Source organism: Trachemys scripta, chromosome 5 (genome assembly GCF_013100865.1).
Source record: "Trachemys scripta elegans isolate TJP31775 chromosome 5, CAS_Tse_1.0, whole genome shotgun sequence".
Lineage (NCBI taxonomy): Eukaryota > Metazoa > Chordata > Testudines > Emydidae > Trachemys > Trachemys scripta.
Genome location: NC_048302.1, coordinates 50,046,501 through 50,118,589, shown reverse-complemented (window position 1 = coordinate 50,118,589; position 72,089 = coordinate 50,046,501). Strand labels below are relative to the sequence as shown.

The window sequence follows — 72,089 nt, the reverse complement described above, 5'->3', positions numbered from 1 at the left end:
AAAGTTAGGGAGAGCATCAAAACTTGTGGTAATGGAGCGCAGTCTCTCCGTAATACCTTCAGCATATGCTATAAAGGTTGATGGAATTTAAACTACTATATAATTTATAAATGTGCCGACACATGTGGTGATAAGTTTTCCTACACAGTAGGTTATATACTAAAGAGAGGTATCAGTTAATGCAAATGGCCCTTAATTCCCTGGAATATTATGTGCTAGTTACACACTTTCACACTAGCGGAAATGTAACACTGCTGAAATGTGAAATCTGATTCCAAATTTATAAAGCAAGGCTGGAATAACTGCTAATTTGACACTAACTTTCACTAGCAGAATGTTTCATTTTCTAAAGAAGTGACAGAATACCATTCCTTAAATTCCAGGATCTGCACCGTTAAAACCAAGAAAGTTGAAGTACGTCAGTTATTGTGGCATAAAATGTCTGCTCTCTTCATAGGCTCATTCTTATTATTAAGTGGGGTGCAAATGTCCTAGTTCTGTGTGGTAACTATGAACTTTTTGTGAGTGCTTATAATTTAAAATGGCTCCTTATGGAATATATTTTTCTGAAACTTTTCATACCCAATATAGTAGCATAACTTGTTAGCACGCTTTCTTTCCAGTTGCAAAATTATCTGTTTATTTTTAACATGCAGGTCATGGGTGTTCCTGGAGTTCTGGCTTTATTTTCTTCCCAGAAAAAAAATCCAGTTCTTGTAAGTTTGTAGAATTTTTTTTTTTTTAAAGGGGTAGGTGAAGGAGTGACAAGATACATCTTTTGTAAGCAACATTAAGTTGGTAGTGGCTGGTTTACTTTATGCACTTGGTTCTAAATCCTGCTGCAAGATCCTCACTCTGAGTTCTGTGTAGCAGTATTAAATTCTGTAGAAAAATTAAAAATTCTGGCAGCATTTGCTGATCAGTTACTCCAGAACATGTGATTTTCCGCCCCCCCCCCCCCCGCCCCATTAACTGGTTTTAGATTCCTTCAAGCTCTGTATTTTCTAGCAGTTGCTTTTGAATGTACTAGAGAAATATTTTCACAAATTTCATCTGTTTTGCTGGACTATATAGTACGATACGAATTAAAATGGAATGTGTAAAGAGCTTGCTTCTTGACTTTCTGGCCAGCTAAACTCCAAAAGGATATGTTCTTATTTGTAAATGAGTGAACTGCTAAAAGACCTAAAAGGGTTTTACTTAATCTAATTGCTTTAACAAACATACATCTCTGTGGTCAAGATTTGAGATTATAGGGCATATATAATATAGGGGTGGTAGTGGCTTGGAGACACTTGTTGAACTTGACCATGGTTTCCTAATTCTTCTTGCTACTGTCCTTTGTTACCAATCTATCACTATAAAGCTTTAGGAGCTGCTGAAAATGATTTTCTATTATGATCCTGATTTTTGCCCCTCTTAATATCAAAGACTCAAAATTGGAAAGTTAGATCTGGAGGGCGAGAGAGACTCCCCCCCCCCCCCCCCCAATAAAAGGAAGTGAATCAGACAAGGGATTCCTGAATTGGGGATCCCTTAAGAGGGGAGAAAAAAACAGCTGGTAAACCTAGTAATGAGTATTGTGGGGAGCTCTTGATGCACTCAACAGAATACAATCACTGCAGTATTATGGGTGGTGGTCAGAACATTTGAAATTATTCAGGTTTAATTAATATCTTTCAGAGTGGCTTATTAATTTTGAAGGAAACATAGACAATGCACTAACTTTTCCTGTCCTCACCCCATATTTGCCTTGAATTTTTCCCTATGCAGGTGAATGCAATGATAGTAGCTTCTATATTTTCTTGTTTTGCCACCATCATTGTAGTTGTCTATGCTTCCTTAACTTTAAGCTATGGTGAAGAAGATGAGATGTTCACACATGAGCCAGTTCATGTTATTCATACGGTAAGTGGCAGTATTTTGTGATAGAATTGCACTTCCTTTTGTAGGAATGCAATCCAGACTTCACAGTTCCTTTTAGTATGTGCAAACTAGGCATATACCAACAATTCTAAAATTAGTTTATTATTGCTGAATGCAGGCAGCCCTTCTCCTGGTACTTGCTATTGTCCAAGAGAGAATGCAGAACTAGATGGACCACTGGCTTTCTCTGATGTGGAAATTCTTAGGATACTGAACTTCTATCCTAGGAGACATCAATAGCAAGGAACCCAGTGGTCAAAATATGTTAGGAACATGGGGTCTTCCCCATAGAGAGAACATTCAGTGGTAAAGATCTGGGTTCTTGCCTTGTAGAACATAAATGCTTTGGAGATGTTCTCCATGAGATGGGAGTACTTGGTGGCTATTACAGCATGTAGCCTATATGACTGGAGAGTTGGTACCGATAGTCCTTGATATGAAATTGAGTGTAGGAGAACAGGAACAGTTAAGATCAAAACCGTCAACATTCTAACTAGATTTGATCTAAAACCTGTTGCCCTCTGGGCCACAGAATCCATTCATACAATTGTAGTGGATTATGGAGACACATAGGAACACCAACCAAGATTGAGGCCCATTGTGCTAGTACTAGGAAGTACTGAGAAATTAGAATATCTGTCCCAAGTTCAAACTACTAATATCTTTGAATGGTATAGGAAGGGAAGCCATTGGCTTATTATTATAAAACAAATTACAAGATAACTCAGCATCTTCACTAAACTGCAGTGTAGTCTAGGGCAGTGCTTCTCAAAGTCGGGCTGCCGCTTATTCAGGGAAAGACCGTGGCGGGCCGGGCCGGTTTGTTTACCTGCCGCGTCCGCAGGTTCGGCCGATCGCGGCTCCCACTGGCTGCGGTTCGCCGCTCCAGGGCAATGGGGGCTGCGGGAAGGGCGGCCAGCACATCCCTCAGCCCGCGCCGCTTCCCGCAACGGAACAAGCAGCGGACCGGCTTTGAGAAGCACTGGTCTAGGGCATCAGCGCCAACTTCTCCTGTTGCTGGGGGTGCTCAACCCCGCCCCTAGCCCCACCCCGACTCCACCCCTCCCCACATCCGTTCCAATCCCTTCCCCAAAGTCCCTGTCCCAAATCCTCCGCCCCCTCCCTGCCCCTATTGGACTTCTTCCCCAAATCCCTGCCCCGCCTCTTCCCTGCCTCCTCCCCTAAGCACAGTGTTCCCACTCCCTCCCAGAGCTTGTTATGCAGCGGCAAGCACTGGGAGGAGAAATGGGGACGTGGCGCACTCATGGGAGAAGGTGGAGGTGAACTGGGGCGTGGTGGGGAACTGGGGCGGGGTGGGGAGCTTGGCTGCTGGTGGATGCAGAGCACCCATCAATTTTTTCCAGCCCCAGAGCACCCACGGAGTCAGCGCCTATGGTCTAGGGGCTTGAGTCCCAATTCCATCAAAGCTTGCAGTACGACTCTGGGCAAGTCACTTAACCTCTCTGCACCTCAGTTTGCACATTTGTAAAAGGTGGGTAAAGTGTAAAGAAAATTTACCCATCTCTCTGAAATGCTTTGTGGTCTTGGATGTAAGGCTGTAGAAGCAATAGGCTGTGTCTTCTGAATTATCAGGCCACTTAGGTACCTAGACCTAGATTTCGGTGCTGACATTTAGATACTTGCTTTTGCAAATTTTCTGCTGATATCTGGTCTCTTGATACAAAATCCTTTTGGTACCAATAATAGCTTTTTGGGATTAATATATTTATGAAAAAAATGCAAATACACCCATGCACTGCAGGCCAACTTTCTGATGTCATGCCACTTAGGTGTGATGTGTCTCACTGTAGACTAAGATGATTCTAAGGCAGTTGTCACCAACCGGTCAACACTGGAGACTCTCCAAGTCATTTGTGATCTCCAGTGGTGCAGTAGGGCTGCCACTAAGGCAGGCTCCCTGCCTGCCCGGCCCCATGCCACTCCCGGAAGCGGCCAGCATGGCCCCGGAGGTTGGGGTGGGGGGCAGAGGTCTCTGCATGCTGCTTCTGCCTGCAAGCACCATCCCCCCCGACAGCTCCCATTGGCTGGGAACAGGGAACTGTGGCCAATGGGTGTTGTAGGGGTGGTGCTTTCAGGCAGGAGCAGCTTGCAGAGCCATGTGCACCCCAGGCCACTGGGGCGTTTGGGTCCCTACTTGGAACGGTGTGGGGCCAGGGCAGGCAAGAAGCCTGCCTTAGTAGCAGTCCCACTGCACCGCCGGCCAGGAACTGCTGGGTAAGTGCCACCTGGCAGGAGCCCACACTTGAGCCCCCTCCTAGAGCCAGCACCCCATATCCCCTGCTGCACCCTGTATCCCCTGCCCCAGCCCTGACACCCCCACCGAGCCAGCACCCTGTACCCTCTCCTGCACCCCAACAGTCTCCCCCAGCCCAAATGTTCCCCCCCGACACCCAAACTCCTTCCCAGAGCCAGCACCCGCTTCTGCACCCCCAACACTCTGCCCCAGCCTGGAGCCCTCTCCTGCACCCAAACTCTCCCCCCCCCCCCACCGAGCTTGCACCCCTCACCCCCTCCTGCCCCTCAACCCCAGGCTTAGCCTGGAGCCCCCTCCCACATCCCGAACCCCTCGGCTCCAGCACAGAGCCTGCACCCCCTCCCGAATCCCAGCCTCCTGCCCCAGCCCGGTGAAAGTGAGTGAGGGTGGGGGTGGGTTGGGGGGGGGGAGAGAGAGAGAGTGCAAGCAATGGAGACCAGGGGTGAGGAGGGGGGAGGAATGGAGTGAGCAGGGTGGGGTTTCAGGGAAGGGGCCAGGTAGATCCTGGGTTGCATTTAAATTCAAAAAGTGATCCTATGTGTATAAAGATTAGAGACCACTGATCTAAGGGGATGGTCCTTTGGTATTTACTTTGCTGTTCCTTTGCTGCATCAGTAAAACTATTTCCAAAGCAGACATTGGTGTGCACTTGTGTTAGGACAAAGTGTTAAATACAATGAACTTTAAACAAAATGCCTGTTAATTTCAAACTTGACTATATAGAACAAAATTGATAGGAAATTGTTGCCTCTGCAGAGGGTAGTACAAAGAAAAACACAAATACAGAAGAGAAATGTCTCCCCTCAACATCAGTGATGTTACTGATTTAAAAGTACATCAATACTAAAACCAATTATTGTATTTCCCCCGTTGACATGTCAAAGAGTAGTAAAGATTTTTACAATGGAAAAAGTAAATACACTACAGATAAAGAATTTCAGTCACTAATCAAAACCTTGTTTTGGAATTTAAGGTAAAGCTAAAGCCTTCATTGTTGATCCATCTGACATTTCCTTTGTTTCTATTACAGAAGTTTGTGCTTGATAAACTTGTCAAAGGAGCCAACATAGCAATGTTAATTGCATCTACCTGCAGTGCTTTCATTGTGCTAGTTATTGCTTACATGGGCTGCCGAAGTCTTCCACGTTGTTCATGTTATGACAATGTAACTGGAATGGTATGCAAGCGTTGACTTTTTAAACATAGTTTCTAATTCTGTTGCATCACATGTGGTATGTAGGGAAAACTGTGTGGATTAGGGTAAATGTATTAGTTATGTATCTGACTGGCTTATCTGATGAAAGGCAGAAGGTCTGATATCTTCTTTTAAACCCTTGGTGTGTAAGATGTCCCTTTGTGACCTTGAGCTGGGGATGCCTCTTTCTAATGCTCTAAGACTTCTTTACTAGTCCTGGTAGATCACAAGACATCAGACTTGTAATGCTAGATATGGAAAGGCATTTTAGAACAATTTTAGAGGTTTCTGAAGTGTCTTAGTAATCACCTCTCTTCCTTTTGAGGCCTGTATTAGGGCAGGTTGGTTTACAAATACAATTGAAGTACCAACTGATGGATAAAATAACCCCTTCATTTTAAACTCTGCACTTCCTATAAACTATAGCAAATACAAACTCCATCATGAGGTGTAAAGGTTTTACTAGCACTTGTTTTGGATGCTCTGCATAAATTTATGAGTAAAGTGTCATCCCAAACTCATACCAATAACACTTCTTGTGTTTTAATGTACTAGATTTAAATTTAAATACCTCTCTAAGCTTATTTGTCTGTGTGCATGGACTACAGTAGAGCCAGTCAGGGACAAAGACGTAATTTTCAGGAAAACTGTCCCTCTTGTGTAAAAACTGCAAACTTTGAAAACATTCAACCAGCACTATCATTGACCAAGCAGATTTCATTAAGAAGCTGAGCTATGTATTATAAAATCTCTCTGAATATTGTGACTCCAGTTTTCTAGCTCACTTTCCTGATTTTTAAATTAGTGTAGGGAAGGAGGACTTCTAGTGGATTGAATAAACAACTTGTACAAAATCACATTTTTCCCTATTTTATCAGAATATACATAAAAATTGACTACGACATATCAAGAAAAGGGATTTGTATAAAGTATCAGGCTATCATATAGGCATGTCAAAAATGACATGTAAATCAAAAGTGGTGAATGTCACTATTTAATTCCACGTGTCAAACTACACCCTCCTTTGGGAGAAAAGGCGATACTGATATTTAAATCTAGTACATTAAAATTAGCCTCCTTTCAAATAAACTAGAGTAGAACCTCAGTTATGAACACCTTGGGAATGGAAGTTGTTGGTAACTCTGAAATGTTCATAACTGAACAAATATTATGGTTGTCCTTTCAAAAGTTTACAACTGAATGTTGATTTAATACAGCTTTGAAACTTTGCTATGCAGAAGGAAAATGCTACTTTCCTTTTTTTATTTTTTAGTAGTTTAACATGGTAGTGTAGTGTATATGCTATTTTTTTTTAGTCTCTGCTGCTGCCCGATTTGTGTCCTTCTGATTCCAAATGAGATGCGTGGTTGGTCAGTTTGTAACTCTGGTGTTCATAACTCTGAGGTTCTATTGTTCACACAAATTCAAAGTTTACTTTCAAGGATAATTTCTAAACTGGATTATAAGATTGCATAAGAACATCCATGTTTGACTAGCAATGGAAAGATTAAAATATAAATCTCATCTGTAGGAATGGTTACAACCTGCTGAGGATCCGCAGCAGACTGTGGAACTGGTTTGCACTATGCAAAGTAAGTAACTTTCTCCTCCCTTCCATCTCCTAGATAGATCATTCAGATTTAAGGTGATCATTCCATACAGTATCATCTACTGAATATGTATTACAAGCCAAATCCTGATAGTGACTGAAAACAAAGTAAGGAACTCAGGATTTGGCCCAAGGAGCTACAGTATGTTCAGTTATCGTCTTTTTTTTCCCCTCTCTCTTCCCCCCTCACGTAGGTCATGGGAACAGAATCTTTAATTCCCCAGTGCAGTTTCCAGATCAAGACTTAGATGCAGAGGAAGAACTATCCAAACCACCTCCCTACATCAGACTTGCTTGAAGAATAACAAAGAATTTTAATGCTAATAGACTGGAGAACTTACCTTATATTTTGCTACCTTTTTTTTAAAGACTTTTAAAAACAAAATCTGTGCACTTTTTCATGGATTCTTTAAACATGGAACTACTGAATGCACAGAAAGTTAAGCCAAGATGGCAGTGCAATTGTCTACGCACTTGTGGATGAAAAGATCTTACAGGTCTTTAACTGATTTAGGTCTTGCACAATTAAAATACCTCATCTCTTCTAGGATGTGTGAACCAGTCTCCTGCAGCTTTTATATGAGATCTATATTTTAAGACTAGATGATAATGGAATTTGTCTTGCAGTTTCAGTTTGGTAGTGCTAGCTTTGAGCATTCAAATGTGAAATCATATTGACTGTTTTAAAATGTTTGTTAATGCATCTACATTTTCTCAAATATAACTTGTATTTTTCTGCCTTTTTAAACAAGTTATACTAGAATGAAGGAGCAACTTGTGGTTAGACATAATTTCTTTTACTTCTGTGGACTGCACTGGATATTCAGCCATCTTCTTCCATCTTTCTTGGGGAACAGGCTAAAACATCTGGTATTAAAACTTGAAGTGTCCCTGTCAAACTATAGATCCAGTTGTGTTTAAAAAAAATTGTATTTATATTTTATCAATGAACACCTAATAAAACAGGATTTTAAGTAGATTTCTGGCTTGTGCTTATTAGTGTCTTAACATGATGGGAGTTTTATTCACAACAGCCAGTCCTATTTGTGAAGTGCTTCAACTTCCTGTTTAACTAAGTGTCTATACAAAGTGCCTATCAATGTGTACTCATTGGTTAGTACTCCTGGGTGTGGAACACAAATTTCAATAAATGTTTTAGTCACTAGCCAAACATCTTAGACTAGCAACAGCTAAGGAGTTGGCTAGAAAAAATCACTCTGCTCTCTGGTGTTGTTGGGTTAGTGCACTAGCCTTGTAACTGCAAAATTGGATCATAAGTTGATATTTGACAGGTCTGATCCTAGAATCAATCACTTACCTAAGTCATAATCGTGCTAAGGGTTGCAGTGGCTATCAAGCTGGTTCAATTGATCCAGGCCTGGAATAATAGTTATGAACAAGCTAGTGACATCCCTGCCCACTTCCTTCATAAAGAATAGAAGTTGAATCATTAATAAGATCAGCCTTGTCTCTGTTCCACTTACCCTTAGGCTAAGAAGGCAGTCAGGTTTTGGAATCGAATGTATTGTATAGTGGGGTAATACTACTAAGGCTTTAGGGCTTTATCTAATAGAAGGGTGGACATCAATCCCAAGAAGCATGATGCTTTGTGGGTCTCTGGTGACTTTTGTTGTAGGGGTTACTTTCTACATTAACTTCAGGAGAACGTCATTGTGATAGTTTAATATTAATGTGAAGGTTGGAACTTTCAACATAAAAGACTTGATTGCCATTTGAAACACCAGCAGAACTACAGTGTGCTCAGGAAGTTGGGACATTTAATACTTCTCATATGGACAATGATTGAGAGTTAGCAGTTTTTTAAAGAGACATTATTAAGGGCACAAGAGCAAACTATCCTAATGTGTTGGAAAGATAGGAAGTATGGTAAGACATCACACTGGCTTAACCAGGAGAACATCAACCATCTGAAACTCCAAAAAAAAAAAAAAAAAAAAAAAAAGAGTCCTACAAAATGTTAAAATGAGGTCAAATTATGAAGATCATGAGTATCAAAAACAACACAACCATGTAAGGACAAAACTAAACAGGCCAAGGCATGAAATGAGCTTAAATTAGGTAGGGGACATAAATATTAGTAAGAAGTATTTGTAAAAAATGTTGAGAGAGGACAAGGTAGGCCCATCATTCAATGAGAAGAGAGACAATAACAGAAATCGCAGCAATAGCTGAACTGTTAAATGCCTTTATTGGCTTTCACCAAAAAGGTTAGTTGTGATGGTATGACTTAAATAGTGATCCATGTAAATGGAGTAGGATTTGAGGCTAAAATAGGATAAAACACATTAAGAATTACATAGGTTAGATGTCTTCAGATCGGCAGGATCTGGTGAAATACATCCTAATACTTAGAGATCTCTTCAAGCAGGTCTGTGAGCCATTAACAATTACCTTTGAGAACTTGTGGTGGACAGGAGAGATTGGAAGAGGGAAAATATAGTACCTATCTATAAAAAGGGGAATAAGGACACCCCAGGGATTACATACCAGTCATTTTAACACTGGTACCCAGAAAGAAGAGAGTAAATCAAACAATACGTAAGCACCTAGAAGATAAGGTGAAAAGTAATGGTCAACATGGATTTGTCAAGAACAAATCAGATCAAACCAACCTAATGTCCTCCTTTGACAAGGTAACAAGCTTTGTGGATTGAGGGAGAAGTAGGTGTGATATATCTTGACTTTAATAAGGCTTTTGGTACTGGCCTTCATGACATTCTCATAAACAAACTAGAGAAATATAGTCTAGGTGAATCTACTATAAGGTAGGTGCACAAATGGTTGGAAAAGCATACTCGGAGTAGTTATGAATGGTTCACAGTCAAGCTGGAAAGGCATATCAAGTGGGGACCTGTAAGGATCTGTCTTGTGTGGATTCTATTTAAATTCATAAATGATTTGGATAATGGTATAAAAAGTACACTTATAAAGTTTGGACAATACCAAGTTGAGAGTGGTTGCAAGCACTTTGGAGGACAGGATTGGAAATTCAAAATGATATTGACAAAGTAGAGAAATGGTCAGAAATAAATAGGATGAAATTCAATAAGGACACATGCAATATTACACTTAGGAAGGAATAATCAATTGCACAAATATAAAATGGGAAATGATTGCCTAGGAAGGAGTACAGCAGACGAGGATTTGGGAGTTATAGTTGATGACAAAATAAATCTCAACAATGTAACACTTTGCAGAAATAAGCACACATTGTTCTGGAGTGTATTAGTAGGAGTGTTGCAAGCAAGACATGAGAAGTAATTCATCTACTCTAATGAGCACTGATAAAGGCTCAGCTGGAGTATTGTGTCCAGTTCTGGGCACCACACTTTGGGAAGATGCAGACAAATTGGAGAAAGTCTAGAAGAGAGCAACAAAAATTACTAAAGGTCTAGAAACCATGACCTACAAGGAAAGATTGAAAAGAATTGGTTTTGTTTAGTCTGGAGAAGAGAAGTCTGAGGGAAGTCATAACAGTCTTCAAGTATGTAAAAGGTTGTTATGAAGAGGAGGGTAATAAATTGTTCTCCTTATCTACTGAGAACAGGACAAAAGCAATGGACTTTAATTGAAGCAAGGGAAGTTTAGGTTAGAAATTAGGAAAAACTTCCTAACTGTAATGGTAGTTAAGCACTGGAATAAGTTGCCTAGGGAAGTTGTGGAAGCTCCATCATAGCAGATATTTAAGAGCAGGTTAGACAAATACAGGGATGGTCTAGATAATGCATAGTCCTGCCTCAGTGCAGGGGACTGGACTAGATGACTGACAGGTCTCTTCCAGTCCTACATTTCTATGATATGTGGGCTTTAAGCATCTACAATGCAGGTGAAAATATTTGAGTATTGAATCTAACCGCATCTGGACTATTCAGAAATCACATTTCTATCTACTGTTGTATAATTACTTTTTTATGTTTGAAGTGTATGTTTAATGGGTACATCTCAGGAGACTGGGTAATAACTTTTTAATATTGGTTCAAATCCAGCCTAGAGAAGTAGTGACTGAAAGTTGCTTCTAGCCGCTGGCTTATGTTATAAAGCTACAAACACTAGTAAGTTTAATTTAGAAGCAACTTAAAATCTATCCAGTTTTTAAAAATTAAAGGAGATTCAGATGTTCACGTTGACTGACCCTTAAATGACTATTTGGGTCTTGGCTTTTTAATTACTTAATTGCTAACAGCAGAGAACAGAATATGATGTGTGTTGTGTGTTATTCTTTAGTACAAATATAGGTAATGAGCCATGTTAACAGTAGACACAAAGCATGAAGTGTTTACTTTTCTACTCCTAGAAAGTTTATGGAAGAGTTCAAAACAATTAATCTAGTTTGTGATTAATTTTAATTAATGGAGATATCCCATCTCCTAGAACTGGAGGGGACCTTGAAAGGTCATTGAGTCCAGCCCCCTCTACCTTCACTAGCAGGACCAAGTACTGATTTTGCCCCAGATCCCCAAGTGGTCCCCTCAAGGATTGAACTCACAACCCTGGGTTTAGTAGGCCAATGCTCAAATCACTGAGCTATGCCTCTCTCCCCCTCCCACCCACTCTGTGATAAATTCCACTTATTGTTTTGTAGTCAGTATTAACTGCTATCACAAATCCATGGAGGGAAGTGAATAAGATTCCCTGAGAAAAATGGTATTTAATAAACTGAGCAAGTGCATAGCGTTGATTCTCCTTTATTCTAAAATGGCACATTTTTCTATAGAGGGAAGAGACACGTTGGAAAATCCAGACCCCAAAAAAGCACTGCTCAGCTACAGCTGTCATCTCTGTTTGGAAGTTTTGAATCCCATCCAGAAGCTTGATAACCTAATGAATGGTCAAAGGGGATCTCTGACTATAGAGTAATTCAACTAACTGTGTTAAAATTAGTCTACCAAGCAATTAAACATTGATTTCAGTTTCTATAATTAATACTGTTTTGGTAGAACATTAACTAACAAAGGGAAACTTAAAGGTACAGACATGCAATTGCAATACCTTGCTATAGGCACCACCTATATATAATTTGATCAGAAATGATCAAATTGAAATGGAATTGGGAACTACTCATCAAATTAAGGTTATCAGAAGTGGATTTTTAGAAAAGACACATACTGAGAGCTAGTGCCTCAGCTCTCGTGAATCAGTGTAGTTCCACTGGAGTGAATGGAGCTTCTCTGGTTTGCATCAGTTTGGGATATGGCCCTCTCATTGCATGTGGTTTCGCAGGGACTCTAGGCCTGGTTATACAAAGGCTTCTTAACACTCTGCTGGTAATGTAAAGAGCGCTTAAATTGAGTGTAAATGATTCTCTGACACCCTTCAAGGCATGTTTGTGTAAAAGAGAATTGGGTCCTCTCTAATTCATAAATAAAAAGGTGTAACTGATTTTCCACATCTGTTCATTGCCAGTGGGTATAATTTCAACATGGTGGTTATGGTATTACTATGGGAACCTCTCTTAACTATCCCAGAGTTAGTGATGCATGACAGTGATTTCTTTCCACTAAATGAAAGGAGAACAGCTGCAGCAGAAATTTTGCGGAAGTTTAATACCCATTTAATGTCACTCCCCCCCCAATTGCTTAGCACTGCACAAAATATATTCATGATTGCAGCTTCCAGTCCTGTATTTAGTAGCCTATTCTACATGCTAGCTATCCCTCCTTTCCATCAGAGCTCTGGCATTTCATGTTTTTCCTCCTTCCTAGCTTTCTCTGATGGGATCCTCAGACATACACTCCTTGCTAAAAACTCCCTTTCCTCTAGCTTCATTTGCTCCCTCTAGGCTCTTCCAAGGTAGCTGGATTCCTGTGCCTGATGAACTGACTTCCCTGGCCCCTTTGGCTGCACTGACAGATAGAGAAGATTGTTGTATGCAAAGCCAGAAGATACAGAAATCTTCCTCTGCCCACCTTTGGCAAGGTAGACTTCTGCCATGGTTGGCTGGGGGAGGGGAGTATATGTCAATTGTATATGATAGCATAGAACTTTGTTTAGTGGCTGACTGTGATTAAATGCTCATAAATTTGAATATGTAATGCTTAGGGAGGGATGTCTTAACTAAATACTCTCATGTGGTGTATTAATTATAAAGTCAGGCTCCTGTGCAGGCATGAACTGACCCATGATACTTAAGGTGGTAAATGACCAATGGATTTATTTTTGTTTTGTTTGTACCTTACCAGACAAAAAATATAGGCCACTTGCTACACAGGGGTGCAGAAGTGTGAAAGTGAAAGGTTACACAGTAAACAAGCTGTATATTTGCCTGGCTGGGCACATTTACAGGGGTGTAATAAATAAGGCCATTTAGCACCAAGGTCTCTTTTGGCCCCTGTAGTTCTGTTGCTGCAATCCCCACACAAGTGTGATGGCTGCTCCTTCCTGCCCATAATCTGTAACACATGCAGAACTGAAAGGGTTGTCAGCTGGGCCACCAAGGCTCAGCAGAGAGAACTGGCCCTACCTGAAATAGGGTGGGAAAGTACAGCAGTAACCCCAGTGAGATTGGTAGTCTGCCCTAAGAAAGGGAGGTGGATAGCTGCCTGAACTGGCAAGGCAGCTACTGGCCTGGGTAAGGTAAGGTATTTTGTTCAGACTGTATTTCCTAATTGTTCATTTAACTTTAGAAGGGTAGCTGATATTTTAAATGTAAGTGGATTTACATAGCAACCTAGGCTTAGGATCCAGACAGTCTGCCAAAGGACAATGTGTGGTGGTGGGGCTGAAATTGCCTTATCTTATTTACTACAATGCACTCTCTGCACAATCAAGATTGTGTTAGTGCAAAGTATGCAATGAAGTCATGTGGGCTTATTCTGGGTTCCCTTTTCAAATAAATGGAAATTATTTCCTAAGGGCAGCTGTAACAGGAGGCCCCTTAATTTTTTTTGGACAGAACAAATCATCTAATTGATCTAATATGACAGAACTAAAGCACACTTCCAAAACAGGGGTTTCACCAGCACTTTGTGCAATACCATCAGCTCTGCTATTACTGTTTGTCTTTGTGTTTATAGGTTTCACATGCGTACAAATCTGAGAAGACGCTCTTTAACCAATCTGTAGTTGCTCAAGTATTTTAATAGAGAGAAAATAAGTGACTCTAGACTCTTCCATTTGTCATGTTAGACATTTAAATACAGACGTTGCATAAATCAGTTTCTCTGTTAGTGCTAATATCTATTCAAAGAGTACATTCCAGGATTCCATTCAAACGTTAAAAAATGAGATTTTCTTAAATCCTAGGATTTTTAAAAAATACAGCTGGAGTGCTTTTAATTTTGCCTTTCAAGTTGTGAACTCAAGTTTAGTTTTTAAAAATTTTCTCCACAGTCATGCTGCCTAGAAACTTTTAATTACAAAATAATAATAATAAAAGTCCTGTCCTCCTCACTTGCCTCTAGGAGCTGGAACTTTATGAAAAGAACCAAGAATTGCAAAACTCCTGATAAAAGGGTGGGAGTTGGCAACAGTGATTCCAAAGTAGTGGTTTAGGCAGCCTGACTGTGCTATAGCAACACCCACAATAGCACTTCATAGCAACAGTGAGAATGAATAATCTAAAGGTGGGAAACGAGAAAACATTTGCCAGGTTGTGGGGCTATTTCTTGCAGCTGAATGTTCAGCCATGACAGTCTAGAAACCTTTGCTGTCTCCAATTTCTGAGCGGGTTGATTGAGTGTGTGGTAGTAGAGAGAAGGAAAAGCTGTTGCATGTATTTCAGAATAATGTATACTCTATTCTCCCTTCGTGGACTGTTCAAAGTAAAGACAGAGGCTGTGCTATGAAAAGATAGCAGAAAAGGATCACAGGCTACGGTTGGATGGTTCTTGGTTTCTTACTACAGACAAGCTTGAAAGCAGCCATGCTGCTTTTCCTGCTTGTGCACCTAGGTTACTGTGTAGTGTAGAAATGGCCTTTGTTTGATAGTGTGCCCTGTTTGCTTACAGCACTGTTTAAATTCACTTACTAAAACAAAAAACAACCAACGTTGTGAAGGTGGAATTTAGGTTGCTACCTCACACCAGTGCTGCCTTTTTTTTTCACCTTCTGGAAGGTGAGATGACCAAAACTGAAATGATAGAAAACAAGGAGAGGCTGAACTAATGTCTCTCTTGCTCTTTACACAATATCTGTCATATAGAGGAACCATAGACTCGAGGCCTGGTGGGCTTTAAATAACTATGTATACTAAAGACGTATACAACCGACAATTCCTAGCAGCGCGTGTACACTGCTCCTATGAGAGGATTCCGGTGGGTTCTAAAACATACATTACAGTGAAGGCCACTGGAGCGTTCACAACCTATTTAAAGGGATGCTTCCCAATTTCTATATGTTATATTCTGCGTGCCTTGATTAAAATGTTAGTTACAAAAGAAACAAAATACAAATTTATAGAAACCATACAATGAGCAGCTAGGGTGCTATTTTACTTGCATTGCAACCACATAACTTTAACTCTGTCCCTGCGGGGTGCTAGTGTAACCTGCTTTGTCTGGGATGCTATAGCAGAAGGGACCTAGCTGTCTTGGCCAGCTCATAATGAACTAAGCATGCTCGTGGAAGCAGCTCATGCTGGCTCGAGGCAGAGAAAAACAGGCTGTTAGAGATCTGAGATCTCCTAGAGCTGAGTGTATATGTTAACCTTGACTTTAAGAAAAGGGCTGTCAATGGGTGTCATTACTTGCTAGTCTGTGAAGGATGCTGTTTGAGACAACTACCAAAAAAACCCCCAAAAAAACAAAAAACAACTTCTTGGATTTGGGAGGGTTGAAAACTCCACTTTTTATAAACAGTCCCAAGGACTGAGGATCAGTGGGGACTCTCGGAGCAGAGAGAGTGAGTGTTTTGATTATGTTCTAATGAGTAATTATCGAAATAATTGGAAGTTTTTCTTTCCTTTCACATTACACCTTGTTAGTAATAAAGAAGTTATTTCATTCAACAGTCTTATTAATAAGAGGATTACATAGATGCAGTATAAAAGTAGTCCAGATATTGTTTGAACCTAGTGGAGTTTTGTGCGCCTCGCTCTGCATCACTGTTATACCACATTATGCATCGTTCTTTTAAATGTGGAGAATATTTGCCTAAACTGCAGGGACCAGATTTTATGTTGTTTAACTGAGATTTGTGCAGTTGGGAAAAGATGTCAAATGTGATCGCTGGAAACCAGCAGCAGTTACTCTTCATATCCATGGTGCTTCACATGCGGCGTTGATGATTCTATTCATCCTTCTGACAAGGAGTCCTGATTTGGACTTACAGTGCAAACAGAGAAAATGGCATTTTTTCTTAAGGGGAAGTGAGACTCTAGTTCTGCTTCTCACTTACACTAATTCCCCTTTTCACCCATTGAGAAGCAAAAATGAGCTTTGGTGTAACTGAAAATCAGGTCCATTCTGAGGATTCCAGTCCCTATTGCTATCTTAAAGGGGCAGAGTTAAGGGTAGGTGGCTGTCTTGTGTGTTATACACCACCACAGCTCTGCATGTCCTAGTTTTCATGGCATTTGTGTGTGTATGTGTGTGTGTGTGTGTGTGTGTGTGTGTGTTAACGCTAACATTAGTTCTGGGGATATGCAATAGATCTTAGCTCAGTTTTGCCTTCAGTACCCCTCCTCCCCCGTACTTAATGTTTGAGTTTTGATTTTGAAAGTCCACTCTTTCAGAAGGGTATAGGGAACAGAATACACTGTGGGGCAGTAACGTTAACTTCACCATAAAGAAGTTTGTGCAGGTGAATGTGCTTGGTTTTTGGGGCTAGGAGGAAGGTGGTGGCTGACTCATTTGTCTGACAGGCTGAAGAAGACCTTTATAGACAGGTGAAGTAGCACAGCAGTTCCAATACAGGAGGATTCCAAGGACTGGGGCACATGGAGGATGCCATCAACTGTTGTGGAGTTGAGGTGATGCAGAACTGAGAAGCGAGGCAGCCTTTAGCTCTGACAAAATTCTTGCTTCACCAGAAGTTGAGCTCCTTTTCATCAAAGTAAGGGAACTTCGTCAGGAGCAGGGGCTGCCTCATGCTCCAGCTCTGCATCTTTCCAGCAGCCCTCTGGATCTTCAGAGCCCATGCAACCCCATGCCCCTGCCCTTGATTACTTGGCCATCTGTCACTCAGGATGGGTAGAGATTAAATCCCTGTTCTACTTTCACCTCAGCTGCCCTCATAAATTTCCTTCTAGGCTCTACTCTATCCCCACCCATCAGTGCCTGCTCTCACTGCCCCTCTAGGCAGGAAGTTGGGGAGTGGAAGGAGGAGTGACCCTGGCGGTGGAGGTGTGGCAGATGTCAGTAACAGGAGAAGACGATAATAAATATACGGGGCAGGGATGAGCCTGTGATGTAGGGCCTCACTGGAGCTCCTAGGCACTACTGCAACACAATTAATAAAAAGAAAGGACAGTTCTGTCCATGCATTGTAACACGCAGCTTGAGACACTGTGGCAGTAACAGTATTTGGTGAAAGTATGTATGGAAAACCACGTAGCAGCACCGTAGAGGTTCACTGTAATTGGTGTTGCTTTTGCTGTCTTGAATGAGACCATAAATACGGTGGTGGGGCTGGGGGGGTCATTGTCAAATTGGTTAATGAGGAATAATTTGATGGCAGCTTTAGTTAGCCAGGGTGAAGAGAAAGGCAGTGGGGGGCCTCCAAGTTATGTCTCACTAACCCCCTGCATGACCCCATGTGACCCCCACAGGCTTCCTATGCACCCTGATTGATCCTGACAGCTTCCAAATTATGCCTCATTGATCCCTGAATGATCCCCAGCACCCCCTTGCTGTGCCTGACCTCATGTGACCCATCAGGCTTGCTATTCACCCTCATTGAATCTTGTATGACCTCCCGGCTTCCCCCTAGCACTCCAAACTTTGCTGTGCATGACCTTGTGTGACCCCGCACCCGCGATTGCTAGTCACCCTGGTTGCCTCCAAATTATGCCTCATTGACCTCCAGCACTGCACGCCTTGCTGTGTCTGACCTCCGGTGACCCCCACCGGGCTTGTTGACACTCTTGCTCCAAATTATGCATGATTGACCCCTCCCCCTGCATACTCCCCAGCACTCTAAGCTTTGGTGTGCCTCACCTCATGTGACCGCCCCCCCCCCCATAGGCTTGCTATTCACCATCAGCGACACTGATGCCTTCAAAATGCCCTTGTGTGACCCCCTTGCCCCCACAGGTTTTTCACCCTCTTTGAACCTTCTATGATCCCCCTCCAAACTTTGGTGTGAATAACCTCCCCCCCCAGCTTGCTATTCACCCTGATTAACCAAGACTGCCTCAAAATTATGACTCATTGACCACTGCATACTGCTCAGCAGTGAGCGTTGTTCTGCCTGACCTTGTGTGACCCCATGCCTTTCACCATGAGTTACTCTAAGTACCTCCATATTATTCCTCATTGACCCCTGTATGAGCACACAGCACTTGAAAACATGCTCTCTATAGCCTCGTGTAACCCCTCTGCCTTGCTATTCACGCTGCTTGACCAAGACTTCCCACAAACTATGCCTCATTGACCCTTGCATGACCCCCTAGCACTTCAATACTTGCTGTCTAGCACCTTGTGTGACCCCCCCCCACTTCGTTCCTATTTATCCTGATTCACCCAAATTGCCTCATTTTTCCTTATTGACCCTTGTATGACCCCCCAATGCCCAATCATTCACATTGTGTGACTCCACCTTGTTGATTCTCAAGCTTATTGACCTTGCTTGACCACCAAATGCCTTCAAGGTTTTCTTAATTGACTTTTGCAGGATCCCCTCACCTCCAGCCTTGAGCTGAGCCTGTCTGACCCCCCTGAACTGATTTTTCATGCTCAATGAGCCATCTATAACCCTCCTCTAAATGTATCCTGTGGACCCCCCCCCCCCCCCCCCCCACAACCCCAAATATAAGAGGTACTGCAAAATGGCCTGAATACAAGCTGAGGTGTTGAATCCCCTTAGATAGTGATCAAAAGCATCCTGTCATGGGAAACCTGGAGGGCCAGATTGCCGAGTGCCTGGCTCCTGAACACCTGCTTGGTTGTTGGGCATCAGTCTTTAAGGCTGGGGCAAGGAGGTAGGGCAATCCAGACTCTCCCTGTCTGATGGATCCCAGGCCAGGGCCTTGTTTTAATCATCCCCTGAACAGGGGCAGCCCTCCTAGCAGGGTCTCTAAATTACGTGCCCTGAGCTACTACCTACCAATCTGTTCATTTTGGGCATGACCCCTCTAGTCCACTTAGTTGGGCGGTCAGCTTCCCATAGGGGCTTGAGTAGCACCTTGTCATAGTCCCAAGCGCCTTCAGGTAGGTGGCCACAGGTTGGGGAGGCCGAGTCCCACAATGTCCTTGGGCGTCACCAACTCAGTTAACTCCCAAGGTGGTGGCTCCTATGTCTGCTCCAGCATCTCCCTTGGCTGGGGAGACAATGCTTTTGCCTAGGTCACTGCCTGGGTGGGCATGTTAGTGTGCCTTCCTCACATTTAGCAAGGTAACTAGCTCCCAAACTGAGCCAGGGTCTTTCCTTTTTTCCTCCCTCCAAGCCTGGGATTGGCTGCAGGTATACTGGGATGGGCTAGCTGAGCCCACAGATCCAGCACTGCAAATCTGCGGACCATGTTTGAGGATTGCGGCTCCGATGCAGATACAAAAATTTGTATCCATGCAGCGGGCTATCCCCAGGATAGTTTTTATTACCGATGTGCTGGCTGTTGCTCTGCTTCAATACTTGCCCTACTAAATAGCCCTAGTAGATGGTGTCTACTGTTAAGGAGGCCCTGCTGAACTGCTTCCAGGCATCGTCCTTCTCCCTCATCAAGCCTGTTACCAAGCAGACCGTGAAGTGTAGGTTGCTCAGCAATGGCTAAACAACCTGGCCAGCGTGCTGAGTCTGGGAAGCGAGGAAGAGAGTAGACAGACCGAGAAAGTTGGAGAACCAACACTGTCTTGGCCAAGCCAGTATAAGACGTATGAGTGTGGCATGGTCTAACTGCAGTTTGAGGATAACCTGAGAGAGATGAGAGTCTGATAGAATACACCCTTATATTCACACCCTACACACTAATGTAATAATCTTTGTGTAAAGGATCATCTGAAAACTCATGGGCTGGTCAGTATTGTCCTGATAAAATATGTGTGGCAACACTGTATGGTGAAGTTATTAGTAACATCATACAGGGGAATCTAACACGTGTTCCAAACCCCACAGCCCTGCCCAGGTCGAAGTCCGCAAACAGCTCTGTCCTCAACAAAGGAATGCATGCTTGCCTTAATTTGCATTTAAGCACTAAGCAGTCATCAAGCAGGAAGAGAAAACAAATTAAGTTCAAACGGGGGGAAGATGGGGGGGCTGGGAGAAAAGCAGCGGAGAACATCCTTCCACATCCGCTCCCTGACAGTTTTCAGCTAGCAATGCTTTTCAAAGAGGGACTGCAACTATAAAAAGGAGGGGATAAACACCCCAAGATCTCTCCCCGTCGCCTTCTCTGCATGCTAGATGACAAAGGAATCAGCCTTTGAACTCTGGTGGAGGGGTTTGGCCCAAAGAGTTTGGTCAGTAAACTTGCTAGAAGCATGTGGTAAGAAACTGCTTCCATCTAATATCATTCGTTAAGGCAGAAACTAGAAAGCATTTTATCTTTTTTTCTTGTAACCATTTCTGATTGTTATGCCTCATTACTTGTACTCACTTAAAATCTCTCTTTGTAGTTAATAAACTTGTTTTATGTAATACAACATGTTTAAACTGAAGTGTCTAGGTAACTCCATTTAAGGTAATAAGCGGTATATTATTCATTTAAGGGAATAACAGACTAGGCGGATGAGCTGAGATTAGGGTAAATCCATAGATATCTATTTCATGTAGTGAGAAAGTCACTCTGCAAGGGAGCAGGAAATAGAGGTCCAAGCACTGAAAGTCTCTTTCACCACGTTGCTGTCCAGATCAGTGAAGACTATGGATTCCTTTTTATCAGATTATATTGTAGATACCAACAAATAGCTTCATCATGTCCCCCATATAATAAAAATGAAGACCATGGACATTAGTTATGGCAAAGCCAGTTTATTAGGTTGCTGGGATTGTGCCAGTGTTTTTGTTTGTTTATAAAAAACAGATAAAATAACATTTTATTTTGGTAGGATGAAAATACATATACAAAATATTCAATACCTTTGACATCCTTTCTGTGAGTAGAACATTACTACAGCAAGTCAGGAAGCATACTGGATCCTGAATTCAAGACCACAGTCTCTAGGGCAGGAATATCAAAACATGCTTGGTGCTGAAAAGACTAGATTACATAGCTAAACATTATTTCATGATTCAGGGCCCTTATTTACAAATTGTAAGTAATTTGCTTAAATAAAACTTATGATAGGTTCCCAGCTACTTATTACGGAGAGTTGAACATTTCTATTGTGTCTACTGATTTACTGACTTACTTTCAGTCCTCGGATTTTGGAATATTAAAAAATAAAAAAAATTAAGATTAGAAAGTTTGTTGAAATACTTTAATACTATACAAACACTTCAGATCAGTCCTTTGAAAGACGATTAAAGGACATGAGTGAAAAAAAATAAACCCTCCAGGAGGACTGTAAACCATATTTATTTGTAGTACTACAAATACATTTAAAATCAATCCCTTCTTAAAAGGTCCCTCATGTTAAAAAGCTGATTATTTCTAGAAGAACTATAAAAATCAAATTCTCTTTAAGGTCTGAAACAGATAAAAACAGAGTTCCCTTTTTCAAGTATTGCATAAATAAAATTGTCACCAAATTACAAAAATAGTTAGTTGGTTTCAAAATGAAAACAAATCCTAAAACTCCTTAATCCCAATATGATTAGGCCAAACAGATCTTTTTAAACCTAGAATAAAGCCAGTGGATTTTCTCCTTCACAGATGCAGTGTGTAATAGAATAATTACATCCTTTATTACTTTTCATAGTTTGGTTTATACAATTACCTTGTTTCAGTTATTTAGTTACTATAATATGACCATCAGGATAATAGTAGACAAAGCTCTAAAATGACCTTTGTGTTTAGTTTCCAGTCAGCATCCTACAATACACATATCGTAAGCAGAGTTCCTCATTTTTAAGTTTTTTCTTTGAACATGTAATAATCAAGCACACTATTGTTAGATCACTGCATATGAATGTTATATGCTGAAGTAAGTTCCTTGGCTTACATTCCCTTTTGATATAACCATACAGTTATGTGCAATCCAGAATGCTTTTGAATATGAAACATGACCTTCAAACAAGCATACAAAAAACAACTGAAATGAAATGGTTGCAATACCAAGCAAAAGTGAGAGGAAGCGGAGGATTCTAAAAATCCAACCCAGTTCATCTTACTTCTACAAAAGAACTCTAAGGGGTTACCCAAGCAGGATTTAACCTGAAGATCTATTAGGGAAAATCTGTTTGGAGATGAACAAAATGACATGGTAAGTCTTCTCCATACTTAATTTATATGATTCTGTATTTACACGGTTTAAAGGATTTCCAGTTTCTCTGTTCTTTAAAGAGAATATATCATTCTATTATAATAGTGGGCAAATGGGCATGAATTGAACACTATTTGGAAGTTTGTCACCAAGTTCAATTACAGAACATCTGCCTTCATATTTTTCTGGCAGAGACCAGTTTATTACCATTAAAACATAGTGGCCTTGACATTTTCAAAAGCTAAGGCACAGGTCTGTATGTGGCAACTGGGCATTGGAACTAGCACTTTTTCCAAAATACTTTAGTCCCTAAAATGCATAATAAGTTTCCTCTTCAAAATTACTCTTTCAGATTATTTTAAAAACAAAACGCAAGTCAGCATTTGTTCCTCTCAACCTGGCTCAAATTTTAGACTACAGGAGTACATTTATTTACCTTGGGATACACAATTCAGAGACAGCATATGTTCTTAAATGATCCAAGTGAAGAAATTTGAATTAGGTTGGAAGTTGTCATGAGAGTTATGGCTGTCGATATTAGCTTGCCATCAGACATGTACAATACACCATAAAATTATGGTACTTTGAGGGGGGAACATGCTACAGAGTGATGGTTCTAACTCTACAACTATTCAAGTGTTCCGTGGAGCTGAGCTTTTTCCCTGAAATCAGAGAAGCAACATGAACTCATGTGATGTTACCGCATAACAACATTCTCCAAACCCAATTCACTTTCTATGAGAGCAGTTTGATTTAACTCTCCTCCCTATTCTGCAGCATATGAGTGCAGGAAATCCTGAATCAAGATTAGACATCTGGATCCTCCCTCAAATCCCATCCCTGTGCTCTGACCAAACTATCTTTCATAAGAAGGATGCATGTGGGATAAAAATGTGCAAATTACAAAGAATTTATCATGTTTTAGGCTTTAAATAACTATCTGAGGGCAAGGACAATCTGTAGATTCTCCCCCCTTTGCCGTGTATGAATAGCCAGGATTTGAGGTAGAATGACACACTACTGAGACCAATGGTGTTCCCCCACATTCACATTCTAGGTTGATCTTTATTGACGGCCCTCCTTTCACAGCACACATCTACAGCTATAGCTGCATTGAGATGCAGTGAAAATGGGTACATCTTCTGTGTCATTATCCCAGACACCCACAAAACCAACACTTTGCAACACTCATCCTCTGCGAGCCAACGATGTGAGTTCTTTGGCTACTCCAAAACAATGGTATAATGCAGGAGAATCAATGAAATGCTAACCAAAAACAAACAACAAAAATAAATAAACTGGATTATTAACCATACCAGCAGTGATGGAAATGCTCTCAAGCAGCAAGTAACTTAAGTGAACTTGCTGCATCAAAACTTCATTCGAAAGTCTATTTTTCTGTATATGTACAGTGAAGCTTCAGTAATTGAGCTAGCACAAAGTGCAGAGATACGAGTGTGGCACATCTACACAAGAAAGACACACATTAAAGTGCCAAAGAGATCATACATAATTGATACTAAAAACCTGCCAAGATCATATTTTTAGAGTATTTGCAAACAAGACAAGGTGATAACTGCGTGAACACTGTGATCTAACACCAGCAGGTCATGGCAGGTTTTGGCTCAGGCTTTAAATGTATCTTATCATTATCTGGGGGTTGACTAAGCATTAATGGCTTGTGGCTCTTCAACTTATGAGCCAGTGTCATAAATATGGCTTCCACATGATCATTGTCATTGGGGTTTTTAGCGGAGGTTTCAAACAGTGGCATACTGTGAGTATCAGCAAACTTCTGGGCCAAATCCGTAGGCACCTGAATAGCACTTCTCAGGTCACATTTATTTCCGACAAGAATCCGTGGTATATCACTGGCAAGCAAGTGCTGTTTGCATTCTTCTATCCATGATGGCAGACTATGAAAACTGGCAATGTTGGTCATATCATACACAAACACAACAGCGTGTACATTCCTATAGTAGTGCTGCACCATGCTCTTTCTGAAGCGCTCCTGTCCTGCTGTATCCCACAGCTGGATCTAAAAGGGCAAAAAGGAACAGAGAAAACAAAAGCAGAACTGATTTCAATTCATGCTGGTCAATGATATAAATAATTCTGAACTATGAAAACCACATAGATCATCTCTGTATTAGTCATATTGTGAAGTTTATTTCTTGAAGAAAATTCTATTGCTCTTCACCACAGTTTTTGAAGGTTACAAAATGTTATGTAAATACTGCTTTCAGAGCCACCTGTTCATAATTAAAGATATGAAAAAATTAGTGTTGTGTTTAGCTTGATCACCACTATAGATTTCTGTAAGAGTTTACTGACACTGATATTTTGTAAAATCTTACACCAAAGAATATTGAAATCTGCAGTAATAAAAGCCTTTTTTTGAAGCAGCAACAAATATACATCTCTCAGCACACTCGTTATTTTGCTGAAGAGTTTTTCTTCTGCACCGATAGTGCTGAGCTGGTCAGAGGATGAGCTCTGCATCAGATAGACTTCCACACCTACAATTTTTTCAATAACTGAATACGGTAACATTTTCAAGGTATGGCCTTCAGGAGATTTGGGGGTTTCAGAGTTAGGCATGCATAAAGCAAAGTTATTCACAATGGCAGATAATTGTATAGCTTGACTAGTTAACTATAAATGTGTCATTCCCCTCGCCCTCTTTTTTTTTTTTTAATTAAACATTTGTCAGTAGTGTGCATAAAGAAAAGAAAGTAGAGAAACTGAACTTCGGAACAAGTTCCCACTGTCTATCCACACTTAAAGTGGACTTCCTCTGTGCTCTATAATTTAATTTTGGTCAACATCAGGAGATCAAATTGGACTATTATTTTTTCTTCCTTTAACTTCTCAGAAGTTCCTCTGGAAAAACTACTTCTTCCAGCATAAAAACAGATTTTCTATTTTTAACCTTGTTTGTTTACTTTGTCCACTTGACAACACTTTTTTAAGATGTGTTTCTTGTTTGCAAACGTTTTTCACATCTCAATAAGGGAAAGTAATATTTTCAAAATAAGATGATGTAACCATAAACCATAAAATTTGGCAGGGATTGATTAAGGTGCAGGTGTAGTAGTGGAAACTATTTTTTTTTAATTGACTAGGTTTTATATGTGCATCCCTTTAAGTATCTTTAGTTTACACAGCATTTCTTTATAAAAATGCCCATAAAATGGTTTTTTTTTTTTTTTTACAACTAAGAGTCTGGTTGTGCAGGAACTAGGACTCTTAAGAGGTCAATGGCACTTGACTTTCAGACTCACTACAAAGCTATGAGATGCAGTATATGGAATAATAACTTATGCTGTCGCTAATAAAAAATGTCCAGTTTAAATTTATTGTACAATTTTATTATAAGTAACTTGAATATGGTACCATATGCTTTAGCTATGGGAACATACAGCTTTGGGGCGACTGGACTGAGCATAAATGAGAGATCACTGATATCTCTCACATTTTATGCTGTTACTTCAGTGTTTCTCTTAGCTTCTTTCCTGATATATGCAGAGTATTCTTGAAAAGGAGCCTATTATTGCAATTAACACTGAATTAAATGCAAGAAAGCTATTTTAAAAAATTATTTCACTTTCCTTCTCCCTCCACTTCCCAATTATGATAGTGATTTGCCATTAAAGCTCAGAGAAAGAACATGGGTCCCTGCAGACTCAAGAATCCTCTTCTGAAAGGAACTGGATGAATCACGAGATTAGGCTATCAACTTTACACCTCTAATACACTAGTTTAAATCTAAACCAGGCTAGTGGTGACCAAGAAGTTGTAGTCATCTGAATAGACATCCTACACAAGTTGGCATGTTAAGTCCATTTCCTAAAGAAAAAGTACCAGCATCATTATAGGCAGATGAGGTTGCCCAACACTTTCCATTAGGAGACTCTGTAGCTACTTATAACTTTGCCAAATTTTAGCTAATAGGGCTGAAATTTTCCATGCCAGGTGGCTCAGGCTGAACTTTCAACTAAAACTGTTCAAGCTGTTTCTGAGAAAGAGATTAGTGAAAAATATTTTGTCCATGTTACAAAATAAAAATCTTACAACTGTTCCATTGAGAAGCACTATTACCTCCATGCTTTGTAACAGAAACTTGAAATTTGGAGGAAGAAGGGGGAAGGGCTTCTGTGTGCATTTTGCCATTTCTGGAAATTCACATAAAATTGGCCAAGTTATGAACCTCCAAAAAATTCCGAGCAGCACATGCTCAGTAGAGATTAGTAAGAGCTTTGCTGCTCAATTCTTCCAAGATTCTACCTGCTCTGAGCATGCTCCATCCCCACAGTGCAACAGAGAACATTCCCCTGGGCTACAGGGGTTGAATAGGACTGCCCCTGAAACTACTTCTCCCCACTTCCATTGTAGTAAGCAGGCACCAGGAGCAGCAGACTCCTTGCTGTCAATTCTCCCACGCTGGCACCAAGAAAGTTTGAGAAGGACACCACCTGACTCAAATGCAAAGGGGTAAGGCGGCTGCACTGCTCTTGCCAAAGCTATACCTGTTTTGTGACTAAATACAACTGGATACCTAAATTAGGCACCTAAATATTTTTTTTTCACTGCAATTAAAGGACTTCAGTCTGGCATCCCTCTCTAACACAAAGTTCACTAAATAACAGAACAGGGAGGGGATTCTCAGCTGAAGTCAATGGAGTAATGACAATCCACACCAGCTGAGGACCCACCCTGTTCTCTCTTACCCTTCATTTTTCCCAGAGGCTGGTTCAGAAGAAGCTATTTTTACTGGATATTTCTCATCTTTCCTGGGATCCAATTCTAGAGATTTGGCAAGAAAGCCTGAAAAGCCAAGAGATTTATGGAGGGTTTTAATAATGGCAGGTAAAACAGAGTTCCTATGCAGGGACAGAGTATGGCTGAAGAGTTACAGAACAGCTTTATGATGCGCTATTAGAACACTAGATTTTAAAACTGACTTATTTACTTGGGCACTTGCAGAACTTGGAGAAACTCTCCCCAAAAAAGTGGAGATTACAAAAACTATACTAAGTGATAAGAAAGTGACAGTGAAGATTTGGAGCAAAGAGGAGACCCAGAGCATTATTACTGTTTGCTGATGCATTATAAAAGGGGGGTGGGGGTGGGGAGAGAGAGAACAGTTTTATGAGAAGCTGCAATTTAAGGACAGTTTGTTTACTTGCAACTATTTAGACTGTGGACCCGAAATCTATTAATTTACAATTTTTTTTAATATAATCTTGATATGTTAAATCATGAAGCAGATAAGTGGCTTTCTGCATCTCTCTAGTGCTGCACAAAGTTTTTCACTTTTTATATACGCATTTCTTCTGTTAGCCAGCCAACTCTTACAGACACCCCAGTATTTATATGAGATTCTGCAGACTGTACTCTGAGTGCTTTTTGTACTTTCCCCCTCCCTGGCTCCTCACAAACACAGCACAGATGATAAAACACACTTTGAAAAATGCCTATTGGTGGACTGACATTGAGACTATGATTCCATCATAATTTAAATAAACTGTCCATCAAGGGGTTGCGTTTTTGTTCAAAGTATAATGCAGCCAAGACCTCTTTTGGACATTATATCTGAGGCAAAAAAATCAACATGATAAAACTATTGAAGCTGAGGGATAGGTATTTAAACAATAGGCTGACTTAACACCCTCCCCCCAAAGCTAAACTAAAGAGACTTGGAGTTGAATTCGATGGGATGAGTATTCTTAAAAAAGGCTTCTTCACCATGAACAATTTGTATGCATTATTTACACCAACTAAAAATATATAAATGGCCTTTTGATTAAGACAGTTCATGTATTTCTCTGCACCTCATTTTGCTTTGCAAATCAGTGAAGCGCTCTAAGGCATGGGATATGATTTATGGGATTTCCTCCTTTTTATTTCATTTGTGTCATTATTTACCTCAATTAAATAAAAAGAGTTAAGACAATGGGTTTCGATTGCTCAAATCATATAGACGAGAAGTTAAAATTCAGAAGATCTTCATTTTCTGAGATAGCTTTAGTGCATATATCACATCTAATCACTGCTGCTTCAAAAAGACCTAAAAGTAATCAAGTCATTAGTCTACAATACAAATGTAACATGAACACTGGCTGCCCCTATATTATTTTTTTTTTAATTCCCAGGTAAGAAAATCCTGTAGAAAAGAATTGTGCCTGTGTTACTACCAATGACACAGCATTTCCACAGCTGCAGGGGAAGTGCTCTGTGCATGAGTAGCCTGAAAAAGACCAACGATCCAGCTACCTGGAGGAGAGGAGAACAGCAGCAGAGAGGAACGGGAAACTAATACATAAACCCTTCCAGAGTAACAAGGGAAGAACTCTATTTTTAGCAGCTCATCTAGGGCGCAGCAAGTACAGCAGCCATGCCTACTCTAGGAGAGCTCTGCAAAACACTCCTGCTGTGAACATAGCTTATACCAGTAAAGCTGTGCTTTTACCAGCATAGCCTACTTCCCCCCAAGTGAAACAAGCTATAATGGTAAAAGCACAGTTTTGCTGTTACAACTGTCTCTGCACTAGAGTCTTTTGCCAGCATGGCTACTTTCAGTCAGAGAGACTGACCTGCTGGCATGACTATAAATCTGTAGTGTAGACATGGCCTAATAGATTGATTAGGCTCATCAGTTTCCCTCTCTGCTACTCCAGCACGCATTGCTTGAGAGGTGTTACCACCATATACTAGAAAATAAGTGGGCAGGAGCCAGAAAACAGAGAAACAGGTTGAGGTTAGGTAATAAAAAAAGAGAAAAGAAATATAAGAAGTTGGGTCCTATGGATGTGTACAGTATGATTGCACATGGCACCCTTCCTGCATGTGGCAATCCCTTGCCAGAACACTGGGACTCATCATAGCAAGTGGAAAAGACTTAATTAGAACAGATCATCATATAGCTTCACGGGAATGGGATGAATGGAAGGAGTCTCCTGATTAAGAAGGTGGAGGACTGAAGGAACTGGTGTCCCCTGTAGGTAGCCTCCCTTAAAAAAAAATAAAAAAAAATACTGTAATGCTATGGCCCTATGACCTACTAGAAGCATCTCAGAATTGAAGACCAGGCTGGATCCCCCACATTTCCTCAGCACCTATGAATACGTTATCAACTGTAAACACATCCACCACTTTCATGGTAATGGGCAGGGCGGGGGGCGGGGGGGGAGATGAGGGATGATATCCCTTTAGAAGTGAGAGATGTGATCTAGCTATGCAACCTGCCACATTCCAATGCTCAATTTCCCTCCTTCCTGCCCCTAGCAGTGTGACAATCTGAATGAAGTACATTGAAGTACATCTGTCATTGAAGAACATTACATTCTTTGATTGTTAAAAATTAAACACCTTAAGTTAACATGTAAAATAGCCACAGTATCTCACACCTCTCCACTGTCTTGTTCTTAGCTACATTCCTCATTTTCTGATATATAATATTTGTAGAGTTCTCACTGCTGTTAAATTGTTTGTATCAGAAATGATAAATCTTGAAACTGACACTAGATATAAAGTGTCCCAATAAACAGAATCTTGCCTTCTCCCCCTCCTGAACATCACCTTTGGGATTTATGTCTGCATTACAAAAGAAGCTTAATTTGGGAAACATTTCAGACCACTGCCAGAATAATTTGACAGCCTTAGGCCCAAATGCACATTCCAGAACAGTGGCACATACCCACATGGCATGAATGTTTGCATTGTACAAGGAAGATTGGTGGTGCTACACAGAAATATGGCATCACTGTTAACATGCATCTAAAGCAAAGTCACAGTAAAAACTGACATCTCCCTCAGTAGATGAGTTTGGAAATCAAGACACTTTTTAAAGGGCTAGTTTTGACCAGTCAGAGGCCAAGCTAAGGGGTTGTCAGTTTAGTTACACCAGTGCACGTTTTCTAATACTGACAAGGGATTGTGCACAAACCACAATGATCGGACGTCTATAATATGGTCCCCTGATGCTTTCCTATTGAGATATGACCTGAAGGGACTACAGATCCCAGCATGCAAGAGTCCAGCTTTAACTAAGGGGCTGTCATGCCGCCTACACTGGGCTCCCTAACCTGCTCAGGCAGCCCCTTTGCACCGAGGGACGGCACCTCCTATTTATCCTATTAGACAATCAGCCCGGCGGCACAAGGACCCCAGGGCAGCCGCATTCACCCGCCGGGCGCTGACAGCCCAGAGGGCAGCACGGGGGGTCGGATGTCCCTGAAGCCCCCACGCCAGGAGGGAGACGCTGCCGCGGGGGTGTCAGGGCGGAGGGGGAGCGGGCGGGGCGGGGCCGGGCCGGGCCCATGCTGGGGCAGGACGGGGAGGTCACGGCGGCAGGAGGGCCCGGGTGTTCGTGCAGAGCCGAGCACAGCAGGGCCGCTCCCCCCGCAGGGGCCCGGCGGTACCTTGATGCGCTCCCTGTCGATGGTGACGGCGCGCTCGCGGAAGTCCACGCCGATGGTGGCCTCCGTGCGCTCCGGGAAGCGGCCCGCGCAGAAGCGGTAGGTCAGGCAGGTTTTGCCGACGTTCGAGTCCCCGATCACAATGATCTTGAAGATGCGGGAGCGCGCAGGGGGCAGCCCCCCAGGGCCCGCGCCGGAGTAGCTCAGCTCCAGCGAGGACTCCAGATCGGCTGCCTCCATCCTCCTCCCGGGGGCCCGGATGGAACGGTTCGGGGCCGGAGCCCCCTCCCTCGCGCGCACTGCCGTGCGCGCGCCCACCCGTTAGACTCACGGGCGCGCGCTCATTGCAGCGGCAGCCGCTCAACCGCCCTCACCTCGCTGCCGCGGCAGGCCAAGGATCGGAGTAACAACGCCCGCCCCTGCCACGTACGGTGATTTGCCCTACTCCCTCCTAGGGCAGGTTAAACCTCTGATTGGCGGAGATTAGAAGACTTCCCGCGAGAATCTCCCTCGGTAGCCGCAGCACCGTTGTATTAGAAATATCGCGAGAAGTGGGATTAGGAGCGGGGCGGTGCCGGAGTAACGAGGCAAACAGCTCTCGCTCCCAATTCCCTACTTTGGGTGTACTGAGCATGCCCAGTAACCTTCGCTGTAGCCACTGCCCTCTCTCTGCCCTTACTTCTGCTTATGGTTTGCTGCCTCCTCTTTGGAGGGGTTTAAAAGGGTTAAGGGGGCAAATCGCAGCGGGGGAGGGGGGAGGTGGGGGGGCGGTAGCAAGTAGCCCAGATGGTCACGTTGCTGGCGGAAACCGCCCCCAGTTGCAAACGGGAGGGTTTCTATACGTGTCATCACATCTTTGACTGAAGTCCCTTCCAACCTTGATATTCTATGATCTATATTGCCAGCTAAACCTCTCCAGTCATGACTGGATAGCAATTGGGATGGGGGGTAATAGTTGCCTATATAAGAAAAAGCCCCAAATATCAGGACTGTCACTATAAAATCGGGACATCTGGTCACCGTAGTTGAAAGGGACAGTGAGACCTATCCTGCCCTGTGAATGTGAATTAGGCCCAGCAAGGGTAGACACACCACACGGTAGAGCATGAGGTTGGGGGGCACTGTGAATCAGTAACCTTCCCTTCCCCCCCTTAAAAACAACAGGCAGTACTTTTAAAATATTACATGTCACTGATAATGGCAAGGTAACTTTAAAACATTTCCCCCTGCCTTTGGCTACTTTTCATCTGTAATCTGCATATGGGTTTTTTTTATAGCTGAAACAGTAGTTTTTGTAAAAAGTAACATATTCAGAAATTGTACATAATCACAGTCACTTTGAAATAATCTCTGGCCCCTATTTAGTCCAGCTTTTAAGAGTTTGACCTAAGGCCTGATCTACACTAGGGTTACCATACGTCCGGATTTCCCCGGACACGTCCGGCTTTTTGGTACTCAAATCCCCATCTGGGAGGGAATTGCCAAAAAGCCGGACATGTCCGGGGAAATAGGGAAGCAGCATAAGCCAGGGCCCGCCCGGCCCCAGCACCATCCGCCGGTGTAGCGAGTGGTCCGCAGCGCAGCCCAGCCGCCCGGCTACATTGTAGCGAGCTCGGAGGGGGAGCACAGCCACAGAAGGCGGCGAAGGGGCCGCTGTTGCCCTCGGAGGCCGGGTGGACTGCGCGCCCCAGCCGAGCCCGCAGGACCATGGGGAGGCCGGGCCCAGCCAGCGGCTCGGGCTTCCCTCACGGGCGGGGACTCCCTGGCCACTGGGGGACCCTTCCTGCAGTCCCATCACCCCGCGCGGCAGGAAGGAGGCTGTGACGCAGGGCAGGGAGTGCGGCGTGTGCCGGGGCTGCAGGGACCCGCGCTGACCCAGTCGCCGCTGAGCATCCGAAGCCCCCGCCAGGCAGAGGCTGCTGGGTGAGCGGGGGAGAGGGCAGGCGGGGGGGTGCAGAGGCTGCAGGGCGAGGAGGAGCAGGGCAGGCAGGGGCAGGGGGGCGCAGGGGCAGGGCAGGCAGGGGGCGCAGAGGCTGCAGGGGCGGGGGGTGCAGGGGCTGCAGGGTGAGTGGGGAGCAGGGGGCACAGAGGCTGCAGGGGCAGGGGGTGCAGGGTGAGTGGGGAGCAGGGGGCACAGAGGCTGCAGGGGCTGGGGGGTGCAGAGGCTGCAGGGCGAGGAGGAGCAGGGGGGCAGGGCAGGCGGTGGGGTGCAGAGGCTGCAGGGCGAGGAGGAGCAGGGCAGGCAGGGGCATAGAGGCTGCAGGGGGAGGGGGGTGCAGGGGCAGGGCAGGCGGGGGGCACAGAGGCTTCAGGGGTGGGGGGGTGCAGGGGCTGCAGGGCGAGTGGGGAGTAGGGAAGCACTTAGCAACCCCCAACCAAGATCAGAGCGGGAGGGAGGAGGGGGAATGTGGGGTGCTCAGAGGAGGGGGCAGAGTTGGGGCAGGGCCTTTGGGGAAGTGGTTGGAATGGGGGCTGGGAAGGGGCGGAGTTGGGGCGGGGCCAGGGGTGGGACTGGGTCCCCGTGGAGTGTCCTCTTTTTTAAACGTTTGAATATGGTAACCCTAATCTACACAACAAAGTTAGGTCCACATAAGCTGCCTTGCGTCGACCTAATTGTGCACTTAAATTTGTCTCCAGGCAGTGTAAGTGGCCCGTTACGCCAACAGTGCACCACCTCTCCAGGCAGCACTGAACCAAAGTTTATGAGGTCGACCCATCTTGCTTGTAGAGACTGTGTTACCTATGGACCTTAATAGTCCTCCAGCAACTCTCCTACAATGCCCTACACTGACCACTCTGGTCACCATTGTGAACTCCACTTGTTAGACCAGGGGTCAGCAACCTTTCAGAAGTGGTGTGCCGAGTCTTCATTTAGTCACTCTAATTTAAGGTTTTGCATGCCAGTAATACATTTTAATGTTTTTAGAAAGTCTCTTTCTATAACTCTATTGTACGTAACTAAGCTATTGTTGTATGTAAAGTAAATAAGGTTTTTAAAATGTTTAAGAAGCTTCATTTAAAATTAAATTAAAATGCAGAGCCCCCTGGACTGGTGGCCAGGATCCGGGCAGTGTGAGTGACACTGAAAATCAGCTCGCGTGCCGCCTTCGGCACGAGTGCCATAGGTTGCCTACCCCTGTGTTAGACCCTCAATAGAGGTCTCCCTGTTCTCAAACTTTTGTATTGGTGACCCCTTTCACGTAGCAAGCCTCCGAGTGCGACCCCCCCTTATAAATTAAAAACACTTTTTTATATATTTAACACCCTTATAAATGCTGGAGGCAAAGCAGGGTTTGGGGTGGAGGCTGGCAGCTCGTGACCCCCCGTGTAATAACCTCATGACCCCCTGAGGGTTCCCAACCCCCAGTTTGAGAACCCCTGCATTAGGGTTTATTTTTAACAACATTTTCCACAATAATTCCATGATTCAGCATTTCTGCTGACACTAGTCCACACCTATCGAGTCATATGCAATCAGAACAAGTCTCTCTCAAGCAGGCCTGAATCGCAGGCTGAAATTCTCCCAGGCCTGTGTTAGCTTTGAGGCAGTCAGTGTGGTATCATGGCATTGCTGACATTTTGTCAACACTGTATGGGCAGAAAGGGGAAGGTAGAGCTTGACATTAAAGTCTCACAAAGTGGCACTTGTGTGTTCGCCTGTCATCTTCTATAACAAATGAGATAACAACAAGTTCATTGTGGTAGTGATACATTTGAGCCTAAAATGAGTGACATATTTCATAATGAGATGAGAAGCAGGCCATTGTCTATTAGCAGATGCTTGAGGTACCCCAGTTCCTCGAGCATAGGAGGGGGGGTATTATGTAGACATCAAGTACATACAAACTCCATCTGTAAAAACTGCGAAGAAAATTACCACACTAAGAAGTAAAATATTATTGTGGCAAAGGCGGTAGAGAAATGAAACCGTTTTAAAATATTTGACCTACCCTACACAGAATCCTGCACAGGTATTTGGGTAAGATGCTTACACATTAATTGCCACACTGGCATCCCCCTGTCATTATCTGATTGGAGAATTCGGATAAGGGGAGTGTGGCTGGACATTGGCTCTACAGTTGCCTATGCCTATGCCTAGGTTGAGTGGGAGTGGCTTTAAATGACACCTCCCTTCCCTAAGTGACAGACTAAACTCAATGCATTTGGGATAGAAATAAGGTACAAAGACTAACAACTGAGAAAAGCAGTATAAAAAGAGCAGTAAGAGAAGGTGAGTTACGGAACATGAAGGAGGAAACGTTTAGCTGACGTTCAAAAATTCTGTAGATAAGTTTTGTTGCTGCTTTTATTTTTATATTTATTTAATGGTGAATAGGAACAGTGTAAATACTGCAAATAAAAAACATCCTAGGTCTGGCTGTGTCTCATTTCTCTCATGTTGAGGAATTGATCTTCTCCTGCAACCTGAATTTTTTTTTTTGACTGTGTGGAAGTCTGGTCAACATCCCCTCCCCCCATTTTAAAATAATAGTTTGCACCAATATAGCACATTTCATCCAAGTGTGTCACAATTCCTTTACATCATACTCAAATGCACAATCTTATTTCCTACCACAGCTAGAGTAAGATGTAGTCTGTCTAGACATATGTATTCTGGTAATGTAGAGAAAGTGTTATTTGAGCATATGTGCACACAAAAAAAATATGCAGCCAGAGTGCAGATTGTGCATTTCCGTGTGATTTAGTGAAGTTTGATGATGTGTGTATTATGGTTGATCATATGTTGAAAGCACAAGGGATTTATGTAGAGGAAAGGAGTCTGTGAGCTTGTTTGGGTATTGTGATGTTTGGCTATTAAGGCATGTGAAAGAAGGTTGACTGTCTTGATTTTTAATGATTGCTATGGAGTGATCTGCCCTTGAACATTCTTAACTCTAAATTAATATTTTTGTATGGAGGAGAATTTCACAATGGATGTATAGCAACACTGACAGTGTTCATAGAAATAACTATAAACATTGGAGTAAGTTATCCTTCATATGTTCCACAGTCTCTGTTATAGGCCCACTTCCTTTACCAACCCATCACATAGCTGTGCTCCTCTACCACGTCCCTTCCAGAGCCCCATTACCCTTACATCTGTTACCTCATGGTCTACATGCACGTACTCAGCCTTTCCCCCTCTATACATCCCCATCACCACATTCAACTTTTAAACATTGCTACATAACTTCAGAAAGCTGAATGCTGTAGCAGGGCATGGTGGGAAGCAGCGATGTGGTCAAGGGTATGTTACTGACTAGGGAGATCTGAGATGTAGATCACAGAGGCAGTGTTACAGGGAAGAAAGGAGGATTGGGCTGTGTGGGAATCTGGGTGGGAGAAGTAAAATCCTGTCCCATGGTTCATCAGAGCAGCTGCAGGTAATATTCATCAGAGCTCCTCTCTGTGCTGTATATCCCAGCTTTTGACTAAAGCCTCACTTTTTCTTCCATGTGTTACTTCCCTTCACATTCCCGCACACTATTTCCCTGCTAAATTGCCCTCTCCCTCCCACACCTGCCCACAGAGGTACACTTTTCTGTGGTAGGGGGATTGAATAGGGATGAATCCCTGGATTCAGGAATGCATGAAGGGGAAGGGAGCTAAAGTTTGGAGAGCCAGAGCTTTGCATGTGTTGCGGGATCCTACTTCTTATGCACCAAGGAGTCTGTAGCAATGCTACTGCTTTGCATCCCCATTGAACAGAAGCAGCAGCAATATAGGGTGCCTTTTATATGCCACTGGCACTGACACTCAGCTACCTCAGAGCTGTTGCCTCCATGATTGTGAGGAGCCCAGAGCAGTACCTGTGGTAGCACCTACCTCTTGGTCCTGAGCATGGCCATTTTTCAGTCTTGTAGTGCTTGTAGCTTTTAAACATGGCAGCTGAGTTTGCACATGAGGGCTAAGCCAACCATATCACTCTGTAGACCAGAGGTGGGCAAACTACGGCCCGTAGGCCACATCCGGCCTGTGGGGCTTGCTGCCCGGCCCCTGAGCTCCTGGCCCGGGAGGCTAGCCCCCGGCCCCTCCCTGCTGTTCCCCCTCCCCCGCAGCCTCAGCTCACTGCGCTGCCGGCACAATGCTCTGGGCATCAGCGCAGCCGCAGAGCCCGGGCCTGACCTGGTGCTCTGTGCTGCATGGTGGCGTGGCTGGCTCCAGCAAGGTGACATGGCTGCCTGTCCTGGTGCTCTGGGCAGCGCGGCTGTAACGCTGCCAGCCACCGGTGCTCCAGGCAGTGTGGTAAGGGGGCAGAGGGTTGGATAGAGGGCAGGGGAGTTCGGGGTGGTGGTCAGGGGGTGGGGGTATGGATAGGGGGCAGGGCGGTCAGAGGGTGGGGAACAGGGGGATTGAATGGGGGCAGGGGTCCCAGCAGGGCAGTCAGGAAGGAGAGGGGGAGGCTGGATGGGGCGTCAGGGGGCAGTTTGGAGCAGGGGTTCCGGGGATGGTCAGGCGATAGGGGTGGTTGGATGGGGCAGAGGTCCTGAGGGGGCAGTCAGGAAGGAGAGGGGGGTTGGATGGGGCAGCAGGGGACAGTCAGGGACAGGGGATCTGGGGGCGGTCAGGGGACAGGGAGTGGGAGGGGGTGGATGGGGCAGGAGTCCCGGGGGGGGATTGTCAGGGGAGAGAAGCGGGGGGGGTTGGATAGGAGGTGGGAGCCAGACCACGCCTGGTTGTTTGGGGAGGCACAGCCTCCCCTAACCAGCTCTCCATACAATTTTGGAAACCCGATGTGGCCCTCAGGCCAAAAGGTTTGCCCACCCCTGCTGTAGCCCATTGAAAGAAACTCCATAGATCAGTTTGAGAAGCTCTGATCTGGAGCCCTGATTACCCTGCTAAAACAAGAGTTTAGCAGCTGTTCAGCATGATTTGACCACACCTCAGTTAACACTATTTGTTTTGGGGACAGGGCCAAATTGTGTTATAATTAGATTTCAGTTGCTTAAACTGAGTTCTAAACATGGTTTTAATGTCAGCATCTATCAGTTTCTTCAATTACAGTATCCGTAGGCCATCTAGTGGTCACAGAATTTTTGACTCAAGTCTAATTTTACAGCAACTGGGTTGGACTCCCCACACTTTCCCCTTAAATGCTTTGTCAGCAAGCTCTCTTTGGAGATGAGGGAGAAGCCAGTAATCTAAACCTTTTACAAGGTCAACAGAAGTATCAACATTAGATGTTCTTGCCACTGGGAGTGGGGGTGGTAAGAAAGTCTGATTTTTCTTTTAATCCACGTACTAGTTGTCATTGCAGAGTAACTCAGCAATTCTCCCCTTGTGTGCAGGAGCGCTGCCAGCTTTTTCGCCGCCCTAGGCGGCGGAAGGTCCCACCCCCGACAGAAGGTCCCGGCCCCAAAATGCCGATGACGACCGGGGTGGCCAAAGATCCGGCCGCCGTGGTTGCCGCCCCCCAAATGTTAGCGCCCTAGGTCGCCTAATGGGTTGTGCTGGCCCTGCTTGTGTGGCCCTCTTCAGGAGTTCCAGTCAGGACCTCAGCCATCGCCTATCTCTGGGCAAGGGCCCTTGTCCCACTCCCCTCTGAAGGAAGGCAGGCTTAATGCTGCACAGTTTCCTGTTGGATGCCTCCAGCAAGCCAGTCTGCCTATGGGTTTGTCTACATTTACAGTGCTGTAGTGGCACAGCTGCACCAATGCAGTGCTTAGTGAAGACTAAGCGGGTGTAGCGCTTAGTGAAGACATTACCTACGCTGACAGCACAGGTACTCCACCTCTCCAAGAGGTAGTAGCTATATTGATGGGAGAAGCCTTCCCATCGACATAGCACAATCTACACCCAGGGGTAGGTCGGTATAACTGTGTCGCTCAGGGGTGTGGATTTTCCATACCCCTGAGCAATGCAGTTATACTGACATAAGTTTGTAGCATAGCCCAGGGCTAAAGGCTTCACGCTTCACTTTAATGACTTTTAAAAAATACTGACCTTCTCTTTATATTCTTGTCAACTAAACTATTAGAAGAGAAAACAGTTTCCTTTATCCTCTTAAAATGTAATTCATTTATGGGAAGAAAAGTTTCCACTCCATAAAGGGATACTGTCAACTGGGAAAGTTTTAAGATGGACTAATTTCAAAATCCAAGCTTCACATCTTTATCACGCCATGTATGCTCAACTGCTAAAGGTCAGAACATTGTTCTTTGTATGTATCTTTCAATAAATAATACTGTTTAGTCCATCTGGCAGTTGCACAACAAGATAATGAAGTTATGTTTCTATAAGTTATAGCTAGACCTATGGGAAATGGGCAGCTTGGGTTTGCAGAGATTCATGGGAATATTTGCTTTAGTTTCAGTCTGCTTGGGGCTATGCCTGCCTGAGGTTTTGGGTGTTCAACTCAATCCCCAAATTCCAAGCTCAGTCAAAACATCTGCATTTCACTTGATTTTGCATTAAAACCATGCAAAACCAAAACTATATTGTTTTGTTGGGAAAGGTATAAATCATCCCAAGTTTGCTTGAGATTTCCACAACTGGTTTGCAAACTTTCCAACAAACTTTGGGCTAAATTTCAAGGTCCTGTGTCTGCTTCCACAAAGTCAATGGCCGAATTCCCATTGACTTCAATGGGTGCAGAATCAGGCACCAAGTTGTGTTGTTTAGAGTTTCATATCACAAGGGTTGCACAATTCTTGTGAAATATTAGGCTCTTTCCCATTTTATTTCTTAGATAAAGACAAATATTTCTAATCTACTTCATCTATAAATTAAAATCAACTAATTTTGGAGACAAACATGAGGTACCACCACTCATTTGAAAGTGAAATAAATCATTTGTTTTTTTAAGCATCTTTCTAATTTAAGCTTTAACATTTTTTCATTATTTTAGAACACCTGCAGCCGAGGAGTGAAGTTCTGGAACAGCCTTCCAAGGGGGGGGGGGGGGGGAGCGTATAGTGGGGATAAGAAACCTAACTTGTTTCAAGACTGAGCTTGATAATTTTATGGAGGCATGATGAGGTTGATGATGATGGTATGATGAGGTTGCCTACAATGGCACATGGCTAAGGTGGTGTGTCTGTCATGGGAGTCGCGGATTCCGTGACCTCTGTGACTTCTGCAGCGGCCGGTCCGGCTGGCTCTGGGCTGCCGAGCACTGCAGATCAGTTACTGCTTACTTCAGGGGGCTCTCCAGAAGTGACAGTCATGTCCCTGCAGTTCCTAGGTGGAGGGGCCAGGGGGCTCTGCGCACTGCCTGTGCCTGCAGGCACCACCCCCGCAGCTCCCATTGGCTGCGATTCCCGGCCAATGGGAGCTGTGGAGCCAGAGCTTGTGGTGGGGGCAGCGCGGGGAGCCCCCCTGGCTTTCCCTCCCCCTAGAAGCTGGAGGGACACATGGAGCCAGGTAGGGAGCCTGCCAGCTCTGCCAACTCTCCCCCCCACCCCCCAGCACCAGCAGGGGTCCCAGGCCATGTGCAGCTGTCCGGCCCTGCCTCCCAACACCAGCAGGGGTCCTGGACTGTGTGCCACGACCCGCCTCCCCGCCAGCACCAGCAGGGCTCCAGAGCCATGCCTGGCACCCACCTCCCTCCCAGAACCAGCAGGGGTCACAGCCCTGAGCCACACCCCCGCACTCCCCCCCCCCCAGAGCACCCACAACCCCCTGGCCCAAGTTTTAGTTAGGGGTGTATAGTACAAGTCATGGACAGGTTACGGGCCATAAATGTTTGTTTACTGCCTGTGACCTGTCCATGACTTTTACTAAAAATACTAACAACTGCAGAGAGCAGAGAGCTCCGACTTACTACAGAGAATTCTTTCCAAGGAGTCTGAGTGGTGGGTCTTGTCGACATGTTCAGGGTCTAACTGATCTCTATATTTGGGCTTGGGAAGGAATTTTCACCCAGGTCATATTGGCAGAGATCCTGGGGTTTGCTTGTTTTTTGCCTTCCCCTCTAGTGTGTGGCATGGATGACTTGCTGGTTTGAACTAGAGTAAATGGTGGATTCTCTATAACTTAAAGCCTTGCAATCAAGATTTGAGGACTTCAGTAACTCAGCCAGCGGTTATGGGCCTATTACGGGAGGAGTGGGTGAGGTCCTGTGGCCTGCAATGTGCATGTCAGACTTGATGATAATGATCTGGCTTTAAAGTCTATGAGGGCATTCAGCAGTTCCCAAGAGGGGGTGATCACTTCTTAAGATTGGAACTGTGGACTGTCTGCAGAGTTTTCTTCTAAATTTGGGCCTGATACTAGCAGAAAGATAGCACCATAACTCCCATAGAAATCAAATCAGTGGGAGCTCAACAGAACCTCCAAGGATCAGCCACTCCCCCTATGTTGACCATTCTGTTGTAATCTCCAGTATTTTCCGTTTCAGATATGTAGTAGCTTAAAGTTTAAAATATGAAGATTAAATCATTGACATTTGTTTCAGCATTCATTATCACTACATTTAACTTTGTATTGCCTCTTAAGATTTACCAACCTCCAAGTACACAGCAAAGCAATGCCCAGAAATAACAGAATACATTTAAATGTTTTTTGTTACGCAAGCATTTGAGAAAGCACGTTTTCTCCTTTACAGAGACTAATTCTTTGAATATAGCATTCCAATGTGTTCAGTATGCAAATATGCAAGAGCATAAGTTTGCTGATAGAATTCCTCTACATCTGCCAAAGAAGACTAAGGAAGATGCTTCCTGAAACTACAGTTACAAAATTTTCTGGACTTGCTTGTCATTTCAAGAATAGATAATTATTCCCCCAAAGACACTTTTTAATTTGTCAGTCATATAAATATGGAAGAAAGTGTTTACATCTGAAAATTAACATCTAGAGGGTTTTATGGCAGAAAATTAAGGAACAAATTTACACTTAAAAACTAAATATGGGAGTATCTCTCTTCCACTGTGATTGTCTGAGAGGGATCAGAAAACTCTCCCTAGGTGATGACCCTTTTGAATTTGTGAAAGTGACAGACTGATAACTCTGGCTAGAATCAAATTCAATTCAAGCAGGTGCTGTGTATGCCACAGATCTTGTGTGGCTCTCAATCCAGAGTATTCCAGTACTGGGTTTATCTACATCAGAGATTCTAACAACAGACTCTAGCAAATTCTCTGGTGATGTGCAAATTGAACAAGCATGCACTAGAAAGCTAGACTAAGATAGTGCTGCTAATTAAGGGCCTGAACCTGCTCCCATTGAAATCAGTGGGAGTTTTGCTCATAATGATGGCTCAAAAAATCACATTGAAACTCAGATCTCCAGAGTTAAAAGGCTCAATGACCCTATTGATTTCTAGACAGTGGGTGATTTATTCTACAACCAATTCCTTCAAGGCTACACTTTTAAAATATGGATACAGTAAACAATACTAGATTCATGTACTTTTATTTTAATTTAGACAAGTCTCAGTGCTCTGCAAAATAGCAGAGACCAAGCAATAGGTAGCAATTAATGCAGCAGTTGCCAGGAGAAAGTCAACACTTACCAGCAGCTGACACAGAGTGGTATATGATGAGATACTGCAGTAGTTCTACTTATGAAATGAGATAACTGTGATATCACTGACTTTTTTTAAAATGACATCTACTGTATCCTAGTTTGGCACTGTAACTGTGTAGTAATAAAATAATAATCTTTCCATTTAGTTCAATGGCATTATGCCAGAGATTAATCTGGCCCAATCTTTGAAAGTACACTTTAGGAAAAAGCCCCCACCCCCCATCCTTAATGATAGAAAAGTCTCATGGGTTTTTGCAGTATGCTTATGGATTCTTAAAACTAATTTTCCCAACATTGTAAATGACATTACATTTACAATCAAAATACAATTATCTGCCATAGCATAAAAAGTCCTCATTTTAAAGAGCCTTGTGCTACAGATCCCGGTGACAACTTGCAGTACTTTCTAGTGGAATTATTCTTTGTGCACAGTATTACCGTGACACCAATTTAACCATAAATTCCTTTATTAACGCTAAAGGCCAAATGGATTTATAGAATTGCTCTAAACATGCTTAAAAAGACTAAATAATAACCAGTTTACTACATCCTAACAGTAACAAAATAGTTATATGTTTTTGCTCAGGATACTTACAAATGGGCTAAACCCAGGGAGCCCATATTGGTTGGCTCCAACGTGGTCAGACAGATATTAGCCCTGAAGCCTTTAAAAGTTTACTTTTTTATACCTTTTAACAAACAAGTGAGGTCATTGCCAATTATCAGACCTTAGCTAAGGCCAGATAAAGGAATTTCTTATATAGCCAATTATTTACTGCACTTGGTACACAATTAACCCTTTTTTATTTCTATTACTATAGCTCAAATCTTAAATAAGATAAGTGGTATTTCAAAGGTCACTACAAGTTTAAAGCAATTCTTTTTTCTCATGATCTTATGCTTTTGAGTCACATGCTTGGGGCCTATTGCTAATGCCCCAATTCAATTTAATACCATGGTTCACCCAAATCTAACATGGGCCTATGTCCTACAACTTTTGTTTTGTTTTAAAACAAGCTAATGGCACAATCCAGAAAAAACTGACTACCAAGCATAGTGCTTTTTTACCACGAGGAATCCCATTGAACTTCATGATAGTAACTACTGTGCTCAGTAGTAAAGTATTTGCCTGACTGGACCATTAGTAAGTACAATAACATTTTATTTTATACAACACTGTATCTAGAAGAGGGTCCTGTGAACAGTCCCACTTATCTCAGTCTATAAATCAATCCACTGGCAGACCACGCTGAACATTCTTAAATTTCTTCATTTACTGCCTGGACCTTTTCTGAATGCCCTTGGCATGTGCCACACAAAACTACTGTTATGGAGACATTTCTGTTGGTGAGAACAAGTCCCATCATCGTCTGTAGAGAGATTAAAAACAACTCCTTGGAGCTAGTAGAGAAAGGTCACCCTATCTCAACAGTTCATTTCCTATTTGTTGTTTACTAGTAGTTTTGTTCAATTCCATAATGGATTTTATTAGCATTTCCAATATTTGTTTACCTCCAGTATGTCTTTTTAAGATTATTATTGTCTTGCAGCTTTTAATTACTGGTTGATCAAACAGTTTTTCAGCAATATGTAGTGCCTATTTTTGGCCAGAATAATGAAACAGCCTGGGTGTCACACAAAGTTAAATACCATCAATCTAAAGTTTGATGCTGTATTAAATGACAGCATAATTCCCTGGCAAAGGCCTTCAGGCCTCCCTTTGACTGATGAGATGAGAATCTAAAAAAAGGATTGAATCAGTGAAGCAAATAGTTTCACTCCCTAGCTATGGTACATGCAAACACTTATGGAATATAGGGGAGTTGGTAGTACAAGATAAGCAAAAATTATGTATGCCATTTGTGTTTCCTGAGAGGCTACTATAGATTAGAAATACTACTCTCTTAAAATATTTGTATTCCACATGTAAAGATTACATTGCTTCACACCGTTTTCTTATGTGCTATCGCAGGGATCGGCAACCTTTCAGAAGTGGTGTGCCGAGTCTTCATTTATTCACTCTAATTTAAGGTTTCGCGTGCCGGTAATACATTTTAACATTTTTAGGAGGTCTCTTTCTATAAGTCTATAATATAACTAAACTATTGATGTATGTAAAGTAAAGAAGGTTTTTAAAATGTTTAAGAAGCTTCATTTAAAATTAAATTAAAATGCAGAGCCCCTGGACTGGTGGCCAGGACCCGGGCAGTGTGAGTGCCACTGAAAATCAGCTTGCGTGCCGTCTTCGGCACGCGTGCCATAGGTTGCCTACCCCTGTGCTATCGTGTCTAATTTTCCATAGTCATTCAATAATTGATTTCCATCTGGCAATTTTGGAATGTGGAAGGGAGTCTCACTTATCGCCATTCTAATCATGCAGCTTTTGTAAATAGTATGACAAAAATAAATGTATTAATTTGCCATCTAAATGGAAGTAGCTAAGTAATTCTGGCAGTACAGTATATTTAGTAAGGTTATTTTAGATTTACATATTACAGGGACAGTACAATATCTGAGATCACTTGAAACCCCCTTTATAGAAATTTGAGAGCATTAACTTTTCACTCCTGCTGGCAGCTCCACTGCTGTCACTATTGGTCTTCCCTAGGGAGTGAAAAAAAAGGAGCCCAGATGCAGATTCTACTAAGAAGTGATGATGAGACATATTGCATCATTGGAACATTACTGCCTCATGTTTAGGGCTGAATATTTATTCTTATCCAAAGATTATTTTGAGTAAACTTAAATGCTCAAAAATGGTGACGAGAAAGAGGAATCCCTAGAAATTTTAGGGTGGGTTTTTTAAAGAGGTAAAATACTGGAAATTCAGACAAATTGTACCAAGAGGGTTCAGGCTGAGAATGTACTGATTAGCTCTTTTTTTTTTTTTTTTTTAATTCAACTTACCAAGCGGTCACTCTTTTCCTACTTAATTTGATCTAAGCTTTTAAATTGTTTATAACAATTCAATTATAGAGGTTCCATATATACCCGCATTGCTATTTGGTCCCAGGATCATCTGGAATTATCAAAAACACTCAGTCTTGGGCTAGCATGGGTCCTATCAAAGTTGTGGTGAAACACTCCCTTTGGTTTCAATAGTCTAAAGTTGATCACATTTGAAAATCGCACCCAAAATGTGAGAAACCTACTCTGGATAAAAAAACTAAGAACTGAATATTCTGTTTTTATTATTCCATATAAATCAATGTATTAGTTGGCTGATTAGAAATGAGGCACGGTTTTTTAATTGTGAGGGTGATTAACCATTGGAACAAACTATCAAGGGATGTGATGGATTCTCCATCACTGTTTTCCTTTCTGGAGCCAAACACAAATTGTTGGGCCCAATACAAGGTAACTGGGTGAAGTTTATTGGCCTGCAGTAAACAGGAGGTCAGACTACTAGATGATCTAATGGTCCCTTCTGGTCTTAAACTCAATGAGTCTATGAATCTATGATTCCTTGGCAGGGAGGATGGGTATAAGATTGAGGTAGGAAGTCAGGAAACCTGGGTTTTATTCGAGTCTCTGCCAGAGTCATCTTGCGCAACTTTGGGCAAGTCTAACCATTGTGCCTCAGTTTCTTCATCTGTGAAATTACCACCTTATAGGTATTCTGAGAGACTTAAACAATGTTTATAAAACCCATTGAAATCCTTAGACAGTGCCACAGAGGTTCAGAGTTAAAACCTTTGTTTAGCTGGTGACAATGCCTTACCTGGAACATGAGAGAAATCTGCATAAGATCTTCATGTTTATAAACACAGGTACTCTATATAAGTGAGAGGGATGTTTATCTCATTTGTTGAAGCAAAAGGGCTTCATATTTGTATATATTCTCAAGTGCTAGGGGTATTAATAGGCTTAATTCTGCAGCTATTACTCAGTCCTTACTCAAGCAAAACCTACTTCAAGGGGAATTTTGCCCATGTAAGGCACAGCAAAGACTGAGAGATAGAACTCATGCTCCAACCCTGCAATCCATATTCATGTGAGTAATCCTGACTGGAGTAGTCACAAACTGAATTATTCCTTTTAATAAGGATAAGGGGTGTAGGATCAGGTCCTTAGTGCCTGAATACAATATTGTGCTACAGAAGTCTGTTTTAAAGGTAGTGTATAGTGGCAAATTTGTCATGAAGAGGACTAAAATAATTAGCTAGTTGGTGAGTTTCTATAGTATAGGTGGTAACCAAATCACTTCTATGTATACAGATTATCACTGGAAATGGAGTTAGTTGTTTAGACCAACATGTCATCAACAGAAAAAAATTGTGTGCATACCTCATACAACCTCTAGATTTATAAATAATCTCCCCAAAGTGGTTCCTGTGGTTTTAGTGTGATGGTGAACCAAGGGAGATGGGACAACTTTATTTTAAGCACCTAGACAATAGGTTTGAACAATTTTGACAATTTTGAGCCATTAAAGCAATTTTAGAATGTTTTGATCCCAGAAATCTATTTATAATCAAAATCCATGTTCCCAGAATCTTTCCACATGCAATTCTATATACTGTGTGCAGGAGGCTCTCTCTGTATGTAGCATGAGCACTGCAGACAGTTTTACCTAATGTCAAGAGCCATCTATAATTATCTCTGTGTGCCACAACCATTAATAAATCATGTCCGGTCAGCAAAAATCAAATTTAGTAGCACAGTGCCCAGCCAAATTTGGCCAAATTTCTAAGTTCCCAATTCATTAAGAACATTGATCCCCATGAAATGTATTTTCATTACTTTGTCTGGTTTGAAGTTTTATCATCTCCTTTCCTGTTAGTTAACAGCTGTGAATACAAACTATTGCATGAATATTAGAATATATTTTTATCACTCTACTTAGGCCGACAAACTTTTTCCCTGCCTAACCAATCTTCCATTTGTTACTTAAAGGCACAATCCTGTTCCCAATTTAGTCATGGAAAAACCTTCACTGATTTTCACAAGAACAAAACTGAGACCTGAAATTTCTGTTTATTTTTCCAATTCCTTAATTTCATTTAGGGTCCAATTCTGCATACACCAAAGTCAATAGGGGTTTTGCTACTGGCTCAAGGACAGCAGGACGGGGGCCCATATGGACAATTTAATAAAATAATGTTCTCAATAACAACAAAAACCACCAACGCAAGTGGCACTAGTTGGCACTCTCCTTAGAGGCATTAAAGAAGTGAATGGGCTACAGTGACAGAACATATAGACATTTATTACCTATAGAGCCCATTCCCTCCAGATCAGGATGCTGCTTGAAGTGCCTCTGGTCTGATCAGAACATCAGTCTCCACAGCTATCATCCACTCAAAATTGTATTTATTTCAAGAAAATGATGTAGCGAAAGGAGGCTTGGAAACAAACTCTGGTGTAGATTTGTGCTGTTCAGGTCACAAGCTCCTACTGAAACAACTGCTTAAGATAAATAAAGATTTAAAATGTAGATGGGGAAAACGAAGCCATAGGGCCTGATGAAAACTTTCAGTGGGACTACTCACTGCAGTAAGCATCACAATCAGTAAGTAGTAAGGTTTTGCAGGAGAGGGCCATGATTTTTTTAAAAAAGGTATTGCTGGCTGTTGCTGATGTAGGAGTTGGAATACCCTTCCACATTGGTATCTAAAAGGGGAAAAGGCAAGAATGTTTGGCTTTAATTTGTTTATTTGGAAAAAATATTCAATACGGTATCATTTTTTCACACGTTTGTGGGTCTTTTCCAGTACATTACAGATTTACATTGATCAGACTCTATCCAGCGCTTCCCCTTTTCTTCACATCATTATCCCGTCCATTAACCTATGTCAGCCTTTCAGCTGCCAACCATTCCCCTAAACACACTGTCAACAGCAACATCCTGCATTTGGAGACCACCAGACATATGGCCCTGTGTTAGGCCATTTTGTTCACTCAGTGTCATGGAATCCTAGCAGAGATCTTTTCCTCCATCCCCATTTATTCTTCCCTCAGGTGTTGTACTTTCAGAGCACAATAAGTCATTTGCACTCATGTTTACATTTGTGTGCCTGTCAATACTTCTTCAAAAGGGTGAGGGACACCAGGCTCAGCTGCCCTAGCCCCCTTTTTCCCAGGCAGGCTAGAGGTTGATATATATTTCTGCAAACATTGTTTCATATGCTTTGTCTGGAATCCGGCTTTGCCGGTGGCCTGCATGCCTCCATACTATCTTGTAATTTTCCTTGCTGTGGGTCTTGCTAAACTGTAGGGTTACCATACGTCCGGATTTTCCCGGACATGTCCGGCTTTTTGGGCTCCAAATCCCCGTCCGGGGGAAAATCCCCAAATGCCGGACATGTCCGGGAAAATCGGACATGCGGTGCCGGGCCGGCGGAGCGGGGTCTGGCCGGGAGCTCGGGGGCCCGGCCGGTGGTGCCAGGCCGGGGGCTCGGGGGGCTCGGCCGGCGGTGCCGGGGGCTCGGGTGCCGGGGACTCGGGGGACGGGCCGGGCCCGGGCTGGGGACCTGCGGTGCCGGGGGTGGGCCGCGCCTCTTCCCCCCACACCCCTCCTTATCTGCTTCAGGCTTCCCGCGACTCAAATGTTCGTGGGAAGCAGGGGAGGGGGCGGAGACTTTGGGGAGGGGGCGGAGTTGGGGCGGGGCTGGGGCCCCTTTAGTGTCCTCCTTTCGGAGGCACTAAATATGGTAACCCTATAAACTGACCACTGCCACATTTAATGTAATAACGGGAGAGGACTCAATTCTGATAAAGCTGAATTCTCTCTGTATGTTAAAGCAACTATATGGAGCTGCACCAGCTGCACTTTAGCGTTCTTAGCCCTGGGCACATAGACTGACTCCCTAGAGCCTGCAACAGCCTTCCCTCCTTCAACCCATGCTTCTCCCACTAAGTTCCATGCAGGTTGCTACAGCCATCAGATACAACTGAGGACACCTGCAGCAGCAGCACTCCAACTTGCTTCCTAACTAACATGAACTCAGAAGCATGACTTGAAATTAGTGAGACACAGAAAAGGGCTGGCTTTTGTCTTCAGTGAGCTAGGTTTCTGCATGATGATTTGCAACACTAGGCCAAGGGCTTCCTTCAGGCATAAAAGTGCCTGCCTCCCCCCAACCCATTGGGCTGCCATTCAACTGCACTGCCCCGCTCCCTCTGGGAACAGGGTGACCAGACAGCAAATGTGAAAAATCGGGACAGGAGGTGGGGGGTAATAAAAGCCTATATAAGAAAAAGATCCAAAAATCAGGACTGTCCCTATAAAATCGGGACATCTGGTCACCCTATCTGGGAAGCAGGATTGACAGCAAAATGGACTTGGCAGAAGCAAGGCTACCACTTGTCACAAGAAGCCGATATTTGGGAGAACAACAGAACCATGTCCTATGAATCTCAGTCTGATCAAACCATAGTTGTTCTCTCGGCCCCACTGCCATTGCTGGGCCCTCTCAGTCTCTGCCAGCCATCTGCCTATACTTTGTTGAAGTCTGTCACTATCTGTAAACTGTCAGAATGAATCAGCAGTGCTGCAGCCTTAAAAAGAGAACATGCCCCACTGACCAGTCAGTCCCTGCCCCACCTCTGCCTCCTTTCGCTGCAGTGAGCTAAAAGGCAACTGCATGGTATGGAACACTTTTGTATCCGTGGGAATGCCCTTTCCTGACAAAATTTCCACAGGTTTTTCACCATTTGGTTCTCTGAGCAGCAAGAACAGGGCCTTTTGCTGAGAATTGTGCTAACCCAAATCATTGACACAGGCATTTTAAAACACAATTGTATACCAAACTTAGATATTCAAACAAACCCATACACTGTGGTAAAATACAGTTCCAACACGGTTTGGCTGGTACACGTGGACAAGGCTAAACAATGTCAAACCTGCATTAAAACAACTTGTTCTAGCCCAGACTGAGGATAGGCTAAAGCAAGATTATAATGCTATTTGGCCCTATACACACAGGCTGAACTAAATAGCGATAGAAATCAGATGGGCCACAAGCAAGTGTAAGCACCATCAGTAAGCTCCATTGTTTTGGCTGTATAGAGAGCACCTTCTCTAGCAAGGGAAAACTGACTAGTTGTTGTTAATATGGTTGTTTGGTAATCTGAATATTTAAAGTCTTATCATGCAGCTAAACTGGGATTTTATTAAGTGGCGTGATTGATGACAGTTAATACAGAATCATATTTTGTTCTAGCTACAGCGCTCTCTGAAGATCAGGCTCTGAAAAAAAGATAGTCCAGGCTGAGAAAAAGATATGGCTTTCTTCTGAACTCTGTCTTTACATTCTATTTATCTAGAGTGATTAAAATAGCTTTGATTGATTGTTACAATATTTTTTATAATCCCAGATATTATACTGAATAGGAGGCAATTTTCCTAAAAGAGAGCAAGCTTTATTATTTGCAGTCTGACAGTAATAAAACGAGTTTAAAAGACTGTAAAACTGGGGGAAATTTCACCTTGAATATGAACATACCTGTACATAATGGTATACTATTTTAATTTTATTGTAGCTGAATTTGCCAGTTGACACCAAAGCTGCCTTATTAGTAGAAAGCGCATTTTGGCTTAGTTTTAAAATAGGCTGAAATCCCAAAACAGTAGAAAAATCATTCTGCTGAGTTGGACTGTGGGGATTATTCTGATTCTTTTGTTAGCATATTTGGGGAGAAAATTATAAAGACATGGTCAGAGCCTGCTTATTTAAAGGTAACGAATAAGAACAGGATAGGACTGTCTCATAAGCAATTCACAAAACAAATATTGAACCGCACAAAGTACAAACTTATACCCTGGTACTGCAAACTCTTACTTATGCACATAGTCCTTGAGCTCACTGGCACTACTCACATGAGCAAGGGTTTGTAGTATTTAGTTAAATAATCCATATCAATTCAACCAGGACATCTACTTGATATCAGAGGTTATTTTTTGTATTTCAGTAGCACCTAGAGACCAGAGCCCCATTGTGGCACTGTACAAACAAATATAATAGATGGTCCCAGGCCTGAAGAATTTACAAACTAAAGTGTAAGACAAGTGACGTGATGGAAAAATCCTAAAAATGTAGAACTGGAAGGGACCTCAATAGATCATCTAGTCCAGTCCCCTGCACAGAGGCAGGACTAAATATTATCTAGACCATCCCTGACAAGTGTTTATAAGGAAAAATAAACGATGGGAATTTTTCCAAGCCAAAAAGGTCCATTTTGCAGTAAAGCAAAGATGCATTCACAGCTAAACTGTGTCAAAATATAATTTCAATTTTGTAATAAGACACTTATCTACATTGCAAATAAAATGAAGTGAAAATACTAAATCGTGGATGTTGCTGACTGGAATCCTGCAAACAAACAAAACAAAACAATCATCCAAACAGCTAAAAGTCTAGAACTTTACAAAAAGGCTTTGAATTAAATGAAAAAGATAGCTTACAAAAAAACCCAGACAATTATTTACTCTGCAAAAAAGAACCCCAAATATAATGGAGTAATGACAGTTTTGGAGATTGAGAAGAATATTTTGATTTTACATTTTATTTTTTCCAAGCAATGCACCTGATCAAAGCAATTGAGTAGGAAGAGCTTTCCCATTCTAATGCGAGTTGCCTACACTAGCAAGCACAGATCTGCAACAACAGTGGTGTTCTGGTGCAGACAAGAAGGCATCGCTCTCATTTCCAAGAGGCTCAGGAGTGAATCAAATACCACAAAGGTCCTGGAAATTTACAAGATAGGAAGATGATCATGGTCTAGTTATAGATGTTCTACTAGACAAAAATGATAACCAGTCAACTATCTGATCCACCTTTGATATGCCCAATTTTTTCTGAAAAGACACTACATGTCTGTTTATAATATAATTTGTATAAAGGCAATATTTGTACAAGTCACAGCTGAACGCAGCTCTTGTGTGTCAACTGGCTACTTGTACCTACAAATCAGATAAGAAAGAAGTTGTCCACCCATATATAATGTAGTGATTCATTTTTAGGGCACAGACTTTTTTTTTGTGCTATGGAAGTGTCTATAGTCAGTTAAAAATCTTCAAATACACATGTGCAATTCCGACCATTGTACATTTAACAAAGTTGTCTTCATATTAGTATTTTCACATACCAAAGCAAATGTCACTTAACAGCAAGAGCAGGATATCTGGGTCTGGATGCTGGGCTTCTATTCCTAATTCTGCCACGCACTCACTGTACAACTTGGGCCAGATCAATAGAGTTGTATGCCTCAGTTTCCCCATCTTTTACAGAGGGATAGCAATATTCACCTGCCTTCCCCATAGTGCTGTGAAGAAGTTCTCACCTTTTGCAGTAATGATGGTTCTTCAAAATGTGTCCCCCCATGGGTTCTCCAAAGGTGTGCTTGAGTCCCTGCACTGCTAATCGGAGAACTTTGGTAGCAGCGTCCGTTAGGCCTGCATATGCGCCATCTCTCGTTGTGCCCCGCCATGAGGCTAGCCAGCACGCGTGGGCTAACCCCTGCAGTTCCTTCTCTACTGCTGAGTCATTGACAAGAACTCTGAAGTAGAGGGGAGGAGAGTGAGTTGTGGAGCACCCATGGGGGGCACATTTCAAAGAACCATTGTTACTATACAAGGTAACTTCTTCTTTGAGTAGCATCCCTGTGGGTGCGCCACTGTAGGTGACTCCTGAGCAGTATCCTTACTGGAGGGCTGGGGCTTCTCGAGTCAGTAAGCCTCATTCAGATCTCAGGAGAAAGGGCAATTCCCACTTGATCACCTTGCCTCACAAGTCCCATTCTCACTCAGCATGGGCTTCTGAGCTTCTTTGAAAGCCTTCTGTAGTTTGCAGAAGTCCTTTCTATGCAAGTCTCAAACTGGGGGTCGGGACCCCTCAGGGGGTCACAAGGTTATTACATGGGGGTTGCGGGCTATCAGCCTCCACCCCAAACCCCGCTTTGCAGCCAGCATTTATAATGGTGTTAAATATATAAAAAGTGTTTTTAATTTATAAGGGGGGGTGGTCACACTCAGAGGCTTGCTATTTGAAAGGGGTCACCAGCATAAAAGTTTGAGAACCACTGATATAAGTAAAGATGGTTTATCAGGTAGGGATGCAGTAGTTCTTTCCCTTCACCACCTTCCCCTGCATCTGAGGGAGGGATAGCAGAGTGGTTTGAGCATTGGCCTGCTAAACCCAGGGTTGTGAGTTCAATCCTTGAGGGGGCCACTTAGGGATCTGGGGCAAAAAAAATCAGTACTTGGTCCTGCTAGTGAAGGCAGGGGGCTGGACTCGATGACCTTTCAGGGTCCCTTCCAGCTCTATGAGATAGATATACCTATGTATCTATATATCTGAACTGCCACGGAAAATTCCCTGCTGATCTAGCCACCCCTCATGCTTCCTGCATAACATCCATTCCCAGCACTGCTTCCCCCAGCCCCGACTTTTAGACTGAATGGATAGGAGGAGCTACCAGCATCAGAGGGCTCTAGAGGTGAGCAGCTGAGAAGTGCAGGAGTCATGGTAATAAGGAAGCACTAGTGCTTCCTTTCAGGATTCACAACATTTTCACAAGTACCAAGAGGCTTTTGAATAATGTGATCCCACAAGTAAGGAACGGACTTCAGCGCTTTTATTCACAAATCAATTTCTTACCACTTCACAGCTCTGATGCTGGCACTTGCTTTCACAAGGGAGAATGTGTAAAAAACAGGCTGCAACATTGCTGACAAAAAAAGAAAACGTCAGTGCAATCGCAAATAAATTGGCAGAGTATACAACTTAAGAACTTGCAGTTTAGCATGCACCTTGCAGATGCTGCTGCCGTTGACAGATTATGAAGCTTGAAGTGGGCATAATAGGTGAGATTTTTATTGCATTCAATTTTCAAATACCAAAATAAGCCAAATAAACATTTGTCATAAGACAGGTGGATAAACATTGTGTTTCTTTGTGAATTAAAGAATAAAGGACTAAAATTTTGTGAAATCCATGTGAGAATGGGACTGGTGGTCGGGGGGGTTGAATTTGGAGTTAGTGTGGAGTATTGTTTTTGAGGTGTATATTTGTTTTTTAAAGTGTATTTTTGTATTTCAATTTGAACTGCCCTGTTAATGCCTTAGAACAGGGGTCGGCAACCTTTCAGAAGTGGTGTGTCGAGTCTTCATTTATTCACTCCGATTTAAGGTTTCGCAGGCCAGTAATACATTGTAACGTTTTTAGAAGGTCTCTTTCTATAAGTCTATAATATATAACTAACAAGACGGTTACTCACCTTTTGAAGTAAGGTTACTCCATTCCAATTAGGTGTGCGTGCGCTGCATGCACGACCCTCGGAGAATTTTTACCCTAGCAACACCTGGTGGGTCGGCTGTGGAGCCCCTTGGAGTGGCGCCTTCATGGTGCTGGATATATACCCCAGCCGACCCTGCGCTCCCTCAGTTCCTTCTTGCCGACTGAGGGGAAGGAGGGCGGGTTTGGAATAGATACGAGCAACACATCTCAAAGAACAACAGTTACAAAGGCGAGTAACCATTTTTTCTTCTTCGAGTGCTTGCTCATATCGATTTCAACTAGGTGACTCCCAAGCCTTACGTAAGCAGTGGGGTTGGAGTGAGACATCGCTGAGTGCAGCACCGCTGAACCAAATGCAGCATCGTCTCTGGACTATCGCATAGTGAGAGGCAAAAGTATACACTGAAGACCAAGTGACAGCTCTACAGATCTCCTGTATCGGAACCTGTGCCAGGAAAGCAGCCGATGAGGCTTGAGCCCTTGTAGAATGGGCGGTGAGGGGCTTGGCCAGGACACCGGCCAGGTCGTAGCAAGCACGGATACAGGACATGATCCAGGAGGAGATGCACTGTGAGGAGACTGGGAGGCCTTTCATCCGGTCAGCCATGGCAATGAAGAGCTAGGTTGTATTTCTGAATGGCTTTGTACGCTCAATATACAAGGCGAGGGCCCTTATGAACCTTCAGGGAGTGCAGCTGTTGCTCCCGCCAAGTAGCATGTGGCTTTGGATAGAAGACTGGGAGGAAAATGTCTTGGTTGACATAAAAAGTTGATACCACCTTGGGAAGGAAGGCAGGGTGAGGGCGTAGCTGCACCTTGTCTTTATGGAAGATCATGTACAGTGGTTCCGAAGTGAGGGCTCTGATCTCGGATATGCGCCTCGCCGAAGAGATAGCCACAAGGAAGGCTGTCTTCCAAGAGAGGTACAGAAGGGATCAGGTGGCCATCAGCTCAAACAGATCCCCCATAAGTTTAGAGAGGACCAGGTTAAGGTCCCACGCGGGAGCCGGTGTCGCACCAGCGGGTAGAGACGGTCCAGTCCCTTAAGAAGCCTACCGACCATAGGGTTGGAGAAGACCGAGTGTCCATGTTCTCCTGGGTGGAAAGCCGAAATGGCTGCCAGGTGCACTCTAACAGATGATATTGCCAGACCTTGCTGTTTTAGGGATAGGAGACAGTCCAAGATGAGAGGCACAGACGCATGCAGGGGGGACGTGCCGCACTGAGCACACCAGCAGGAGAAACACTTCCATTAAGCCAGGTACGTGGCTCGAGTGGAGGGTTTTCTGCTACCTAGCAGTACCTGCTGCACCGAATGGGAGCAAAGGTGCTTCGAATGAGTTAGCCATGCAGCATCCATGCCATGAGGTGGAGGGATTGCAGGCTGGGGTGACCGAGGCGGCCGTGGTCTTGTGAGATCCGGTCCAAAGCAGGAGTGGAATCAGCGCATCTACTGATATCTCCAGGAGCGTGGTGTACCAGTGTTATCTGGGCCACACCGGGGCGACCAGAATCAGAAGTGCTCTATCCCTGCGTACCTTGAGCAGGACGTTGTGAACCAGCAGGAATGGAGGGAAGGCGTAGAACAGCTGGCCCTTCCACGGGAGCAGGAAGTCACCTGAGAGAGAACCCGGGGAGCGTCCCTGGAGAGAGCAAAATAGCTGGCACTTCCGATTGCTGCGAACAGGTCAACCTGGGGAAACCCAACCTCAGGAAGATGGAGCGGATGACATCGGAATGAATTGACCACTCATGGGACTGGAAGGACCTGCTGAGGTGATCTGCCAGTGTGTTCTAGACCCCTGGGAGAAAGGACGCCACCAGAATAGAGTGGGCTATACAAAACTCCCACAGGCAAATGGCTTCCCAACAGAGAGGGGATGAGCGAGCTCCCCCTTGCTTGTTGATGTAAAAAATGGCCGTGGTGTTGTCTGTGAGGACCGCCACACAATAGCCATGTAGTTGCTCCTGGAACACTTGACACGCCAGGTGTACCACCATCTGCTCTGGTACGTTGATGTGTAGAGATAGTTCGGCTGCGGTCCATAGACCCTGCATCCTGAAGTCCCCGAGATGGGCACCCCATCCTAGGGATGAAGCATCTGTGACCAGAGACAAGGAAGGTTGAGGAGTGTGGAATGGGACCCCTTCGCATACTGTTCTGGGGTCTAACCACCAGTAGAGAGAGGTTAGGACCGTTTCTGGGGCGGTGACCACCATGTTTAAGCTGTCTCGACCTGGGTGATAGACTGTTGTCAGCCAGGACTGAAGTGGACGGAGCCACAGTCTGGCATGCCTGGTCACATACGTGCAGGAGGCCATGTGCCCCAGAAGGCTCAAGCACATTCTCACCATTGAGGTTGGAAAACTTTGGAGGCTGTGAATAAGGCTCGCCAACGACTGGAAGCGGTCATCCGGTAGGAGAGCTCGGGCAAGTCTGGAATCTAAGACTGCCCCAATTAACTCTATTCTCTGGGTTAGTTCCAGAGATGACTTTTCCACGTTGAGGAGGTGGCCTAATCAACGAAACATGGCCATGGTCACTTGAACGTGGGACTGCACCTGTTCCCTTGTGCGACCTTGAATAAGCCAATCGAGATATGGGAACACTTGGATCCACTGCCGACGGAGGGAGGCTGCCATGACAGCCATACATTTGGTAAATACCCTGTAGAAAGGCCAAAAGGAAGGACTGTGAACTGATAGTGTTCGCGGTTGAACACATGTGGAAATACGCGTCCTTCATGTCGAGCATGGTGTACCAGTCTCCAGGATCCAGGGAAGGTATGATGGTCCCCAAGGACACCATGTGGAAATTTAGCTTTACCATGAATTTGTTGAGTCCTTGTAGGTCCAGAATAGGCTGAAGCCCGTCCTTTGCTTTGGAGATTAGGAAGTAACGGGAGTAAAATCCCCTGCCCCTTAGCTCCTTTGGAACCTCCTCGATCATTCCCATGGTTAAGAGCGCCTGCACTTCCTGCATAAGGAGTTGCTCGTGAGAAGGGTCCCTGAAGAGGGACGGGGAGGGAGGGAGAGAGGGAGGGGAGAAAGAAAATTGGAGAGAATATTCCCTTTCCACCATGCGAAGAACCCAACGGTCTGTAGTTATGAGAGACCACACGTGGTGGAAACGGGACAGACAATCCCAAAATGGAGGAGAAGGATCCTGGTTGGTGACTGATACATCGTCCTCAGGTGCACCTTCAAAAGTGCGATATGCACCGCATGGCTATTCCCGACGCAATGGTCCGGGCTGTGGAGTCTGCGTCGTCTAATGAGGCCTGTAAGGAGGTCCTGGCCACCTTTTTGCCTTCCACTACCAGGGCCCCAAACTCCTCTCTGGACACTGGAGTTACTAGCTCCTTATATTTTAACATGGAGTTCCATGAATTATAGTCATAGCGGCTCAGGAGCACCTGCTGGTTCACGACCCTGAGCTGCAGCCCCCCAGAAGAGTAGATCTTGCGCCCGAACAAATGGAGACGCCTGGCATCTTTCGATTTGGGCGCTGGAGTCTGTTGCCCATGTCACTCCTTCTCGTTCACCGAGGCCACCACTAGTGAACAGGGCTGAGGGTGAGTATATAGGTACTCACACTCTTTGTACCCTCCAAATTATTTCCTCTCCACCCCTTTAACTGTTGGAGGGATGGATGCAGGTGTTTGCCAGAGTGTTCTGGCTGTGGTCTGTATGGTACGAATGAGTGATAAAGCCACTCGGGATGGGGCCTCCGCTGATAAAATGTCTACCACTGGGTCCTCCAACTCTATTACCTCCTCTGCTTGGAGGTTCATGTTTCGTGCCACCCTACACAGGAGGTCTTGGTGGGCACAGAGGTCTATTGGAAGGGGACCCGAGCTCGTTGTCCCAGCCACTGCCTCATCTGGGGACGATGAGGACGATGCTAGAGGGTTGGGTGGTATCTCCTGCCATGACGGATCTCGTCACCCGGGGTCCACGACGCTGGGATCTGGGACCTGCCCAGGAGTTGGTGGTGCCATTTCCATGCCCCTCAGAGCAGGACGGCTTAAGGTGGCCTCTGGCACCCGAGGCTCAAAATGGGCTGAGCGGGAGGCCCCTGACAGGGTGCCCTGGGCTTGGTGGTACACCCATGGTGTCCAAAAAGGCCATTGGGCAGATCCTTGCACAGGATCATCGCCTTCTTCTTGCCAGTGGCCGGTATCACCCTCACTGTGGCTTGGAGCTGAGTAGCCGGGACGTGAGCCCGTGTCGGACTGTGACAAACGCGAGGCAGATCGTGAGGGCCAAGGCGGCGCCGAACATGTCTGCATCAAGTTGCCCAGACATGGTGGAGATTGGTATCGGGCCGCTGGTGATCGGTGCGAGACTGTAGGGAGCGGCGCCGCAACGCTGGGGTGCTGTGCTGGGACTGAGATCGGTGCCAATGTTTGGGCTGGTACCGCGATCCGGACCTTGATTGCGATGACGACCATCTGCGATAGCGGTGCCGAGATCTGCTCCAGGACGGTGATCAACGCGCAGAGCGGTGCCGTGAGTCTGAATGGCTCAGCGAATTGGAGCAGTGCAGGGAGTCCGACCAGCGCTGCGAGAGGGAGCGGCGTCGAGACTGCGAACGTCATTGGGAGCGGGAACGGATTCGAGAGCGGGACCAGTGCCACGTTTTCCACCTGAGTCGGCAGCCGGATCAGAGATGGTTTTCCCCGGGACGGTACTGCACGAACAGGAGAAGGTGCCGCAGTTTGAAGTGAAGTTGACTCTGTCAATGCGATGAGGTCTCGTGTCACTGCAAAGGCTTCTGGCATCCATGGGAGCCGGGGCTCGACCACGCTATTTGTCGGGGAGCACGTGCGTAATGGACTCAACGACTCTTCTCTCAGTGCCGGAGTCAACGGTGCCGACGTCGGCGCCTGAACTCTCAGCTGCTCTGCCACCGGACGCGAGTCTGAGGGTGGTCTCAGTGGTGCTGGTGACTGCGGAGGTGGAGCAGCTATCTCTGGTCTGTGGTGCCACTTTTGGCCAGGCGAATGAGACTGGTGTCATACTGGTTGTGGTGCTCGGGAACTTCGGTCTCTGTTAGAGTCCACCCGCGGTGCAGTACCTACTGCTGCCACCGGGGCACTGCGCACTGAGGCGCTCGGTGCTGGGTCTCGGCACACCACTGGGGGATCTGGGCTAAGAGATGCCTCCATTAGGAGCTGCTTCAATCTAAAGTACCGCTGCTTCTTGGTTTGGGGCCAGAACCCCTTACAAATTTTGCACTTGTCTGCCTGGTGGGACTCCCCCAGAGACTTCAGGCAGGAGTCGTGGGGTTGCCCGTTGGCATAGGCTTAGCACAGGCTGAACAAGGCTTAAAGCCCGTAGCCTTGGGCATGAGCCCAGGTGGCAAGCGGGGAGGAGGGGGAGAGACCCCTTCCAACCCACTACTCTATGTATACAACTATAACTACAACTATTACTAAAACTACAACAACTGAAACAATTAACTATAGAAGAGTGAAACTCTAGGGAGAGTGGAGAACAGCGAAGCCGCGCTTCACAGTTCCAATGACCGTCACGGGTGGTAAGAAGGAACGGAGGGGGCGCTGGGTCGGCTGGGGTATATATCCAGTGCCATGAAGGTGCCACTCCAGGGGGCTCCACAGCTGACTCACCGGGTGTTGCTAGGGTAAAAATTATCCGACGATTGTGCGTGCAACGCGCGCACACCTAATTGGAATTGATATGAGCAAGCACTAGAAGAACTATTGTTGTATGTAAAGTAAATAAGGTTTTTAAAATGTTTAAGAAGCTTCATTTAAAATTAAATTAAAATGCAGAGCCCCCCAGACCGGTGGCCAGGACCCGGGCAGTGTGAGTGCCAATGAAAATCAGCACGCGTACCATAGATTGCCTACTCCTGCCTTAGAACTATAAGCAGCTTAGGAAAGCCATTCTAAAACATCTTGGATTTTTCTCATGTCGCAAACCATTGAGTTGTGGTGGTGTAGCTTTCTTACAAACCTGCTGATGTATCACCTTGTAATTCAGCTGGTTGTCTTATGCTCTATCCTCCCTAAGCCCCCCTCCATAATGTGACTTGCAGGTCATCAAGCCCCCATCTTAACCTTCAAAACAAACTGCAAAAAACCAACATTGAAAGCAGGCATTTGTGTGAATATATAATTGTTTTGTCACACCACTGAAAAATGGTACACACTCCTGCAGTTTTCTTACTGCAACATGGCTAAGTTTACAGGTCCAGCAGATTTAGTAACATTTTCATATCAACAAACACACTGATGATGCATTATTTTTTTTTTTTACAAATCAGCCTAAAAGCCAGATCTTGACTGTGCTACTTCATGCCATGGCTGTCAGTCTCCCCTTGCCTGTCAACTTCTCTCTTCCACTCTCATTCCAAAACATACAAGCAGCAGAGGAAGAGCCCCTGCACATAGTCCCTCCAGAAGTTACCAGATCAATGATTTGCTCATGCATTGTAGCTTTACTTTCCAAGAAACAATCATAAGATTCAGATAAGACAATTTATACTCTTGTCCCTCAAATTATCCAATAATAGACATTCTGCAACTGAAACATTTCTAAAAATGTCACAGATGAGATTCACCAAGTTCAATACCACCTACCCAAATTTGGATCATAGCTTTAGTTAATGATCAACAACTGAATCTGCACTCTGAACTGCACCTTATTGCTATTACAATTTGTCTACATTTACAGCACCTTTCATCAGAGGATCCCAAAGCACTTGGCCGCTGATGTTTGAAAAGAATGTTTACTAACATCATGTACAACTAAACTATTTCAGACCTGCCTTGTCAATGTCAGGTATAAGCTATACTTGTAATACTGATTTGAGTGTTGGGAGAAAGGAACTGAGGTTAGTTCTTAAATTTCAACACCATACACAGGTTTGGTGTTCATTCATAGTAGTATTGAAGTTTAATTTAAAGGAAATCAGCTACTAGTCACTAAGGCAAAAAATTTGAGATCCTTATAAAAATCCCTTTTTGAATTTTAAGAATATCCAGAATTATCACAAAAATTGTGGGGTTTTGTGTAGGGATATTAAACTTTGTATTTCAGGGTTTAAGCCAATCTCTGTTAGAGATTAAAATGAGATATTGTGTGTGTGTGTAATGTATGTGTGTAGGGCAGATTATCCTACATCCATCTACTGCAAGGTTCTTGCACCTTCTTCTGAAGCATCTGGGGCTGGCCATTGTCCAAGACAGGATAGTGGACTAGATGGACCTTGGGTCTGATCTACTATGTACGTTACTTTCCCCCCCATATTTGTTGAGCTTGCTAAAGTAAGTAGGTTTTATTCAGGCCCAGTACTCAAGATGATAAATGTTCTTGGGAGAATGACCTTATTATCACCTCTTAAAGCTGTATTAGAGCGATATACCCTCACCATAAATTTTATAAAACAGATAGTTTGGGGCCGTTCCAGATCACTCAACAAGTCAGTTGTAGAGTTACTCAACTCTGCCCGTGCAGACTGGATCCCACCTGAAAATGAGTTAAGAAAACAAGTTATGAGTCTTCTTTTTCTACTTCCAAGGAACAGGAAGAGAGACCTTTCTAAACAAGTTCAAACTGAAGTCATTTTTAAACCAGTCATGCAAGGGTGGGTTTTAATTCAGTGTTTAATTTTAATTCAGTACATTTAGATCACAATATTGTACCAAGCTGTTTTCCATTTGTGTGGCTGGTGGCATGCAACCCCGGCAGAACCATCCTTGTTGGAATGGTAATTTAGCAGTGAAGTTGGCACTGGTTATAGTGGCCTTATAAGAAAACATCTTATCAAAGGAAGAGGTCTTAGCTTTATGTTTGAACCTTTTACTTATTAAACTTTAAATAGCATTGTTGTTAATTATATGTACAAGGCGTGACAAAGCCATGGTATAGATATCTCAAGAATGTGGATAGGACGGACAGAAGAGAGTAAATTCCAGAAAGGATGATCAATTGACAGTTTTTCCCCTCTATTTGCTGATTTTTGCCCTAGTCATACATATTTATGTAGCAAGCAGGAATTAAAAAATGAAGGTGAGAGGGGAAGAGATAAACAGGGGGAAATGTTCTATGTTTCCCTACAAATGGTAGTATTAATCTATTTTGATATCACTGCTTGGAGCAGCTCCCTGCTGAAGGATGTAGTACTGTAAGAATTGATGGAAGATGAAACTTTATGCATTTCCTCTGTGGTGGAAAATACCCTTTTTATTCAGGATGCCACCATGGAATGTGTTGCATGGGCTCTGATTTTCTCTCAAATTGGTTTATCAGTAGTGTAATGGAACTCAATATTGCAGAACTTAATGCACCTAGCTATGCATTACTTGGAAGTTTTCAAAGGCTAGCATCTAAGGCAGAAGGAAACAAAGATGGACTCCTGAATTGGAAGGTTCTACTAAGATATTTTCCTGCTTTTCTCTTGTGCTTTCTTTTTGGGTGTTGGAACTTCAGGGGAAAGCATAGACAACCCATTCTGCCATTTTTGTTCCCAATGAAATTTGGTCTGCTTCTCCCATGAAAAGTCTCACCCTTTGCATTTTGGCTAGCTCCCTAAATACCATCTTGGTCCAGGAACCACTTTATCTGCTGACAACTATGTCATCTTTTGTATTAAGTCTCCTCTTTATGTGGATTACCCTGAGGCACACTAGGTGATCTTCTGTCAGGGAAAGAGCCTGCTTGGCTTTGACATTTAGACCTCAGCTTCTTATACCACGTATGCTGTGACTGTCATTGTTTGAACCAGGAAGTGCTCCTTCCTCAGGTGATATTGGACATCTCAAAGAGCCAACCCAACTTCTGCCATCTCTAGGAAGCTGAGGCTCTGAAGTCCTTCTGACCGTGACCATGTTCTGAGTATTATGATGCCCCTGGTGTGCTCCTCACCTTGAAAGACTGGTGTTGATGGCGAGTATTTTGGGGTCCAGAATAGGAAGGCGGTCTCCTACCATCAGTGAGGGCTTTGTTACCACCAGCTGAAGGAGTGAATTATTCTGGATGATAGTTTCACTTTTCTCTGCATTTCTTGCTGGAAATGGTTCCAAAACTTGAATCCCAGCAGTTCTCAATACGTTCCTGTCCATGAAGTATGCTCTATGCATTAAACAAGAACATATAGAAGCTATAGGTAAAGATGGATGGATGACACACTTGGTTGGTTCCATGATACTTCAAAGATTAGTGCTGGGATCTTAAAAGCCTTCTTTACATAGGGAAAATTACTTTAGCTTATCTTGCTTTGTAGGTGCACAGTCCTCCGAGAGCAGATCAGAGAGCTCTTTGTTTATCATGAACCACAGTGCCTGAAGGATGGATCAGGGGTAAAACTTTGAACAGAGATGGTGTGGCAGTGTCTAGTAATCTCAGCTAATGTGTGTGTGTGGGGAGACAGAGACCCAAACAAGCCATATCGATTGAGGCCCCTGGCAGAGTGAAGGTGATGGAGTGCCTCTTGGCTTGCCTGTTTTGCCTGATGAAAAGAGAACAAATAAGAGAATGAGTTTAGAGGGTGGTCCCATTCACACAGCAGAGCCCCAGAATGGAGAGAATAAGGGAAAAAAAAGATTTTGCTCCCTGCTGACTCACAATTAGCTATAAAAAGGCAGGAACACAGAACTGCCTGACTACAGTACCAGAGGCAGAGAAAGTGGCATGAGAGTTGAAGCAGCATGGCCAAAACTTGGACCCTTATGGACAAGGCTGAATTGCCTTCAGTATTTGCAGAAGAGGTGTAGTCCAATATCTTGGACTGAAGGAGGGGTCAGGATCTATACATCAGCACCAGTCGCAGAGTCAGTTAAAAAGTCTCCAAGGTATTTGAGATCCTGAAAGCCTGGCAGATTAAAACACAAATATGGCAATGCAACTTACATTTCACTACGTTTACAACATGAACTACACCTTTTGCATAAACAAGGATAAGTCTGTATCCATGAAAAGCATGCATATAAGTGGTGCTGAATGCATTACATGGAAAAAAATCAATAGTAAAAATTGCCCTTCCTATTTTAAGAGGAGGGTTAGAGAAACAAGTAGCCCCCCTAAAGGCCACAATTATACAAAGTGTCAATCATTAAATTCCAGAATATGAAAAAAGATACAATTTATACTTTCACTTAATTATGATATTCTGTAATTGAAATATTGCAAAGAAGGCACTGACTTTTTAGCCTCTGGTCAATTTTTTCATTGCTTTATGGTCCATAAAAGCATTTGGGCACTTCTCTCATCTATACCATTAATGCAGGTGGCTTGAACTTTATTTTGCAAGTGATGAATTGCAGTCTACAATAGCTGTCAGCATAACCTTTGTTGTTGGTATTCTGAAGCCAAGTAGTAATGCATTTTGTATTATTGGATTTCCCTGATACTAAGCACTAATATATAATGCATTAGCACTTAATATACAATCAAAGTCCACCCATCAGCAGTGACACATTAACAGTGGAACTGAACAGCACATTAAATCAACTCTGAACTGCACCTCTCTCTTCATCCAGTAATTTACAAAGTCCAACACAGACTGGTTAAAATATTCACACAACTGTTTTTCAAAACATTTTATTGCATTATATTTGGTACCTTATGTTTGACAAAGGAAATTACATCTGTAACTGCAGGAATAAGAAGCTGGTCTGTTATTTGAAAAAAAAAAATCTTGGGCCCCTTAAAAGTTACAAAGTCTTGAGTTTGCCTGAAACAACTGAGCAAGAAATATATTCTTAGAAATGTAGGGCTTCAAGTATTACAAACCGGTGACACTGTGGAAAAGTTCCAGAGGTATCTAAACTGCAGCACTTGTTTTTCTCTGCATAACGTGAACAAGGCCTGCTGAGGTTTTAAACTATTAGTCTCTTGATCAGTCATAAAATGGTAGTCAGGAGTTCCGCTCTTTGTAACTTCAAGCCATAGTATGTTCTCATTTTGTTTTCACTCTATGTGAAAAATGCACACTATCTTTCTAATTAGTTGGTGCCACATCACAGTGCATAATTTCATTTGGTTCTTGCATTACAGTTTTAACAAGTTTGGCCAAACTATGCTGTGAGGTTCATCTCAAAAACAGCAGTGTTCTTTCTTTTCAAGTTTAATTAAAATGAAGAGATTGTTCTAACTGGTTCCTTCAGTTTAAAACTGTGGTGCAAGAACACCAAACTGATCGTGTACAGTGAACTTCGGAGACACAACAAGCTTATTGAACACCCTATGTTTCTTAATTCTGCTTGGTATCTATATGTCCCAGTCTCTACAACATCACATGTATGTTGTAGTTTTCTCTGTAAATAGTGATTCACAATGAATACTTCCTATGAATAGAATCATCTCCGTATCAAAATCAGTCAGATGCTAAAGCCCCAACAACTCTTTGTGCTCAGTGAAAGAATCCAGTGCTAAAACAGCGTTTTTGCTGTCTGAGATAATAGTAATCTCACAAGACAAATTTAAAGTAATATTTCTGCCACACACCTGCTCTGAGGGCTATGAGCCTCCAGATTTCATATAAATTAGTTTAAAAACATGGGGTAGGTAGGTAAGGATAAGGGTTTTTTTTTCTTCAATTTTAGCAGCTTTTAATTTTTCTTAAGAAACTGAACAACCTATATCCAGTAATATGTTAGATATTTTATATATATACTTTGTCAGCAGGATAAAAAAGTAAAACTATTTGAAGGCAACATTTTTACTCCTTCCTTTCTCTGTGTAAGTTAGAACAATTCAGCAGGTGCGTGACAAAAATATTATACACCAGATATGGACCAATGTTATTCCATTCTTTCTTCCTTTTCCTTTTTTTTTTTTTTTAAACAAAGTTGTTCATATTTCATTGGCCAGTTCTTCAGTTTCTGCAGAACTATCTCCATTAACTGTGATCTTCATATCCTCTTCATATCCAGGGGGCATGAAAGCCAAAGCATAAGGGAAAAGCTTATGACAATTCGCTCTGTAAGTTTCAGCTGCTTCTTTACAGTCTCCCAGGCTACCATCATTCAAAGCTTCTAATACCTCCATACACGTCTAATTAAAACAAAAGAACGAAGTGTTAAATCTTCTTATAAATATTCATCTATGACACTCATTAAAAGATATAATACTTCTGAATATATAGTTATTTTCTAGCTTCTGCCCTACTTTCAAATGTGTATTTTTCTAAATAAATACATATACAGAACATTATGCATATTTGAGAAAGTCATACGAACATTTTTAGACTTAGTTTAAGGGCATAGCTGCAAAAGCCTTCTTATAGCATATTGTAAAAATACTAAATTTACTCTCTAGAGTCAAAGCATCAAGTAAAGTGAAATTTCTAGCCCTACTAGTTGCAGAGAGTCTTTTAACACAAATAATTATCACTTCACTTTGTTGACTCTCCTGGCAGAAAAAGCTGGAAGAGCATCAAAGTGTCAACATCACACAATTCCAGAGGTCAGCAATTCCAGTGATAAAACATTTGATTTAAATTTTGTTTCTAGCTTTACCTACACAATGATTCTAGATGAAATCAGAATTATTTTTTCCTAAATATTTGGACTGTACAATTATGTGACTGTGTCTCGGACTCACTAGAGTTTATAAAACAAAGGAAAAAATACTTAGTAGTTATTTTTCATTTATAGGTGTTTTGCATTGCAAGAGATCCATATTCCTGCAATAACACTCCTCATACATAACTAATGGGACTGCATTACTCAAAATCCTCAGTCAATGGGTTCCAGAAGGGACCAGTGTACACCAGTGCAGTGGAACTTGAAATAAGCCACAGCACTTCCAAGTATTAGCTCCCACGTAAAAGGTGTGATTCTTAAAAAACTGTTACAGAAGCCCCAACTCTAAGGCAAAAAAAGGCCCAGTTACAGGCACAAAAATACTATTCAAAAATTACACGGAAGTATGTTTTCTTTTTATCAAATGTAGATGCCTTGCATGGAGACTCAAAGAGTTACAAGAATAATGTGCCCTTTATTAAAAAGGGTATAGAACTCTGCATTAAAGTGGGCCTGCAAGCAGAAGAGTTTGGAAAGAATACTTGAAGACACCTTGATAACCACACAGGGAAAAGATACTGGACCAGAAGAATGACATAGTATAGAGGAAACTGTGGAGAACTGTCTGCAAATTATAAAGACATCCACTAAATAAAACATCTGGGAGGTATAACAGGTGGAGCATTCATAACTCAAAGACTTAGAACACTGGTGGCAAAAATCTAGATTTTTACTATGAGGCTGAATTAAAGCAATAATACTTTATGAGTACACCTCTACCCTGATATAACGCGACCCGATACAACATGAATTCGGATATAACGCGGTAAAGCAGTGCTCCGGGGGGGGCGGGGCTGTGCACTCCGGCGGATCAAAGCAAGTTCGATACAACACGGTTTCACCTATAATGTGGTAAGATTTTTTGGCTCCCAAGGACAGTGTTACATCGGGGTAGAGGTGTATTTGAAAACTCCATGTAGTTTCCCTACATTTGTTAAAAAAGGGTAAATGGGATAACTTGGGTAATTATAGGCCTGTCAGCCTGACATCGATCCTAGGCAAGATAATGCAGCAGCTGATACTCAATTAATAAGGAGTTAAAGGGTAATACAATTAATGTCAATCACTATGGGTTTATAGAAAATACATCCTGTGAAACGAATATGATATCTTTATTGATGAGATTACAAGTTTGGTTGATAAAGATAATCGTGTTTACATAACATAGTCAGACTTCTGTAAGGTGTTTGACTTGATATCACACAATATTGTGATTAAAAAACTAGACCGATATAAAATGAACATGGCACACACTGAAAGGATTAAAAACCAGCTCACTGATTAGTTTCACAACGTAACTATAAACGGGGAATCATCATCAAGTGGGTGTTTCTCCAGTGGGATCGCACAGAGACTGGTTCTTAGCCCTATGCTACTTAACATATTTGCAAAGGACACAAAAATTGAAGGAGTGATAAAAATGAAAAGGACGGGTCACTGATTCAGAGTGGTCTAAGTCTCTTGATATGCTGGACGCAAGGAAACAATATGCATTTGACTAGGGCTAAGTGTATACATCTATGAACAAAGAACATAGGCCATACTTACAGGATGGGGGACTCTATCCTGGGAAGCAGTGACAAATAAATTTGGGGATTGTGGTGGATAATCAGCTGAACATGAGCTCCCAGTGTGATGCTGTGGCTGAAAGAGCTCACACAATCCTGGGATGCATGAACAGGGAATTTTTGAGTGGGAGTAGAGAGATTATTTCACCTCTGTACTTGATATTGGTGCAACTGCTGCTGGAATACTGTGTCCAGTTCTGTTGCCCACAGTTCAAGGATGTTGATACATTGGAGAGGGTTCAGAGGAGAACCACAAGTATGATTACAGGATTAGAAAACCTGCCTTATAGTGATAGATTTAAAGGGTATGTCTACACTGCAATTAAACACCCATGGCTGGCCCATGTCAGCTGACTCAGGCTTGAGGGGCTTAGGCTATAGAGCTGTTTAACTATGGCATAGACCTTTGGGCTCGGGCTAGAGCCTGGGCTCTGGAACCCCACAAGGAGGAAAGGTCCCAGAACCCAGGCTCCAGCTCAATGGTCTACAAAGCAATTAAAGAGTTCTCGAACTGATCCACTCTCTCTGCAGGCTGCAGTCACTGCAAAGAATAAAGATCTTCATGCGAGTTCAAGATTACACAAAGTAGCTCAAAATCCAATTTCTATTTACTTCTAATTGTTGGAACTATTAGGCTAAGAGTATTTAAGATGTGTGACTTCCTGATAATTAGTGGTTCTTGGATTATGAGAATGCTATAATTAATCCTATCCTTCGAGTGGCTATTCAGTGTATTCTTAGTCTATTTTTAATGCAAGCAATTATTAAGTCACTAAAATTCAGAGTCAGACTTCCCTTCACTGGTTAAGAAAATAGTACCACAATGCTGGAAAGCATCAACAACTCCATGTATAGCTAGCAGTTCTGTAAATAGTTCTGTTCTCAAAGTATCACCGAAAAACATTTTCTATTTTCGGACGATTATACTGAAAAAACTCAACTTCACAGCTAGTCTACTATACTGGGAATAAGAAACTGGTGACATGTGATGCTGATAAATGGTTTATTTTTAGTTTAACATGAAACAGCACTAAGTTCTATAGTAAGTATATGAATTCTGCTGTAAAAAACCTGAGTTTTTTCTTCCAAGAATGTGAAGAGACAGACAGGTCTGCTACAACAACTGATGAACATTGATCTCGGTAGTAAGAAAGGAACTAGACAGCTGGCAGCACAAGAGGCACTTGGGTTCTGCAGCTGGGGTTATATACAATGCTAGAGCCTAATGGCTTAGCTTTTTGAGCTCTAGGCATTCCAGTCAAGCACTAGGAGCAAGAGCCAAGGAGCATACTGAAAAGAACAGCCTTTGAAGAATCACATTTTCTAGTAAGTCCAGGAGTGCTGGAAATTTTTTTTTTATAGTGGGAGTGCTGAGAGCAACTGAACCAAACTGTAAACCCTGCATATAATGGAAACCACTTCAAGCCAGGGGGTGCTGCAGCACCCTCCGCACCCTTAGTTCCAGCACCTATGAGTAAGTGTCAAGGGCATTGAAGGACGGAGGAGAAAAAGAGGAAATTAAGAAGAATTTTGTACATTAATCCAGACAGTTTAGATCTCTTCATTCTGATTTGTTTAAAATACACCTCTACCCCGATATAACGCTGTCCTCGGGAGCCAAAAAAATCTTACCGCATTATAGGTGAAACCGCATTATATCAAACTTGCTTTGATCTGTCGGAGTGCGCAGCCCCGCCCTCCTGGAGCACTGCTTTATCACATTATATTCGAATTTGTGTTATATCAGGTCGCCTTATATCGGGGTAGAGGTGTAGCTGCAATTATAATGACCTTTATCTGAGGTCCCAATACTAGATTTTCAGTCATCAGATACATGTTGTCCTAATTCTTTCCTATATTATTTCTTCCTGAAAGAGAGAATATTTCACAGATTCCAAGTCCATATGCCCCCAGAAAGAGCAGGATAAAAGATTCCTAAGTCTGTGGCAAAAGCAGTTAAGATGGGAAAGAAGCTATTTTAACAGTTTTTATGACTGACAAAAGCATCCGAAAGTCAGGATTTCTGCCCATCTGCAGAATACCAGATTATGGATGTACCAACTGTCTAACACAATCTAAAACTTCCCAAACAACCAAAATGATATTGCTTACAGAACCAAAAAGTTTAAGGGGGCTAATACAGCAGGGAGACAAAACACATGAACAACACTCCTGGTGCCAATTATCTAGAAGAGGCAAACTCTCAGGTTCCAAAAAAATCTCCCCTCTTTACCTGAAGATTCCTGTTGGTAAGGGATTCATCGAGGGATGTTGCCAGCTCCACTGCTCTTTTCTGACTGGAAGGATCCAAATAGTACACCATTTTGGCAGCTACAAGAGAAAAATAATTTTCTCCAGCATAATATCAAGTCAAACAAGTCTGTATTACACAATATTACACAGCTCTGAAAAAAATGGGATACTGAGTTCTAGATCAAAATTCAAAACTGGCCCAAAAGGATTCCCATTTGGAGTCTTGTGTTCAATGTTCTCCATATTAGAGTAAATAAATGGGTGCGCTATGTCTATTTTTTAATGCACAAGATTCTACATAAAACAAATTAAGATTGGCAAAGTTGGTGGTGGTTTCAAAATACAAAATAGGCATGGAGAATGTACTAACCTCTAAATGCTAGTGGTGGCCCCTCTAGATCAAAGCTGAGGCACGATATCAGGGCTGTGCTGGGAACCCTGCATCACCACTGCCCAGGCTGTAATGCAGCAGCCACTAGAATATGTAATCACCATTGGGAAAGGGTGCTATGGAAAACCATGACTTGAAAAATGAGGACACCTAATAACTGGATGATAAACTACTAGGCGGAAATAAACATGGGAGATTAAGAGGGAAGGTTCTACCATAGGTGCTAGAACTAGGGTTGGTGAGGGTGCTGCCCCACCCCCTGGCTTCAAGTAATAATAACAACCCAAATACATGGTTGCCACCTTCAGCACCCCCACTATAAATATTGTTCCAGCACCACGGGGTTCTACTGGTGAGGTCAAGGGAATAATGCCCTGATAAGAAGGCCAACTCTTTATGCCACTCTGCAGGAAAAGTGGAGTTTTGTATGCTTCAAATTACTGTCTGCACCTTGGAGATTTTTCACCAGCACTAAACATTTTAACACATTTTAGGAAACCTGTATTAATATAATATTATGGTTGACATTTCAGACATACATGAAGAAACTCAAATTTGGCTTCCCACAGCTATTACAAATCATCCACTTGTAGCATTTCTATCATTGTATATCGTGTTAATTTTAATGCTTTAATATAATATTAAAAAAATACATTAAAAAAATGTTTCCGTTCAAAAGTCAAGCACTCAAAAAGTTCCAAACTGACAGAATCC

At 43.1% G+C, this 72,089-nt stretch overlaps 3 protein-coding genes across 6 annotated transcripts in view; 1 reads left to right on the top strand and 2 right to left on the bottom strand.

Moving 5' to 3' along the window:
• Positions 1 to 7,978, top strand: part of LOC117878498 — a 15,089-nt gene extending 7,111 nt beyond the window's left edge. For 3 of the 4 annotated variants that reach the window (XM_034772730.1, XM_034772728.1, XM_034772727.1), the window contains 5 exons: positions 657 to 716; positions 1,774 to 1,908; positions 5,232 to 5,378; positions 6,928 to 6,988; positions 7,200 to 7,978. In XM_034772730.1, the coding sequence (XP_034628621.1) occupies positions 657 to 716; positions 1,774 to 1,908; positions 5,232 to 5,378; positions 6,928 to 6,988; positions 7,200 to 7,303 (507 nt within the window). In that variant the 3' untranslated portion in view covers positions 7,304 to 7,978. The remainder of the gene's footprint in view (positions 1 to 656; positions 717 to 1,773; positions 1,909 to 5,231; positions 5,379 to 6,927; positions 6,989 to 7,199) is intronic. The other variant, XM_034772731.1, reaches the window with a different exon arrangement.
• A 13,093-nt stretch (positions 7,979 to 21,071) lies between these two features.
• RAB33B (RAB33B, member RAS oncogene family) lies at positions 21,072 to 31,409 on the bottom strand. The gene is made up of 2 exons (XM_034771711.1): positions 30,905 to 31,409; positions 21,072 to 24,519 (listed from the first exon to the last, which is right to left on the bottom strand). Exons 1-2 carry the CDS (start codon positions 31,139 to 31,141, stop codon positions 24,076 to 24,078), a joined length of 681 nt encoding a protein of 226 aa, XP_034627602.1. The 5' UTR covers positions 31,142 to 31,409; the 3' UTR covers positions 21,072 to 24,075.
• A 33,755-nt stretch (positions 31,410 to 65,164) lies between these two features.
• Positions 65,165 to 72,089, bottom strand: part of NAA15 (N-alpha-acetyltransferase 15, NatA auxiliary subunit) — a 58,446-nt gene continuing 51,521 nt past the window's right edge. Inside the window, exons 19-20 of the mRNA XM_034771270.1 lie at positions 70,965 to 71,062; positions 65,165 to 66,633 (exon numbers count right to left, since the gene is read on the bottom strand). Of these exons, the coding sequence (XP_034627161.1) occupies positions 66,433 to 66,633; positions 70,965 to 71,062 (299 nt within the window). The 3' untranslated portion in view covers positions 65,165 to 66,432. The remainder of the gene's footprint in view (positions 66,634 to 70,964; positions 71,063 to 72,089) is intronic.

Excerpts from the sequence above, each read along its gene's own strand:
- RAB33B (XM_034771711.1), bottom strand. The coding sequence starts at position 31,141 with ATGGAGGCAGCCGATCTGGAGTCCTCGCTGGAGCTGAGCTACTCCGGC. Across the intron at positions 24,520-30,904 it reads TCGACAGGGAGCGCATCAAG|ATCCAGCTGTGGGATACAGC; the intron begins GTACCGCCGGGC and ends TTGCCCTTTTAG.